The sequence below is a fragment of the Andrographis paniculata genome, unplaced genomic scaffold, assembly GCF_009805555.1.
Source record: "Andrographis paniculata isolate CXL003 unplaced genomic scaffold, ASM980555v1 Contig14END, whole genome shotgun sequence".
Taxonomy (NCBI): domain Eukaryota; kingdom Viridiplantae; phylum Streptophyta; class Magnoliopsida; order Lamiales; family Acanthaceae; genus Andrographis; species Andrographis paniculata.
The window spans coordinates 1403757-1475845 of NW_026137424.1; the positions used below are offsets into that span (position 1 = coordinate 1403757).

At 27.8% G+C, this 72089-nt stretch overlaps 6 protein-coding genes across 9 annotated transcripts in view; 4 read left to right on the top strand and 2 right to left on the bottom strand.

The window, feature by feature from the left end:
* The first annotated feature begins 8938 nt into the window (after positions 1–8938).
* On the top strand, positions 8939–14848 carry LOC127259213 (probable receptor-like serine/threonine-protein kinase At5g57670). Of its 2 annotated transcripts, XM_051286400.1 has the most exons (10): positions 8939–9097; positions 10690–10841; positions 10924–11036; positions 11118–11233; positions 12027–12434; positions 12902–13156; positions 13252–13409; positions 13551–13766; positions 14427–14576; positions 14681–14848. In XM_051286400.1, exons 1-10 carry the CDS (start codon positions 8962–8964, stop codon positions 14834–14836), a joined length of 1860 nt encoding a protein of 619 aa, XP_051142357.1. In that variant the 5' UTR covers positions 8939–8961; the 3' UTR covers positions 14837–14848. The 2 variants fall into 2 exon arrangements, with proteins under 2 accessions (XP_051142357.1, XP_051142351.1); XM_051286394.1 differs by having other exon boundaries at positions 10924–11233.
* A 2089-nt stretch (positions 14849–16937) lies between these two features.
* LOC127258855 (ADP-ribosylation factor 1) lies at positions 16938–25739 on the bottom strand. Its single transcript, XM_051285898.1, has 9 exons — positions 25540–25739; positions 25237–25450; positions 25085–25123; positions 24541–24603; positions 24322–24340; positions 21865–21976; positions 18571–18618; positions 18130–18260; positions 16938–17213 (listed from the first exon to the last, which is right to left on the bottom strand). Exons 2-9 carry the CDS (start codon positions 25337–25339, stop codon positions 17180–17182), a joined length of 549 nt encoding a protein of 182 aa, XP_051141855.1. The 5' UTR covers positions 25340–25450; positions 25540–25739; the 3' UTR covers positions 16938–17179.
* Positions 25740–42522: 16783 nt separating this feature from the next.
* On the top strand, positions 42523–44541 carry LOC127259575 (60S ribosomal protein L10-like). Of its 2 annotated transcripts, none has more exons than XM_051286986.1 (4): positions 42523–42601; positions 43525–44026; positions 44157–44238; positions 44323–44541. In XM_051286986.1, exons 1-4 carry the CDS (start codon positions 42592–42594, stop codon positions 44395–44397), a joined length of 669 nt encoding a protein of 222 aa, XP_051142943.1. In that variant the 5' UTR covers positions 42523–42591; the 3' UTR covers positions 44398–44541. The 2 variants fall into 2 exon arrangements, with proteins under 2 accessions (XP_051142943.1, XP_051142935.1); XM_051286978.1 differs by having other exon boundaries at positions 42550–42601; positions 43471–44026.
* Positions 44542–47418: 2877 nt separating this feature from the next.
* LOC127259398 (uncharacterized) lies at positions 47419–48573 on the top strand. The gene is made up of 4 exons (XM_051286718.1): positions 47419–47618; positions 47791–47945; positions 48067–48109; positions 48227–48573. The coding sequence occupies exons 1-3, from the start codon at positions 47432–47434 to the stop codon at positions 48091–48093; spliced, it is 369 nt and encodes a 122-aa protein (XP_051142675.1). The 5' UTR covers positions 47419–47431; the 3' UTR covers positions 48094–48109; positions 48227–48573.
* A 5383-nt stretch (positions 48574–53956) lies between these two features.
* Positions 53957–56070, bottom strand: LOC127259752 (60S ribosomal protein L10-like). Its single transcript, XM_051287337.1, has 4 exons — positions 55922–56070; positions 54628–55129; positions 54318–54399; positions 53957–54194 (listed from the first exon to the last, which is right to left on the bottom strand). The coding sequence occupies exons 1-4, from the start codon at positions 56055–56057 to the stop codon at positions 54117–54119; spliced, it is 798 nt and encodes a 265-aa protein (XP_051143294.1). The 5' UTR covers positions 56058–56070; the 3' UTR covers positions 53957–54116.
* A 14920-nt stretch (positions 56071–70990) lies between these two features.
* Positions 70991–72089, top strand: part of LOC127259737 (uncharacterized) — a 10532-nt gene continuing 9433 nt past the window's right edge. The window contains exons 1-2 of one of the 2 annotated variants that reach the window (XM_051287313.1): positions 70991–71263; positions 71525–72089. The exon at positions 71525–72089 is cut by the window's right edge and continues 1886 nt beyond it. In XM_051287313.1, the coding sequence (XP_051143270.1) occupies positions 71609–72089 (481 nt within the window). In that variant the 5' untranslated portion in view covers positions 70991–71263; positions 71525–71608. The remainder of the gene's footprint in view (positions 71264–71524) is intronic. The other variant, XM_051287304.1, reaches the window with a different exon arrangement.

Sequence of the window (72089 nt, forward strand, 5' to 3'; positions counted from 1 at the left end):
TGTGATATTATTTTTGTAATTTAGGTAAAAATTAAGGACATTATGATATTAATGTATGATTACTTTTACTAAAATAGTAAAAAAAATACTACATAGTGAAATTAAAAAAATGGTAAAAATGGTACATTTGAATTAGAACAGAAAAATATAATATTTACTACGTGAAATTTTATAAGTTAAAAATGACAGTGGTCTAAAATAAATAAATAAAAAAACCTCTAAAAATGACGTGTCGAGATAAAATCAAAATTCTTTTCTTTCAAATCGATTGGACAAACACAATGGCTCAAAATCAATCTATGTTCTTCCTTTTAAAATTTTATAAATAAATCACAATAGCCTCATTCTCCTTCCCCTCTCTAACATTTCTTTAGGAGTTTCTCCTAAATTCAACTCAAAGTCAAACCCTAAAGCAAAATACAAGTCATAACATATGAGATTAATTAGGTTAAACTATAAAAAATTTATCCCTTTTGAAATCCGATAAACAAACAATCAAAATTGAAATTGAAATACCCACAAAAGAGAGAGAGAGCCGTGTAAATAGGCATACCCCGACATAGAGCATCGAAGTGGGAGAGAAGAAGAAAACACAAGTCGAGACAAATACTCCTCATTTGATAAAAAATCACCTCAAAGCTCTGGCAGCCGCATATTGCTTGTTCGGCTTGCGTGTTTGAGGAATGTCCGTGTGAGAGAGAGAAGAATGAAATTGGAGAGAAATTATTTTGGCAATATCTTGATTACATTAGGCTTTTGTCTAAAGAGTTCAATTTTTTTACCTAAAATTTTAAGCCATTATGCGGTGGAATTTTGAAAACTCCGCCAAAAAATCTTTGTTGTAGAAAGGAGAGCTTCTAAGAAGTTGTCACTCTAATTGCACTTAATGTTGATTACCGTCGTAAATTTTGAATTTGCTATCATTATAATTGTAAAGAATTAGAAATAATTAGGATGTGCTCAATCAACATAAAATTTACGATATGTTTTTCAATTAATATTATCAAAAAATATATTTTCTCCGTCATATAAATATGTACTTATTTGATCGGGCGCGAGTTTTAATAAAAGTAAATAATAATTGTTATTTTTTCTTTTTATAGTAAAAAAAAGTACAAAAAATATTTTTTACTTAAAAAGAAAATAATAATATATTTTGATGACAATCCAAAAAAAAAAAAAAAGAGTATAAATTTGAATGACCAATTAGGTATATAATTCATATATTTACACAAAATATATAAGATATGTAAATATTTTATTGACTCACAAGTCAATGATTCAATATAAAATATATTTTTTTTTTTGCTTATATTACGGTTCTCATTACCAAACAAATATAAAACACATAAAATGTAAACTACAATATAAATACCCTTACAATGTGGCGTTGAAGTATTTTTTTTTTTTAAATTACTTGAATTTATTTCTATAATATCAATTACTACGTCTGTCCAAGACTAAATTTTTTATTTATATTTGGCATCATTATTTTTAACATTAAAAATATTCTTATATTTGTATAATTTTTTGTACAAATGTCGTTACATTAGTATTTTTGTCATTTTATCTTGATTCATCAACTGATAAAGTATACACATTTTTATTTTGGGTTGTCTAATTACAATCTAATTATTTTTTTAGTAACTATGAACTCTAATTTTATTAATAAAAAAAAAAAGTAAAATTATCTTTACACTACTTTTAACTATCAATTATAGTTAAAATACTATTAGTTCTCAAACTTGGTACCAAAAATAAATGTATATTTTCTGGCTGAACAGAGAAAATACTCCCTCCGTCCAAACTAAAAGTATACAATTACTTTTGGCGCGTAGATTAAGGAATAATAGTATTTTAATTATAGGGGTAGGTAAAAGTAGTAAAATGACATTTTTGCCATTACTTTTTTGGTATAAAAGTAACGATGTGATGTAAAGTAGGGGTATTTGTGGAAAAAAATGGGATATTTAATGAAATGATTACTTTGTAATTGTACGTCCCAAACTAGAAATATGTATACTTTCTAACTGGACGGAGGGAGTATTAATTTTTATGAATTAGGGATTCTTGGCGAAGCGGTCTCAACAGAAATGATCACTAAGTCTTTTACTTGTATATCACACATAGTATATTATATGTAAAGTGATATCGTAGATAAAAAATAAAGTACAATATTTGAAAATTTGTTAATTCCGCAGCGACCATGAATTTACAATACGTATAATGATCAAACAACGTACGTATTCTGAAAATAGTGGAAAATAAACACAAAATAATTATTAATCCAATTTAGTTGCACCAACCTACGTCTGGGTCCAATCCATGCAAGATTTGCTATAAAGACTATTGAAGCATGACGACTCATTTATACAATTCGAGTATCACAAAGAAATTTATACACTCAATTTCTTGAACAACCTCAATCCAAACCTATCCTTCTCGTTCTCATTTTCACATAATCTTTGATATACAGTGCACTTCACAATTTATTCTTCTTGCAATTTTTTTTTCTCGAAAAACCTTACCGCTCGCTATCAACACACGTAATTCCTCGTGATTACATTGAGATTTTTCTCTCCAAAGTCTCTCACCTCATCTATCACTATGGTCGTATTTGCCCAATTGACACATCTGAGGGAACCAATGTTGGACTTATTGGATCCTTAGCAATTCATGCGAGGGTGGGTCCTTGGGGATCTTTAGAAAGCTCGTTTTATGAAGTTTCGGAGAGATCAACAGGGTTACGAATGCTTTATTTATCTCCGGGTGGAGATGAATACTATATCTTAGCGGCGAGAAATTCGTTGGCCTTGAATCAGGCTATTCAGGAAGAACAGGTTGTTCCAGCTAGATACCGTCAAGAATTCTTAACTATTGCATGGGAACGGGTTCATCTTCGAAGTATTTTTCCCTTCCAATATTTTTCTATTGGAGCTTCCCTCATTCCTTTTATAAATCACACCTGCAACTCTAATTTCCCTATATATTTGATGACCTCCCTCCCGTAGTTATTTTTCTTCATGAAGATTCTTCAACAAAATCTCAATACATTTATTGTTGCATCATCCATATATGATCAATTTTATTACAGTTGATTTTGGGATTAACACATGAATTGGGGGACCAACAATTTTAGGCCAATTATGTTCTGAACAATTTTAGGTCCTCTTCTTGTTTGGTTGGGCTCAAGACAAATTGGTATGGGTCCGCCACTTATTGTTCAATCAACCCGCAGACAACATCAATCAAAATCCAATAACAAATACAGTTAACTTTTAATAAAAACTTATTATAGGATTAATAAAAACTTACGTGTGGTTTCAAAAAATAAAATAGGCCAAATTGCAAAAAATTTACGTGTGGTTTCAAAAAATTGCGTCAAATCCCCTATACTTCTAAAACTGTGTCAAACTTCCCTTGTGGTTTCATAAACTCTGCCTCTAACCCCTCGACGGTCCTTATTTAACAGTATTTGACCTAAATGCGCCCAAACTGCGAATAAATTTTAGAATCTTAATTTCTAAATCCCTAAAATTATAAATATATTCATTTTTTATATATATATTTAGCCTCAAAAAATAGTAAATATACTCAAAAATAGTTATTATTCTCGGGTTTTAAGAGCTTATTTTTACTATTTTTAAGCTAAATATAAGAAAAATAAAAATATTTGTAATTTTAGGGGTTTAAAAATTGAATTATAAAATTTATTCGAAGTTTGAGGGCATTTAGGTTTGAGGGCATTTAGGTCAAATACCATTAAATAAGAATTTCCGAAGCGATTAGACGCAAAATTTATGAAACTACGAGGGAGTTTGACACAGTTTTAAAAGTATAAGGTATATGGTGCAATTTCATGAAACTACACGTAGATTTTGTGCAATTCAGCCTAAATAATAATAATAATAATAATAATAGCAAATTGAATATTCTTTATTTATATAGGGGTAATAAAATTATATATGTAGATAAATTTGTTTAATATAAATAAATTATGGATAAATTTAATGGAAAAAAAATATTAATATAAAAGTTTGGTGGGCAGAAGTAATATATATATTTTTTACTTTATTAAAATGGTGATAATAGAAAATACTTGATCATAATCAATTATGTGATATCAGCAAAAATAGACACTTCAAACGAAAATATTGTCTAAATTGTTATTATTTTTAAATATATATTATTCTCTTCATTCCACATAAAGGGTTCATTCATCCTATTTTCGTTCGCCCTACATAATTTGTCCTCTCATTTTTTGAAAAATTATTATACATTTTAATCGCATTGTGAACAAAAGATAATTTAATTTTTTGTAAATGAGTTTTTTTATATGACTATAAAATGATATAAATTATAAAATTTAAATATTTTATACATTCGTTTTGTAATAAATATTTTTATGTTATTTAAACAATATAATCTAAAATATGTGTATTTAATATATATATATATATATATATATAAATCAAGCTGTCATTCCACAACCAATCATTTTAACAGTAGTACCAATAGTTGATGATCAAAAGGTGATTTGTCAAAAATACTTGATGTAATATATATATATATTATTTTATAATGATAACTTAAAAAATAAATATAAAAAAATAAAAGCTTGCAAAAATGATCACCAATAATTCATTGTTGGTTTAGGAAATAATTGCATGTTCACAAAGACATCATAAAAAAAATCAAATGTGTCCCAACATTGAAGTAACTTAACAAATATAAATAAATAAATAAATAAATATATATATATATATATATTATAAAGTGCTTTTTGTGTAGATAGTTTCCCTCAAAGAATTCCTTTGATGATAATGTGAGGGTCACCACTTCCCATATTATACAAGTAGAGATTAATTGTAATTTACCTCATCATATTAACTATGATTGTTATTATCACATTTGCATCTATTTTATTTTTATTATTAAACAAGTAGTAGTTTAATATTTTAGAAATAATAAAACATTGAATATAAAATATGTGTTCCATTCTCTTTTTGCTTTTTTTTTTTTTTTTTAAAAAGAGAATGAGATATTAAATAGTACTCCTCCCGTCTCATGTTGGATGTCTGGGTCACTGTAGACACGAGAATTTAGGATAAGTATAATTCGTGGATAATTAAGAATGTATTAGTGAAAATAATTATTCTATAATATAAATAATTATAAATTAAGATTAACATAACTAATTAGTTTAATTTAAAATTTAAAAAAAAAATTAAATTTAAAAATTTAAAATAAGATTAAAGTGTATAATCATTTTCTAAAAAATGAAAGTGACATAGGATATGAAACGGACAGAAACGACAATTTTTTTAAACATAAACAAACAATAAGATATTTTTAAAAAAAAAAACACATTTCCAATAAAAATACGATTATTTTTATCATTTTAATATGTCCAGAAAAAATAAGTTCATATATACAGTATGTAGTAAAAATTCAATAATTATTCAAATTTTTACCTATTACTATTTTTCATTTGTTAATACCATTGTGCGCATATTTTTCACAATCAAGCTATTTTAATTCAAATTTTTTATTACCAAATCTATAAAAGCGTTAACTCTTACAATTTCAAAGAAGAATTTAAAAAAATATATAGTAAAATATTATTCTCTTCATCTTTGTGTCATGTCTTGTGTTATATACACGGTAAACATAAGAATTTTAAAAAGTATAATTAGTAAATACTTAAAAAAATATATATTAGTGAAAATAATTACAATATTATATAATAATTATAAATTAAGATTAACATACCTAATTAATTTAATTATAATTTTTAAAAATTATAAATTATAAAATTTTAAATGTGATTAAAATGTGTAAGTCTTTTTAAAATAAAATGAAATATAAGATGTGAAAGTGAGAGAGTATTTTTTTTTTAGGGTTCCTAAAATTTAAACATGTTTTTAGGGTATGAAAAGAGTAATAAAAAAAATGAAGGGGATCCCCGCTGATTGAGTTAAATCTAACACCGTGTTGATTTGACCTAATTAACATATATAATAAAGATAAACAATGCATATTTTAAAATAACAAAGTATATATATTATGTTATATAATAGAACAATATATATTTTGTATTATAAATATATTAAATTATACTCCCCCCGTCTCACTTAATTGGTCCGCTCTTTCTATAGTTGTCCGTTCCGCATAATTTGTCCACTCTTTCCATATCCGCCAGTTCCACATAAATTGTCTTTTTTCTTTTTTTTTTTGAAAATATAATTATACATTTTAATCACACCTAAAAATTCATAATTCATAATTTTTTATTTTAATTAAATTTAATCTATAATTATTTTTATTATATCATAATTACTTTTACTAATACATTGTTTTATTACTTATTAATTACATAATACCTAAAACTCTGTGTCACAGCTAAAGTGAACAAATTAGCTAGGACGGAAGGAGTATATAATATATATTTCTTATTACATACGTATGATAATTGAGTCAAATATGTGGAGGATCCCGATCCTAATATACAAGCGGTGGCTACAGTGTTGAATTTAAAATTTAGGACAGTGCTGAACACGCACGCAATTTGCTAACAAACAACATACAATATTATCATTATTAATACATCATTTATATTAATATATTACAAATACAACACATGAACTAACAACACATAGGATAGTCTCACAAAATATATACAACAATTGATTTTAATATATGACATATTTTTATACCGCACATGTTGTAATTATAAACAAACAACACATATTTTTATTACAAAGAACATATATTATATGTAATAAAAACATGTGCTATTCTTATATATATTTTCATATTCTGATATGAAAAATCAACACGGTAGCCGTAACCCTTCCCTAAGATACAACAATGTTAAACTTACAAGTAAACAAAATTAAGTTTAAATAGATCCATAAATAGAATACATAGCAAAAATTTGCACAAAATAAAATTAATGAAAATAAAAAAACAAATAATACTCCCTCCGTCCTACTTACTGTGTTCATATTTCCGTTTTTGTCTGTTCCATATCTCATGTCATTTTCTTTTTTAAAAAAATTATACACTTTAATCTCATTTTAATTTTTTTTTTATTTTATAATTTTTAAATTTTAATTAGACTAATTAGTTATCTTAATTTTAATTTATAATTATTTATATTATAGAATAATTATTTTTTCTAATACATTCTTAATTATCTACTAATTATATTTATCCTAAATTTCTGTGTCTACAGCAACTCGGACACGGTACATGGGACCGATGGAGTAATATATACAAATAAAAATAAAAAAAAGAAAAGGCAATAATGGATGATGACTTGTATTGTCTTGACTTGACTTACGTGTGAAGACAAATCATTATGAAATAATAATAATAATAATAATAATAAAAATAATAATAATAATAATAATAGACACCTTTGCTTATCCCCCAAAGCACCCAACCATGCATACCCACTTAATTGAATTGAAACCCCTAATCACTCTCTTCACTCACTCCACGTCTCTTTTCTGTTTTTCTATTTTCATTTTTTTTTTAACATAATAATAATAATAACATTTAAACACAATATTGGGAATTAAAATTAAATTTCAATTTTAGGATTCATTTGTTTGTTTATTTATTTTAAACATAAATTAATATTATTCGGTTTATATAATTCTCAATAAAAATATCACATCAATATACTATTTATATTAAAATAAAAAAAAAAGAAATTATTTCAAATTAAAATCAAACAAATTCTTATACTTCTTTCGTCTCATAACAACGTATTTATTTACTATTTGCGTCGTTATTGTACTTAACATTAAAAATATCTTTATATTTGTATAATTTTTTTTTGTACAAATATCCTTCTATTAGTATTATAAGGCATTAATAGAAATATTTTTTTCATTTTCCCTCGATTTGTAATATATTTTTATATAATACTTAATATTAAGAAATCAACAAGTCAAAAGAAAATGAATACTTACTTACAGAATAAAAAGAGTATTTTAAATTAAAAATATATTTCATACACCCTTCGTCACAGCGCAATATATTTATTTTATAAATTTGTTTCTCTCACTAAAATGTATCTATTCTTATTATAAGAATAAGTCAATACCAAAATATACAATTTTTATAAAAATACTTATTTTTTGTATTTGCATTGACAAAAATATTAACATCATCTTAATATTTTTACGAATCAATAAAATACTATATTTTTTAGTAATAAAAAAATAAATGTATACCTTGAGTCAAGACGGAGGAATAACTATATTATAAGAGATTGTTTTCTATTTTCTCTCTTATTTTGAAGATAATAAAAATAATTGATTCATGCGTTATTTTAATAGAAAAATTATTTGATACATTTTTTTATTTTTTTATTTTTAAAGAAACTGAATTTAATGTAGTGTGTATATCACACAAAATGAAAAAAATAAAAAAAAATGTTTTCTTTTTAGTATTTTAGTAATATCAAGGTGTTTGTTGCTAGTTATTAGGAATTATGAAAGTATTGTGAAATAATTTTTGTTACATTTTAAATATCTTGTGAATATAATAGTATTTTTATTTAAAAATATAGATAAAAAAAATTATTGGTAACTCAAAAGATGTGTTTAGTTTTTAAATGATGAAATAATAAAATTTCACGAAAAATCATAATAATTGCATAGTAAAAAAAAAAATGTCGAAAAAAACAAGAGTCAAACAAGCAAACTCTATTATGGTAAAATAAACAAAGGAAAAGGCTTTCTCGACCAAACCCTATAACTCACTATCCTTTCACTTGCTTCTCTTACAAGACTATTTGATCGATCCTATGTGGTCTCCATGCCTTCTTCTTTCATTGTTCTAATTAATCATACATACATACATATATATATATATAATCTCCATTTCTTCGACATCAACTCCAAACTTCTTACATAGCCTTCTATTCATATACCTTAAGTACAAATCATGCTTCTTTCCAAATTACCCGCAAAAATTCTTGTGGGCATATCTTCCGATGCCGCCGAGAGCCACGACCTTATTTCTTGGGCTATTCGAGTTGTGGCCCGACCGGGCGACACTGTCGTCGCATTTCATGTAATAGGTGAGTCGGGCTCGACATTATTGTGTACTTACATTTGTTTGTTAAGGTTGAGGTTAAGTTGTGTTTTTGGAAGTTTGGCTTCTATTTTGTTTTTTTATTATAGGACCATTACGGTTTTATATATATATATATTATTTTTATCTTATAAAACATTACATTCAAACCGATATTAAATCAAAAATCCAAACTGAACTCACACATTTTCAATTTCTTACAAGACATTGGAATCAAATAAGGTGTTTTTTTTTTTTTTTTTTTTCCTTGTGTGTATAATTTATTTAATGTTTTATTATTTTAAAACGTTACATTCAATATCTATTTTTCGGAGGTTGTTTGTGTTTTAATAAAAAATATTTAATACGATGCTGACAACACTTTAAATATTGACAGTCGTCGTATAAAATATGCCTATGAATGCTTTAAAATCAATTTATATTAATTTATATTATTTAATTATATTTTAAATATAATTAAGATAGTTAATATTATAGTTAATCACCACAACTGCTAAAAAATAGTTTCAGCACATGATCTGTGCTGATAAAATATAAAATAATGATACAAAGTTTGTATTTATATAATATAAAAATAATAAATGAATAAATAACACATAACAATAATTCATACAATAAATCTATTATACCCAGTGCCAGTGGCGGACCTATTAAGGGGCAAGGGTGAGCTCTACCCCAACTCCACTTTTATCCTATTTTATTAAATTTTTTTATTTTTAAAAGAATAATATATATATATAATTTATAGAAAATATTTAAAATAAATAAAAATAATAAAAACTGAGTGTTGATTTTTTTTTAATAAGAAAGTGCATTAGTTTTATTTTTTCCAAAATATAATATATAAATATTTACTAATAAAAAAGATTATTTTTTTTATTTGGACTATATTTGATGTAATAATTAACATTTAATATTAGTATGCAAAAAATAAATATAAAATTATTAAGTGGATTATAGTAGTATTATTTTACAAATAAAAAATTTATTTTGTAAATTTAAAAAATTGCCCCCTCTCTATTAATATTCTAGTTCCGTCACTACTCAGTGCAATAGTATAATTATACTCAGCACAATATATATATTTATACAACAATTTCTATAAGTATAAACTTTCAACAAATAATTTAAATTAATACATTGTGATGTACTCCCTCTGTTCTAAATGAAAGGGTCATTTGAAGTTTTTTAATAAATTAAAAAATAATAGTATTTTATTAATTAGTGAAAGTACGTAAGAGTTTTTGATACATTTGACTTAAGTAAATGTTTGTAATTTACGTAAAATTTAAGGTATTTGATATTAGTATATAATTATTTTTTCTAAAATAGAAAATAGATATTTTGAAGTGGAACATACGAAAATAGTAAAAATGATATTTTGAATTGAGACGGAGGAATTATTAATTTAAATTATGTATTAACCCTATGTTTCTTGTGTGCTAAATGATGCAATAGCACGCTAAGATCCCGCTATTTTTCTATTTAAAATATAGCTATCATTTTACCTAAAAAATAAAAATACAAAGCAACACTCCCTTACAAGTCTAAGGAACAAAATTTGCGAAAATGAAGCAGGGGCGACGCCGGAGAATAAGTCTATCGAATCAAGAAAAGAGAACAAAATCAAGAAGGAATCATCGAGAAAGATTCAAAAGCAAATACGGCAAGCCAAATCGTACGCGATATCAATCACAGGAGAACTCGTCAAGACATCCCAATCCCATGAGGTAATAAAAGCACAATAACATTGTAATACTTCGTCTTCCTTTTGTTCGCCATTTTTTCCGAAGATTTTATTGCCAAAAATAGGTGAATCTTGAGGCAAGAATCGGAATAAATTCTAGTACTGGTAAATGTCTAGTACTCGAAGCCACAGCCATGGCAGCCGACTATCTCGTCATAGGAGGCCATCGAAGGAACAGGTCAGACCGCAGCGACTCATTCATAAACATTATGTGGAAGAAATTTACGAGAATTACATTTGGCATGATTTTCTCGACTAGAACAACCTCGTCGGTCTCCAAGTACTGTTGCGAGCATGTCCCCAAGGACTGCTCGTTGGTTATTGTAAGAAGAACTCGACAGGATCATTTTTCCGACACCTCTTTGCTTCTTCAAGGTTCGACCCCAAAGATTTTTTCCTGTGTAAATTGGATTATCGTTTCACTTAAAAGTTTAACCTATATAACATACCAGTCGTATAATATGAGTCATATTCTATTCAAAATTTTACTAAAATGGTAAAAATTAAATCATCGATTGTATAGGAATAATGCAACATAAAAAAAAAATAATAATAAAAAAAAAAAAGAGAGAAAAAAAAGAAAGAATTGAGTCAGGTGTAGTTTTAGGGAAGAGCAAGACACGGCCAACTATTCGATATAAAAAATCAAACTGAAATTAAAAATTTGGTTTGAAAATTTTAGACATTTGGATTGGATCGATTTGAAAATTTCTTAAATTTTGAAATTTCAAATTGGTATACTAAAAACCTAAATAAATCTGAGATCTGAAACATATTAAAATATTAATATATTACAAGGACACATTTTATAAATTTTGAAATTTTTATTCAGAGTTTTATGTATTTAGTATTTTTTTTAATATATTTCAATGATAGATGATCCTATCTTGTGTTTGTATTTTGGTTTATTGAACATTATATATTTATTATTTAATAAATTTATCTAATTAAAAAAATAAAATAAAATTTTCACTTTGATTTGGATTTTATAATTAGAATTCAGCATTTTGGATAATTTTATTTGTTCAGATCAATTTTTTATAAAATTTTAAAATTTGAATCCGAATTGAAAATCTGAATGTTCACCCTAATTATAGATTGTAAAATAGAAGGTGAACATTAAAATTTTGTCCTAACATTTTTTACTTTTGTATACATTATACACTAGATTGTCCCGATGAATCGAGCAATAGATGGTCCGAAAAGAACTCGGATGTCGAAAGCTCATTTTCATCCGATGAAAATGAAATATCAACGAGCATGAAGTGCAAAAAGCCATCTCCGCGAACGGTACTCTCCATATGTGAGGAAGATTCGCAAAGCAATACAGACGAAGATAGTTCAAACTCAAGCGAATCACTCGCCACATTTTCAACATTAGTGACCGAAGATAAACAAGAATCGAGAAAGCCCATCTCACCATTCAAGATTATTTCGTCATTCTTTCGCCTCCCATCATTCGATGGGAGTGCGAGAAAGCAAGAAAAGGACTTGCTCAAGAACCAAAAGGATCAACCTTTGCTCGAGTGTTTTAGCTATCAACAACTTGCCATTGCTACTAGAAACTTTTGCATTGGTAACTTACTCTCTTCCCTTTCATTCATCATCGAGATAACTTGGCAATTATCTTCACTTTTTTTCACTATTCAATTTTTTATAGTTTGCGATAAAAATGCATTCTCTTTCTTACAAGACACCATATCCAAATTACTATTCAAACAAAAAGTCATAATCAGAATTACAAAAATAAAAGGGTAAACTGATATTTTAGTTCCATAATTGGACTCCTTTATCATTTTAGTCATGTAATTTAATTTTGTTGCGAATTAGTCTCGTAAGTGAAAAAAAATTACAATTTTAATCCTCCGGCGCCGAAGATGCCTACGTGGCACCCATGTAGTTCGCCGGAGGACACGTGTCCGGAAGGTCAGCAAAACCACAAGTGAATAGAGGATTTAATACAGCATTGGAAGTTAGTTTCTTGAAAAATTTGAACCAAATGTATTGTTCTATTAAGCGACGAAACGAGCGTTATTGTGACAGAAAACATGGTGGGACAAGGAGGATATTCGGAAGTTTACAAAGGAGAAACGGCAAAGGGATGTAGCATAGCCGTGAAGCGTTTGGCGAAGGACAATGCGAATCCGGAGAAGGAAAAGGAGTTCCTCATGGAGTTAGGGATTATCGGACAAGTCAATCATCCCAACACCGCGAAATTGCTCGGATTTTGCGTCGAAAATGGACTTTACCTTGTCTTCGAACTATATCCATACGGAACTCTTTCATCCGCACTACATGGTAAAGCAAGATCGAACAAATCTTTAAATGTCTTTTAAAACAAAACTTTGCGCGTAAAACACTTTGTCAAAATGTTTGTTCTTGCAATGTTATAGAGGCGACGAGGCCATATCTCGATTGGCCCATAAGATACCGTATAATACTCGGGGTCGCGAGGGGTTTGCATTACCTTCACAAGTGTTGCAAGCACCGGATCATCCATCGGGACATCAAGGCATCGAATGTTCTTCTTGGCCCCGACTACGAACCTCAAGTATGAACTTGTTTTAACCTTCTTTTTTTTTTTGATCCATTTCTTTTTCTAAGGAAATTAATGTTAGTGTAAAAAGAGAGAGTTCTTTATTTTTCGCGATGATTTTTTAAATAATTATATATACTTATTTTTTTGTTGTAGATATCGGATTTTGGGCTCGCAAAGTGGCTTCCAAGTAAATGGACTCACCATGCTGTAATTCCCATTGAAGGAACATTTGGATACTTAGCCCCTGAGTACTTTATGCACGGTATTGTTGATGAGAAGACCGATGTCTTTGCATTCGGTATACTTCTCTTGGAAATTATTACGGGACGAAGGCCCGTTGACTCGACAGGACAACACCTACTTTTATGGGTAAAGCAATTAATATGTATTTTTTTGAATTATATTATCTTAAGTTATGAGAAAATTAGATGTAATTCTAGAGTCGTCGAAGGCTTGAACTTATGACATAATAGTCGCGAGTCTACTTCTACATTATTAAGTCATCTCTTACAAAACAAAATATTATTATTATTATTATTTGAATTCGAAGAAGAAGAAGAAATTATATTATTTTAATTTTATTCCATAATTTACTACTAAAGTCAGGATGATTATTTTATTTTTATTAGTATTATTTGTGATGGATAGCGGTTAGGGTGTCAAATCAACAAACTACCCTGAAAGAATTATAAAATCATCACTCGCCCGATAACATAATACTAGGTTAGGATATTAATTTGAAACAATTAATAAAATTAATATTTTCTACTTTCTTTATAGACGTTTGATAATTAGATCAAATTACTATAGGCTGACATCATAATAATATTTGTTGAAATCAAAATTTGTTTTACTACATGTAATTATATAATATGTTATTCAAAAATATGTTATATATTATATCAATATTTTATTTTTATTTTTATTATTATTATTATTTTTTTTTATATATATTTGTTAATTGAATCAAATCAACACTCTGTGATGACGTAGAAATAAATTAAATAATAAATATGGTAAATGGTACAGGCAAAGCCATTGATGGAAAGTGGAAATTTGAAAGAATTGGCAGATCCAAAAATGGAAGGGAGATTTGAGATGGAGGACTTCTACAGAGTGGCCCTAACGGCGTCGTATTGTGTTAGACAGTCTTCTATATGGAGACCTTCTATGACCGAGGTACCTATATATATATATATATATACTTCTTAATTTAAATTAAATTAAATTAAATTAAATTAAATCCTAAGTTAATATAATAATTTTTTTTTTTTTTTTTGTAGGTTTTACAATTACTAAGATATGGGCAAGGATTGGAATTATCAGAAAGTTGGAGGATACCAAAATTCACAAGTGATGAAATTGATGATTACTCTATGGTCTTTGGATATGAACTTCCTTCTGATTTGGCTTTGGATGATATCTTGTTCATGCAATAGGATTTTTCTTTTTCCTTTTTTTTTTTTTTTTTTTTTTTTGAATTTTCATTTTGAATTCTAATTTTAATTTTAGATGAATGAAATATATATATATATATATGTTACAATAACTTATAGATTACTTAGTATTGTAGTGATTGTTTTTTACTCTCTCTCTCTCTACATGTATGTATTTGGAATAATTGTACTCCCTTCGTCCAAGATATTTTTGACTTATTACTGTAGATACGAGAATTTATGTAAAATATAATTAGTAGGTAATTAAGAAGTATATTAGTAAAAATAATTATAAATTAAGATTAAGCTAAGTAAATAGTTTAATTAAAATTAAAAAAATTATAAAATTTAAAATATGATTAAAGTGCACAAATATATTTCTAATAAGTTATATGAGACAGAAGAAAGTAAAAAATATTGACATATTATGTGGGATAAAGGAAGTAACGTTTTAGGACAATGTGTGAAACAAGTTTGGGGGATTGTAATACATACTCTGTTTTTTGTAATATAGTTCAATGTTGTATCTATTTTATTTTTATTTTTTCCAATTTAATTGTGTGTATTTTCATATTCCACTCCTTTTGTTCCATCCAAATGTATTTGTATTAAATTGAGGGAGTGTTTCTTTAATTAAATTTTATGGAAAATTATTATTTGAATTCTGTATTTTTTTTAAAAAAAATACTTTAACTAATAATTGTCTATATATTGTTATATAATCAAAATCGGTCTGGATCCTACATCTAATATTGTTTTTTTTTTCGTATTTTTTACATTCTATAATTTAATTATTTTATAATTAAAAACATATTAGTAATAAAGCTATTATTAACACAATTAATGAATATTTCTAATTGGTTCAAACTCCCGACGTTTTAGATCTTGTATTCACCTAGTGTGACTTGTCTAATCAGGTCTAGTTTGCAAACTATTAAATTCGACTACGAGTTTACTCCGAGCGCACTCAATAAAAAAAAGAATAAATACTTCTATATTTCGTTGCGTTGTTGTTTTTATAGTTTTAGATATTTTTATCGAAAAGTATAAAACGTTGTAAAATGATTATAAAGAATAACATTTTGTAAGATATGAAGAATTTCAATTGTATTATAAGAAATGAGATGGTTTTTTTTTAAAAAAAAAAAAAAAAAAAAAAAAAAGACTTTTGTATGCTTCTATTGATATTTCATATAAATGAACAAATATATTTTATTAAGTAAATACTTAATAAAATATAATTCTAAAAAATATTTTAAATTTATTTTTAATTAAACATATATTACACAATAAAATAATTTATAAAAAATAATATTTTATTATCTAACAATGTACCGCAACTTCCAACTTACAACCAAACATATCCTAAGTAATTATATAAATAAAATATGTATATTTAATTTCATTTTACAACTTATTTTATGTAACAAATTTACATTATTTTTTATTAAAGCATGAATAATTTTTTCAAGTGTAATTCAGTATGTATAAGTAAAAGAGACAAATTATTGGGTTGAGGAAATAAACAATGGCATTATAATTTTTGTTCATATTATAATAAAAACAATTTGTGTTCGAAGTTAGTGCTCGGTTAAATTAGAGCGGACAACAACTAATCATAATGTGACATATAATTGAATTTGGATAAACAAAAAAAGAAGAAAATTTGATTTAATTATATATACAAATCAACACGTATTAGAGTTGTTCTTAACTAAACCCGACACAAAAATCCGATTTTATATTAGTATTAATTAATTAATTATATAAAATCATTCTAATTTAATAATTAGTTCATATATTAATTTAAATTTAATTTAATCTTAAATAATCTATTCACTATACACATTACACTACAATCTATACATACAATAATTTCAATCCAATACGAACCTGACGCAAATCGATCAATTGTCAACGATTCATCGTAGGTACACAATTTATTTATAGTTTAAAAATATCAAATAAAATCCTTATTTTAAAGCAATTTTTTTATTGAAAACATCTAAATCCAAATTCAAAACAGGCTCGTTTTCAGAATGGATGCAAGCTGAAACTTAGGGGGTTGGGTTGATCAAGATTCATGATCGGATAAAAAGACAAATCGAGAGTAAATATTCGATATATATATTTCTTTGAACTCCCAAAAAAATAAAATTCAGTCGACGACATGCGTAACAATTACAGGAAACATAAGGTATCGAATAGATATTCTTGTCTTAGAAAAACTCAAAACATTCTATCGAGTATCAGAAGACATCCTAAAGGAATCTCAACACAAATCATACCGATAATTTGCAAGATTTTGTCGATCGCACCAGTCCCAAGCTGTCCGAATCCAAAAATTTAGCCGCCTCCGGATTTAAGAGTATTGCTTAACCTATATTAAATTAGCAATGCCATAAAGAAATCAGTCAACGCGCGGATAAACATACGAGAGTAAATAATGTCGTAAAAGTTCTCTAGAGAATATCATCTTAAGCAATTGCAAGTAAAATCCGTTAACTTTGGCAGCCAGCCAATAACCTCGTGCAACTAACTTTGGCAGCCAGCCAAGAACCTCGTGCAACTAAAATTGCCACAATAAACTTTTATGAACAATAAAACTAAACCAAATAATTAACGTGATCGATATCACCAACAAAGTGGCTTTTGTATGACTCGTAGTCAGTTTTAGAGAGAGCCTTATTTCCGTAAGGCAAAATAAATGATCTAATAAGTGTAAAACCGAATTGAATCTCTCTAGGGGGACCATAACGCCGATTTTACGTGACCTAACTATATAAGAGCAATCAGAACTGTGAAACTCAAAACGATACAAAATACAGTGATCAATATGTGCAGGAACTCTAGTAAGCATATCCAGAGTGTGTTTTTCCGCCAATTCCAAAAAACACATTTCTCCCAAAAAAAAAATTAATATGTTACACACACTCATTATTTTTATATTACTTATACAATTTCTTATACATTACATAAAAAGTATCTCTTCAAACAATTTTACTAAACAAACACACCCCAATTTTATGTTAGCTCTACAAGTGATACCAAAGTTCACTACTTTTGCTAATTTCTCATGTCCTTAATTCCATATAAAACGAACAATAATTTATATGTTAAGGGTAAATTGCATGAACAAACTACGGACGTGTCACTCGGTGTAAAGCAACGAACCGATGTGCAGCCTGAATAATAATTTTTGGCAGTAGATTTTTCAATAAGAAACTTATTGGCCAGTCTAGGTATCAAGTAACACATATTTAGCATCTATTTCAGGTGTGTGTTATGAAGATTACCAGTCCAAGCCCTCGAAGAGACCTTCTCCTTTAATAGCAGAAGTCTTAAAAATGGCCCATTGACGGTTCTTTATCTTGTGCAACTCCAAGGACTCGGTTATAGCAGCATCATCAAGTGCCCCAGGAAGATCCTGCAAAACAAGACACATAGGTTTTTTTGTTTTTTTAATTTCAAACTCAAACCTACACTATTCAGCCCGTACGGTTTTCAATAAAAATACATTATAGATAAAAACACTTATGTAAAACAAAACTCAAATCAAAATCTCAAACTCAAATTAAAACCTCCAACTCAAATCAAAACTAAACACACACATTAATGCAAATATTTTCTCTCCATTGGCATGGGCATTGTTCTGAGTGCTTGCAATCACGGGCAATCAGAAAATTTGTTTCTAAAACACAATGGAAGAACAAGTATAAGCAAAGTGGGCCAAATACCTGCTTGTTTGCAAATATGAGGACCACGGCACCTTTAAGCTCCTCCTCCTGCCACCAAATTGCAGGCAAATGTCAATGAAAAAGTTACAGAATTTTTGTTTGACTTTGTGATCAAGATACTATAAAATGAAGCATATTATAGTCCGTTAATTGAAAGAAACAAAACAGCCATTGTTAAACTACCATCCAGTAAAATAAATAGAATATTCATGAATAAAGGCTCATGTCCACCTCTAAGTCCCATCCGTAAAACTCATGTCATGTAGCTAATTGAAGCCTTTTAAACCAAAACTATCCCCTTTCAAAGGAAATAATTCGATCCACTTCTGTCTTTTATAAATAAAATAGGACATTGCAAGAAAGGAAAGGTTTAAGGCCGCACGATAAAAAAGAACTCTTGGGGCCAATCATTAGCTCATGGAAATGATCAAGATTTTTAATATGTACTGATACATGTGGCAAATATTTTTAATAGTTCAATGGAGTGAGGGACTTGTTGGCAAAACTCATATGTATCGCTTGTTTGTTACTCTCGTGACAGATTGACGCCAACCACATCACTATCATACAAAGAAAACACCACTCTATGCAAACAACTCCCTTTGACGGTAGCAACTTAGGGTGTATTTGTTTTGTAAAATAGTTTAAAGGGATATTTTTTTTATATGAGGTACAGAGAATTGTGTAGGTAATATAAAAATAATGAGTGTAATATTATTAATTTTTTAAAGAAATGTGTTAGTTTGGAAAACAAAAAGAACACACCCTTAGGCTCTTCGCTTTGATTTTTTTTTTTTTTTTCAGTTTATTTTCTTATAAAAGTACACTATTTTTTCTCACAAAAAATGACATCCGATCACTATTTAAATCAAAATCAACAAACCAAACACACCATTAGAATCATATAATATAACTGATATATTCATATCAATAATATATAATCTAACAATTTTATTAAAAGAACGATGGAAATTATTTATGACCTAAATATCTTTATTTTTTATTTTTTCTGGGGAGGGGGAAAGTAAAATAGATTTAGATTAGATGATAGAGATATAGAGTTAAGGCCCCGGGAAGGGAGAATGAGTTACAACGAACCATTACGTATTCCATACTTCTAACACTGTGGAAGTCGTCTGCAGATTCAACTACGGGAAGATATGTTGAAAAATGATAGAAGGGGAATTTTCAATAGCGAGGCATAGCCTATTAGTTTTGAAATTAAGTCTCCAAGGAGAAGCCGGACCATGAATCAAACTGAGCATTTGCTAGTCACTCTAATTAGACCATGACCTACATAATTCTATAAGTTTGAAATTTATGTAATTAATAATGATAATAATACATCTTTTCACAGATGATTTATATCTAATAATCATGTGATGATCTACAAAAAAATACAAGTGCAGGTTTTGTCTCAATATGAACATTATAAAATTGAAAAACAAAAAGTAAAACATGTTCTATTTTTAAAAGATTGTATAGCAAATTAATGAATGCTTAATAGTGTTTGGTCCATCGTTAACATAGATGATTATTAATGTGATGATTTTATGCACTTTTTACTAACTATGATGCTTTGAATTTCTATAGTGACGTGCAAGGAGCATTGTGCATTTCACGCAGAATCTGAGAATTCACGAATATTCTGTCGTATTTAAGCTCTTATGATGCATACGAACGATGAAGTTTAAAGTGATACGCTGATCTTAAACTTAATAAACTACAAATGAGAAAGCCATCAACCAAAGGAAGATTTGAAGCAGCACAGACAAAACAAAAGTGCAGTTTCTGAGTTATCAAAGCAGTAGCACCAGCTATGCAGAGAACAATGTAGCTGTTGCAATCCAGCAAATTTCCATGTCCTAGGATTTGAATTTGGTAGACTTTTTTAGATTCTTACAATGCTAATGGAAGTTGAATTGGTGAGGAATCCGAAATTAGTAGCACAGATACACAAATTCATATATAGGTTACATATTGCACTTTCAATTGGTTTCTTTGTAATGTTGGTAACTTATTGCGCTAAGGCTTTTTTTATCAAATTTCTTCCTAGTTAACACAACTGTTCAAGCTAACTCTAAACCTTAAACCCCAAATTTTGATATAGCGCCGGATGCACAATTGCTAATAGAGAAAGAAGAACAAAAGTCCTGTTTCAAATTACATGTATTGTTTCGGGTCAAAGGGGCCAATAAAAAATCAAAATCATATTTCTTTATAATCATCACTGAATGCACATAAACCCTCCACTAGGTTGTAAATTAATCAAATTATTTTGTTCAATTCAATATTCGATTCAAAATTTTGATATTCGTATTCTAAATTTTATAATTTGAATTCAAACATAGATATTCAATTCAATTTGAATATCAATATGGATCAAATATAAATATAAAATTTAATATTCGGTTTTATATTCGAAAATATGCGATTCGATTATAAAATATATATAATATACATATATATATTCCAAAGTTAAATAAATCAAACTAAATTTATTATAATGTTACTTTTGAACTTTTATATAGATAAATATATAATGTACTAAAACTGCAACTATATGATAGTTTATTTTGTTAGAGGAAGTTCCGTGTCAATTTGAAATTTTTGATAAATAAGGGATGGATGTATTTTTTTCTATATCACAAAATTTCGAATCGAATTGAATTTTGAATAGAAAATTAAAATGATATTTTTAATATTGTATTTTAAAAAATAAAATCAAATGCGTGAAGGTGAATCGAATCAAATAATTTTAAAATTATTTCAAATCAAATACGAATATCATTTGAGATTCAAAACAAATCGAATAACGAATAATTTAATGAATATCAAATTGAATATTGCAGTATTCGCTTCGATTCGATTAGTATACAACCCCACCCTCCACCCACTAAAAATGACCATTGCCTAATATTTTTCTATACTTGACACAACATTTTGTAACATAGTTGACACTGTACTTCGTTGGCCCCTAAACTAATAGCTCAAAAAAAATGATATTTGCAACTTTCATTGTGATTCAACAACCAATACACCCGATGCAAGGATATTTCTAAATTACCACATGCCCAATTTTTCTGCACAGTTATTTATCATACTGTCTCTGACAGCTACAGCAATGTTACAGTTGACTTAAGTATCTCACTAAAATTGCAAATAAAATAGATACCAGAAAATATAAACAAATTAGTATTACACTCCCTAAACTACAAGGTCAAGAAATATTTCATGCAAACACATCCAACATCACTTGGATACAAGCGTAAGGAGTAAAAAAGCAAAGAGTACCTCCAATATTGAATGAAATTCTTCTTTGGCGACAACTAGTCTGTCTGTGTCGCTAGAATCAACAACATATATTATGGCTTGAGTATTAGGAAAATAGCACCGCCAGTAAGGCCTAGAACATCAAAACCAAAAGTAAAATGAGCATCAGCGATGAATTTCTAAGGAAGATAATATCAAATCCATCACAAGACTAAGATTATAAGTAAAGTTAGAAATTTCACAAAGCAAGTTCCAGACTAAGGATTTAATGGGATATGTAGTGCTGATTACCATGACTTGGCCAGATATCCATAGTAAACTGCATATACAACTAGAGCACAATTGGCGGTAAAATATTCATCATCAAGATCAAATCTTCCTCCCCAAAACTTAGTCAATAGGCTATAGTTCATTGTTTCACAAAAGATTCGACTCCAGCATTACTTGATGACAAGATCTTATCTAATCTACGTAATCATCTAATAGGTACAAGAAATGCAGTCTGCAGAATTCTAGGTTCATAAGTCTTGTAAACAAGATAAAAATGCAGAACATACAAGCCCATAGCCGGAAAGGTGCCAAATGGAAATTGGACCACAGCAAATTACGCAACTTGAGTTTCACTTTGAGGGTCAAGCATGGTTATGGGTGCTTAAATTTGGTCATTCATGATTTATTATTAGATATAAATTTATCCTTCCATCTCTTGTATTTTTTTATCCTCTAAATAGAGCCCTGCTTTGTTAAATAGAACTCGCCAGGTTTGTTTGTGTTTTCGATATTTTTTTCACCATATAATCTACAGTAAAATGTTATTACCAAACATCTGTTTTTTATACAAAATATCAAATACAAAACCTACTTTTCATTCAAAACATCAAATCCAACACCTATTTCTCATTTAAATCATTAAACCCAAATCTTATTTTTCATTCAAAAAATTTCAAATCCAAAACACAAGCAAACACTCTTTTCCTTAAGTGAAAATGTTTGAAAATTATTCATTTAGATGAATATTGCCAATTGGGTCTACATGATGTGCACTTAAAATTTGCCATCCTTACAAATCTAGGTGAAAGATTCATCTAGGGATTCATCTAGGCCCAGTTCTGTTGGAGAGTAAGGTTCACATCTATTGTGAGGAGTTAGGTTCTTTGTTTTAATTGTATCTGATCTGTTCTCACTTCATTGTTTTCTTTCCTTCCTTTTGAGCTGACCTATCCACTCTATTCTTCACATTTTCCAATTTTTGCTATCATATAATTAATTAAACTTGACTGAGAACTAAGTTAGATCTCTTTCATCGTGGTCTCATTTTCCTGCTTTTGTTTTCCCTTTATAGTGAAGACAAGTAACGTGATCCTTTTTCTACATTTCTATCTTCAAAGTTTGAGTCTTGCATGCAATTTTTCCGCCCTTACATTCATCTCATGCATGTCAATGTTGTGTCAAAATTTAGTTTGTCGAATCACTCCCTCCGTCCACCAAATATATGTTTCTTTTCCTTTTTTTGTTTGTCCACAAAAAATATACACATTACATTTATAGCAAAAAACTATTACACTCCTTAATTTATATCTCTTATACACTCAATCTATCAAAAAATTTCTCACTTCATTAACTCACTTATATACTTCCCAAAATATCCCTACTTCATATCACAATCAACCAATATTATTATTAAAAAAAAAAAGAAAAAAAAAGGACTTTTCTTACATTGCTGGTCTTATTTTATTTCATTATTGGTGTCTTTAATCGACTCATCTTTTCTTATTGTTTTCCTATGTAAATTTGTCATTCATTACTATTCATTAACTTTACTTCCACTTGGATTTCTCAAGCAAGAATTAAAGTAGTGAGCATATTTTTTGCACCAATGCTTAATATATTGTAGTATCTACCCATGGCGCAGAACACATGAGAATTCCAATTTCTTCTTTTTCTTGAGTAGAATGCTTAGAGATTGTTCATTTAGTTGAACACTAGCAATCAAGTTTGTAAGAAAATTTCACTTGAGGTTTGTCATCCTTACAAATCTAGGTAGCACAATACATCTTAGATGTTACAATTGATCCTCATCTGTTGGGAGTAAGGCTCCTGTCCATTGTGATGCACTGAATTATGCCTCATATATTGGATGTTTCATTTAATTACATCTAATCATTTCTAGTTTCCTTATTTTCTTTCCTTCCTAGGAGTTAAACTGACCAGTTAGTTCATCACACTTTCCACTTTATGTCAAAATGTATTTGAGCTTATTTACTAGTTTTTTCATTTTTTTCATTCAATATTCTCTTTACCAGATCTCAGCCCTATTAACCTCATCATCTAAAGCAACACGGTGTAAACCCACGGAAAGAGATTTTATCTAAGACAACAAATAGTAAATTCATCAGTGAGATGCAAGCAAGTAAAGGTTGGTCATAATAACTGTACTATACAATAACCAAAAAAAAATGGAAAAAGAGAGTATGTTACCTGATACTAGTTTGTCCACCTGTTATGAGCAATAAAAACCAGTGTTAGATATGAACTTCAATATATATTCTTCCATCATAATGCAAATAACTAATATGATAACAAGGAACTATATGAAGTGATAATGAGAACTAAATAAAATGATAACAAGGAACTATATGAAGTGATAATGAGATAAATGAAAAAAAGAAAGAGCTTCCATTGTGTGCAAAAAAACACCTAGATCCCACACTTGAAACTTTATGTTGTTATACTGCACGGTCTCCACATTGAACCCGATCGCTGCAATCAAATGTATGCATAATTTGTTAATCACAATACATGGAAAGTTCCATTCAGTTAATCAAGAAATTTACCTACTCATGTTATCAAGAAAGAAAAAAAAAAAAAAAAAAAAGAAATTTATCTACTCACTCATACCAATTACCATCCACACCAATCCATAAACTCAGATAGATACATTAAGACCAAGTTTATGTTGCTTCATGGAATTAATACCCTAAATGATAATTTTAACCGAACTCTGGTATTAGATTAATCAATCACATACGAATATATGATTAGATAACCAATCGAAACAGAGCCCAAATCATACACTTAACTAGCAGATAAAGTGTAAGATCCAAAGACAACTTCAACAACAGCACTAACCATCCAGTAGCTGTAGTTGTACTTACTCCTCTTAATAATGATTGATTTACAGAAGAAAACACAAAGAAATTCATCAAATGCTTCCACAAAATCTTTAAAATCAAAAACTTACTTGGGATGGTGGATACTACTTCACCCATCTGAAGTCGGTCTGCGAAAATTAAAAATCAAAATAAATAAACAGAGAATGCATCACCGGAAGAAAGTAAGCTGTAAACATAGAAATCACTCGACGAATTTATTTATCAAAGTGAGAATTCATACAAAGAATTGTGGTTTTCCCGGCATTGTCAAGGCCTAGAACCAGGATCCGAGCTTCCTTGTTCCCAAACAACGACGAAAAAAGCCGCGTAAACACTATTCCCATGTTCCCCTCCTCACCAAAAACAGCTCAATTACGAAACAAACGCAGAAACACGAGAAGCACAAAAACACCAGATCGAGATCCAATAACAATAGAACTGCCCAATTACACTTCCTGCGGACGATTGAAGCCAAAAGTTAACAGCGATCCTAAATCTACAAAACCACAAACTGAGAGAAAAACAAACAAACAGATATATATACCCTCAGAAACGTGAAATCAATTCCTGGCGGAAGATGGGGAAGCCTGCCCGTGATCACGCGAATAAGGAAATGGGGAGTAAAGTGCATCTACGTTTTATATGCTTTGATTAACTACCGATGAAGCGCTGTGTCGCCATGAACATTTTTCTTTGGTGGAATCTCAGGAATTTGTACGAATGTCGATTTTTTTTTTTTTTTTTAACTTTTGCAGGTTGGGAATTGAGAATTGAAATGAAAATGAAAAGTCAAGAACGAAGAACCCGACCCGTATAGTAAATGGGCTACTCCTTTAAAATAAATATTAATTTAGTGTTTTGATTGGAAATTAATGTAAAAAAATATATTTTATTTGAATATTAATTTTAGGAAAAAATATAATATATATTGAAAATGTGTATCATAAAAAAAATTGTGGATAAACAACTATAAATAAATACAAAAAATTGTTATAATATACGGATGGTCCGGTCGTGTAGGGGTTGCACATGATTCGCCCAGTGTGACTTTCTTATCGGGCCTAATTTGCTATATCATCCCCGTCCTTTAACAAATTATCTATTTTTTTATTGTGATTTGTGATATAACAAAATATTCATTTTTATTTTTAGTAAATGTACTATATACATAACATTACCAATACTCTTACTATTTACAATGTATTATACAAATATTATTACATTTATATTACACAATACTAATAAATTTAGTTAATTTTTTCACATTTATCTTTACTATGTACAAAAAGCAAACGGATACATATTTATGGGATAGAGAGGATATATATATATATATACACATATGAGTATCTATACACACATGTGAAGAGGAGACAGAGAGGGAGGACAACGGATTCTATCCCCTATTAAGGGTGTGTTTGTTTGAAGGATTTTGGTGGATTTTCACTATTCATTCAATTTTTTCCCTTCAAAAACATCAAATCAAACACCTATTTTTTATTTTTTATATTATATTAAAAATCAATTTTACATTCAAAACATCACATCAAACCCTATTTATATCACATCATACAACTATTCAAATTCAAAATTTTTACTATTCAAATCCCAACTCAAAATCCAAACCTCCAAACAAACACACCCTAAATGGCACTCGATCCGATGTCCTTCTCCCTTTGTATCTCAATGTGTTCTCTTTCAAATGTGTATGTATAAATTATATATACATGTGTATATATGTGTGTATTTAGATACACATATGTGAGAGATGACACAGGAGGAGGGAGACAGTGGATCTCATCCTCTATTACATGACACCGAATATGTTGTTCGACTCACTATGTGTCTCCTCTCACATGTGTATCTATGTCCACATGTGAGTAAGAGTAAGCAAAATATTAGAAAATTCGATTCAAATCAAATCAAAAAATTTACCGCTAAATTATATAATATTCCCTTATATTTTAGTAAAAATGCATAAAATACCTTGTGTCTTATTTATTACGTGCAACTCCTTTGTGTTAATGTAAAATTTGCACGAAACACCTTTTTTTTTTTGTCCAAAAGTGATATTTGATTCTAAATAAATACCTAAATTATGCAAGTTTTATACAAATAAAAAATGCAAAATATCTTAAATAATTTTTTTGCATACAATAAATAAATAAAGAATTGATTAATCCTTTATTTTATAGTTTTTGGAGACAATTTATTTGATTTTTATAAAAACTATAAAAATAAATGATTGATTGATCATTTATTTATTTATTTATTTTATTCAAAAAATATTTAAGATATTTTGTACTTTTTATTTGTATATAACTTGTATAGTTTAGCTCTTTATTTAAAACCAAATATCAATTTTGGACATGGATGGTGTTTTATGCAAACTTTACATTAACACAAGGGGGTTTCACGTAATAAATAAAAACATAAGGTATTTTGTGTATTTTTACTAAAATACGAGAGAGTGTTATATAATGTAACCAATTTAAAATTTGATTCGGATTGAATATTTTATAAATTTTGAATTTTGAGATCGATTCGGATCAGTATATTAAAAATTTGAACCAATCCTAATATACTATTTTAATATATTTTATTATTATATATTTTTAATATTTTAATAAAAATATAATGTTTTAATAAAATAAGAAGTAAAAAATATTAATTATATTTTAATATACTTATTTTTATTTATTACATATATTTAATATTATAAAAATATTAAATAAAATATACATTTTTTAAAAAATAACAAAAAATATAGAATTTCATATTATTTGATTTGGTTCAAATTTTTTAATTCGAATTTTGATTATTTTAGATCGGTTCGGATTAGTTTTTGCCAAAAATTTGAATTTTCAGTTTAGCAAAATTCAAATCGAAAATCTAAATGCTCATCTCTACGTATAAAAGGAGACACAAAGGGAGATGGACGGCGGATCTCATCCCTTAATACATGGCACCGGATCTGTTGTCCCTTCCTTATGTATCCTACCTTGTCTCATCTCATATGTATGTATAAATACACATATATATATATATACAAATACATACATATATATTATACATATATGTGTAAGTGGACACAAAAGAGGAGAACAACGTATCCAGTCCCCTATTATGTGGCACCAAATTGGTTGTCCTCCTCCCTTTATGTCCTACTGTGTCATCTTTCAAATGTGTATATAACTACACATGTGTATATATATTATATACATTCAATGTGTGTACTATATACACATGTGAAGAGGATTACGGAAAGTGGGAGGATGGATCTCATCCTTTATTACATGGCACCAGATCTGTTGTCTTCTTCTTTCTGTATTTTATTTCACATGTGTGTATAGATATATATATATATATCACCTCTTATATGTGTATATTTGTGAATGTTACCCGGAGAGAGAGGAACCATGAATTTCATATCTTAATACATGACACCGTATCTATTGTCTTCCTCGATCAGTGTTTCATCTCACGCACACGTGTATGTATATATACTACATACATATATATAGTTATACATACATGTGCATAATATATATTATAGATACACATATATGCATATATATTACATACATATGTGTGTATCTATACACACATGTGAAAGGGGATACAGAGGGATGGGGACAACGTATCTCATCTCCTATTACATGGCACCGGAGCTGCTGTCCTCTTCCATGTGTGTCCCCTCTCATATGCGTGTATGGATACATATATGTGTATATATATATGTATATATTATACATATACATGTGTACATACATACACACATCAAAAAGATAACACAAAGGGAGAGGGGGAGTGGATTTCATCCCTTCTTATATGGCACTAGATTTGTTGTCTCCCATCCTCTTATTCTCACCATATCCCCTTATATAAGTGTGTATAGATAAATCATACATGTATATTTATAATATATACATACACATATATGTATGTATCTATAGACACATGTGAAAGAGGACATTGAGGGATGGGGACAATAGACTCATCCCTTAATACATAGGACCGGATCTATTGTGTTTCTCCCTCTGTGTCCCATTATGTATCCTCTCACATGTGTGTATAGATACACACATACATATATATATATATCTTAATGTGTATTTATACACACATATGAGAAGAGACACGAAGGAAGTAGGACAGTGGATTCCATCATCTATTACATGTAGGTACACATACACCTGTGTGTATAGATACACATGTGAAAAGGGATACATAGGGAAGGGGCAGCGCATCCCATCCCCTATAACATGAAACCAGATCCGTTGTCTCACTCATTCTGTGTCCCTTTAATGTGTATCTATACATTATATATGTGTGTGTATTTATACATATATGTGTGTGTATAGATACACACATCTGAGAGGGAGCACGGTGGGCGGGGGACATTGGATCCCATCCCCTATTACATGGCACTAGAGCTGTTGTACCACACCTTCGTATCCCACCATGTCCCCTCTCACATGTGTGTGTATTTATACATACATACATATATGTGTGTATTTATACGAAGGGTGGGGGACATGGCACCGTATCTACTATTCTCCTTCCATGGTGTACCTTCATATGTGTGCATGTGTGTATTTATACACACATATGAGATGAAAGATGGAGGGGATGGGAGAACGGATCTCATCCCCTAATACATATCATCTTATATGTTATCCTCTTAGCTCAGTGTCCGCTCTCACATATGTGTGTCTTTATACATACATATATGTATGTGTATCTATACGAATGGTGGAGGACATGGCACCGTATCTACTATTCTCCTGCCTCAATTTACCTTCACTTGTGTACATGTGTATATTTATCCACACATATGAGAGGAGAGACGGAGGGAATGGGAGAGCGGATCTCATCCCCTAATACATGGCACCTTATCTGTTGTCCTCCTGGCTCAGTGTCATCTCTCACATGTGCGTATATGTATATGTATTATGCATATACATACATATTTATACATATATATGTATATATGCGTGTGATACCTTTGGAGTTGGGTCGTTGCTTGGCCAACTCCTGTGTGTGGATGAGCCGATGTTAGGCTATCTAAGATTGAATAATAATAAAATGGATTGGATAGACTATTCATGTCAACGAAAGAAATTTCTAGTTAAGCGTGCTTGCTCTAAAGTAATTTGAAGATGGGTGACCCCTTAGGAGGTCTCTCAAGGTGCGCATTAGTGAGGACAGAAGGGTTCATGGTAACCTGTGGGGCCAGTTTATGATCCCGATATGCTCGGATTCATGTGGCTTGCGGGCTGGGGTGTCTTAGTTGGTATCAAAACCGACCTGCGACAGCCCACAGTCGTTGACCTGACTGTTGAGGGGCTTAGCAGTTGACAATCCTTGGGTGCAACGTAGACATTGCATTCTAAAGTGGAAGATGATGTGATACCCTCGGAGTTAGGTTGTTGCTTGGCCAACTCCTATGTGTGTATGAGCTGGTGTCAGACCATCCAAGATTAACTAGTAATTAAATGAATTGAATAGACTACTCATGTCAACAATGTGCACATTCCTTTTCAGGAGCTCTACTAAAAGAACTGTAGAGTTAAGCTTGTTTGCCCTAAAGTTATTTGAAGATGGGTGACCCTAGGGGAAGTCTTTCAAGATGCGCATGAATGGAGACAAAAGCGCACTAGAAGGACTCGTATTGACCTGTGGGACTAATCTACATCCCAAAATGTTTATCTTCGCGTGACTTGCAAGTCGAGGTGTCACAATGTGTGTGTATAGATAAACACATTTGAGATGGGACACGAAGGGAGGTGGACATCGGATCTCATCTTCTAATACATGGCACTGGATCTTATATCCTCGTGCCTTAACGTCCTTTCTCACATGTATGTATCTATACACATGAGAAGGGACAACGTATTTATATTTATATTTTGTCTCATCGGAATTTAGACGCTAGTTTCACCAGTAACATATGTATTTATATTTACTTGTGTATATATATTTGTATTATATATATATATATATATACATATTTCAATTTTCATTTTCTTTTTAAAACAGCACAAATAATTAACCTAACGTTGACAAACAAGTGATGGTAGAATTAATATGGTCAAACCAATTTATTCTAGTCCAAATCATTCAAATGTATTAAAAATGATATTGGTCCAATTTTATGCATAATGAACCACTTTGGCCCAAATTTTGATTAATACTATATATGTTTTGTTAATTGACTTATTAAACAATTTTTAACTTATTAAATATTTGGTAAATTAATTTTTTTAAGAGATTATTGAACTCTAGAAACTAAATTTCTAAAACATTATATATCCCGTGTTTCATAACAAGGTTTTAATTCTTTTTTTTTTATTTCTAATTTGTTTTATACATTAATCTCTCATTCACACTTATATATTAATATATTTTTTATTATATTATTTATTAGCTATAATTATTATTTATTTGTAAAATATTCAATTTTGTTCAAATATGTACAAAATAAAAAATATTAATATTATTTATTTATATATATGTATCACATAATTTTTTATTAAAAAATAACCATATAGTAGAATAAATTTACTTAAAATTATAAGTTTATTGAAAATTTAAATTAATCAAAAATTAATCTAATTAAAAATAAATATATGAATTTTTGGTTTTTTTTTTCAATTTATATTTATTTCTAATGAAAAAAAATGTTCATATTTTTCAATAAAAAAAAAATACATCAACTTTTTACAAAATATTTGAATAACATTTCAATAATTTTCAATAATAAAAATTTTAAAAATCCTAGCAATGGAAAGAACACAATTAAATATTTTTAAAATACAAATATAAATATAAATATTTTTAATTGTTATTCTAATCGAATCAAATAAAAACTAATTGTCAAATACCTTGTGTCAATCCACATGAGTGGATAAGCAAATTGGCCCAATTGATGCAATCTAGCCCACAAGTATAAACTGGCCCAAGAAATAGACTTATAACCTACAAACCAAATGTGGAAAAATGAAGGGGGTTTAGTCTACCACTAATATCATTTTTTTAGTTGAGAGGAAAAAAATTAAATAAATAGTAGAGAATTATTGTGAATGGGAGAGAAGTTCAAAAAATGGTTTCAAATAAAGATCCAAACAACCTCATGTAGAAGAAGACCATGCCACAATCAATCCAAAACTTATTTTCACAAATTTTTTTACTATTTTTTTAATACTTCCTTTTATATAATATATTTATAATAAAATTATTATAAATTAAAATATAGAGTATTGGTGTGTTTGTTTGGGGTTTTGGATTTTGAGTTGGGATTTGAATAGTAAAAATTCTGAATTTGAATAGTTGTATGATGTGATATAAATAGGTATTGACGTGATGTTTTGAATGTAAAATTGATTTTTAGTATTATATAAAAAATAAAAAAATAGATGTTTGATTTGATGTTTTTGGAGGAGAAAAATAGGATGAACAGTGTATTGAAAATCAAATCTCCCAAAAAAACACATGGAATTCAAATATGGAGGAAGGGCAAATCGCCATATATAATGAAAATTTAAACTTAAAAAAATACTATCAATTTTGTATAACTTTGGGGGTCAATTGCGCCGAGATCTATAGATTCGTCCATGGATGATTAGAGCAATTGTAGTGACTTTTTCATAAAAGGACTTTTTGTCAATAGAGAGGTTTTGTGTTGAAGATTTTGAAAATAAGTAGTACATTAGCTTTTATTTGAATATAAAAAAATAAAAAATACTTGACTGATTGATAAGTGTTATATATGATAATATTTTTTTATATTTTAGGCAATTTTTTTTATGCGAAATTTTATATATATACTCCTAATTGTGTGTTTTTGGATTGTTCACCAGGCATTACGGAATTGACAAATTTTGGATATATTGTGCAAGCAAGGAGCAGAACGCATAAAGGCCTTAGGCTTGATCACGTAAGTGCATAATATGGGAAATGTGGAATTTACAAAAAGGTCATTCGGGATAAATTGATAATATAAAGAGTATTTGGAATTTAATTGTAAAGGGGATCTTGGGATGAAGAATTAATAGACACGATTTGCAATTGAAGAGGATGAGAGAAATGGACTACCACGTTCTACCATGAAATTATTTTTCTTAAATGGGAGAAGGGAGAAAAGAGAACACGACATAGAGAAAAACTTGGAGAATGAGTGCAGATGACTTTTCGGGGCATTCTTTTTCCATTTTTCGTATTGTTCTTCATTGTCTATTTCAATTGAAAGCATGATGAACTTGTTTATTTGTTTTGCGTTTTTTATTTCTATGAATTGCGAGTAATTTCATTTCTGATGTAAGCGTGAATTGATGTTCGGGATTAAATTTGCGAGACTTGGTTTTGGTTGAATTTGATGTTTATTGATATTGGGTAGTTCTAATTATTCTAATTTACGAGTTTAAAAATTTTAAATTGATTATTGCGCACGTGTTGATTTGAGATTTCGTAGCTAAATTAAAGATTGGCACCCGTAATTGTATAATTTTTCAATTGGTGTAGCAACCTAGAGGAAGAATACTTTATGGAAGAATTAGAATCAACTTTAAACAAATCCGCATAGGACTTTTGTTAAATTAAATTGGATCTTTCTAGTACTTAAAGCTGTCGAGTCAGTAAAACTACGGTCGTACCTAAGTTTCTCACTCGATTAGGGAAATAGCTAACGATCATACCTTAGCTATCGACAAAGTTAGAAAAGGTTGGTTGTGAACGTGTGTAGATCAATTATAATCAATTTATCCAACTAGTCAATGAATTTGATTTTTAGTCGATGAACAAAATTTATACCCCGAACAGAAAATTCATAATTCATGTCTATGCTAGAGTTTAATCATCTTTGGTATTCCGCCTTGCATTTTATTTTATTTTATTTAGTTGAGCGAATTTATTTTCTCCTTATTTAGTGCGATAATCAAAAGCCCTCATTATATATATATATTAGTATAATTATATTCAACCGAGTGTTCAAGTCATTTCTGTTTCCTGCGGAGATGACCTTACTCACCAAATGCTACATTTTTCAAATTTATTGTGGTGTAGAAACTGATACTTTATTTATACATCTGTGCGACACACTTGCACTGACACATGGTACAGAAGAGGTCATCGGGAAGCTGGTCTTTCTCCTTCTCTCTCTTCTCTTTCTACCTTCTCTTTTCTCCTTTTTCATTTTCTCTCAATTCTTCTTCTTCTTTTTTTTTTTCTCTCTCTCTTTCTTCTCTTTTTCTTTCTTTCTCTCTCTCAGATAAAGCTACTAGATCATTTTTCGAATAATTTGGATCATTGATAAAGATTATTCAAAAATTTCCAACACCATCAACAAAGAACTAACTTGATCTATTCTTTTCCATTCAACTTGGTATTAAAATAATGTTTGATGGGATATTTTGTGAGAGAAAAAAATATTTTTTTTCGAAAAACGCAAAACCTAAATAGTAATTACATACCCATTGTTTTTTTTTTTCAAAAAATGTAATATTAAAATATAATTAAAACCAAAATTTATATAAATAAAATAAAATAAAAAATTCAATCTCAAATCAAAACTAAACAAACACATTGTTTTATTTTTTTTAAAATTATCATAATCTTATTTCTTCGATAATGCTCGAGATAATATTATGGTTAAGAGAGGTGAATGATATATAATCAATACTTCGTCTATTCAGACTAATTATGTTACTTTACTTAGGTACAAAAAATTAAAAAATAATAATATTTTAATATAAAAGTGAGTAGATAATTTGGAGTATTATAAGAAAATTAATTATTATTGATCATAATTGTGTTAAGAAAATTAGTAAGGTCATCCGCTAACACTTCGTATCAGTATTTAAAAAAAAAAAATGAACAAAAAAATAAATCAACACAAAAAATATTAAAAAAATATTTAATGTATTATATTGTAATAATTTGTTTTATTAAAAACTATATTATAATTTAATGTTCTTTTAATATTTATATTTTTATAAAAATACTAATATTTTTTATAATTATAATTTAAAATGTATTCCCTTCGTCCACTTAATAAGTTTATATTCATTTTTTGTGTCATTATATTTAACATTAAAAATATTTTTATATTTGTATAATTTCTTGTATAAACGTCATTCTATTAGTATTATAAGACATCAATAGAAATATTTTTGTCATTTTTCCTTAATTTGTATGACGTTTTGATATAATAATTAATATTAAAAAATCAACACGCAAAAAGCAAATATAAACTTTACAGACGGAATGAGTATTATTTTGTATTCTAAATATTTCTAATATTTTTTTAAAAATATATTGTAATACTATTATGTATTTTATTATGAAATTTGATTTTAAAATTTTAATTTAGATACGAGTGTGATACATAAAAAAAATATGTTTTATTTATCAATAAAAAAATAATAATTTTATTTTGATTAAATATTATAAAAATAAAATTCAATGAAAAAGTATAAAATTTTATTTTCTAAATATATGAAATGCTTAATAATGTAAAAATTGTAGATGTTTTAGGTTGTTTTTTTTTTTTTTTTATATGAGTGTAAAATATAATTGAGGTTCTCAACTATATTTTGCATATTATGAAACTATGTCATTTAAACATAACTACATATGATCCATCTTTTTAGTTATTTTGCACACATATTTTAGAATACTAGTATTTAATATACTTTTTGTCGAGCATGAAATTTAAGAAATATTGATATTATATTGATAATTGGTAAAAAATATGAGTAAAAGATTTTTTTCCCTTATGAATATATTAGTGTAAAAAGTAGTGGCAATTGTGTAATAATAATGAAAAAGTATGGGTAATTTTCTAGTGATATGGTTATTTATGGAAATGTAACTATTGTTTTAAGACTACAAATATAGTAAAAAAGACTATTGTATAGATGGAGTATTAGTGATACAATAGATTTAATTTTTTTTTTTTTTGAAGTCAAATTTATGCCTAAAAAGACATTAAATAAGAGAAAAAAAAAGTTATTTTTGATACATTGTAAATCATAATGATCAGTTTTACTCCAATTATTTATTTATTTATTTATATTAATTTGAATCATTTAAACTAAAATTAATAAATTTTAATTTCATGCTAATTGATACAGTTTGAACACGACCGTATTAGATGATTTAGAAAGCTGTCTAAGCTACGGAGACAATTAGCACACGTATTCATAATTACATAAATTTTTAAAATTTATAATAATAATTTTAATTTATAATTTTAATATAAAAAATATAAATACTCCCTCCGTCCCATAAGAAGAGTGTAATTTTTCATTTCAATTCGTTCCAAAATAAGGGCATTATTTCATAATTTAGTCATTGTGTTACATAAATACTCTTACAACTTACAATATAATATATAAATGCATTACTTTTATATTATACAATACTAATAGGAATATTTTTATCTTTTTAAATAGAATTTAATATAATACTAATATTTAAAAATTTATAAGCAAAAACAAATGACATTATTCTACTCGGACGGACGGAGTGTATTTTTAAGCTAGTATGACTTTGTTCAATCTATGTCAATTATCATGACTGTTGATACTTTTTGACTCAATTCAATATCAAGTCCAACCCGCAATCCAAAACCCTTTAGCCCAATCCCTTTTTTTGACCCGACCCGACCCACACCTTATAACTCTCCCTTCCCTTCCTTTCTCATGAGAGACAGTGTGTATCGCGATTCAGTTTTCTCTCTGGTTCATCTTCATCGTCATTCTTCTCGGTAAGTTTGGGAGTTTTTTTTTTCGTCGAAATTGCAGTCGTTCTAGTTAGATTCCTTCGATAAGTTGTTCATCTGGGTGTTCTTTGTGAGGTTTTGGGGGAAATCCGTCGATTAGAGTTTAGGATCTAAGATTGATCCCGGTTAGATGGTGAAGTGGACTGGGTGGCATTGGGCATTGGTTGTTGTGGTGGACTCGCCCTCGTGATCTGCGGATGTGTCTTGTGTCGAAAGTCTCCTAGCGGTGTTGGGTCGGTCCGGATTCAGATGGTCAGGTAGAGGCGGTACAAGGTGGGCAGTGAAGGTCCATTGGTTAGTTCTTGGTTTGAGGGGAGGATTGTTGAAGTGCAAACTCAAGTCCCACATCGTAAGTTGTGAAGAAAATTTCATACTTTATAAGTCCCAAGTGAACTCCACTAGTACGAGGCTTTTTGGAGAATATCCAAAAACAAATCCATGCAGGCTCAATCCAAAGCGGATAATATCATACTAGTGTTGAGTTGACCCAGTTCCAACGATAACAATAAAATTGATTAATCTTAGTTTAAATGAAAGCAGAATTGATAAAAAAATTTAATTAGACTAAAATTGATAATGGTGATTTACAATAGTACCAAAAATTACTTTTTTTTCCATTAAATAATTACAATAATAATTTTGCAACATTATATATTGCAAGATTTTTTAAGTCATCGGAAGTGTAGAATATTTAATTTGATTTCTAGGATTTTTATCCAAAGAATTAATTAATTTTCAAGGATTTATATGATTCATCAATTTTTTAAAAAAACAGCATCAAATTAAATACCTATTTTATATTTTTTATATTATACCCTCCATTCTACAATAATTGATACTATTTCTATTTTCTTATGTTTGGTACCAATTGATATATTTTGATTAAAATTTACTAAATCAAAACATACTTAATAAAGATAAATCAAATTAATTAACTATATATAACATTATACATAATGTATGACCCACCCAAAACCCATCTCTTAAAAAAGAAAATATTGTTATCAACTTTTAAAACTTCTCATTTTATAAATTTAATCTATGTTAATTATAAATAAATAAAAATATTTTTTATTTACATGTATTATTGAAAATTTTATTATCTGTAAAATGATATCAATATTCAATATACTTTTTATTGCGATTAATTTTTAAAATATTTAAATATATATTTTATTTTTTAATCATATACATCTTAAATTTATTTTAAAACTATCAATATTGTTAATTATACAAAAAAATAATACTAAAAAAATATCATAATTCACTATGATTAACTAATTGAATGCTCTCTCCGTCCCACTCCAAATGAGCCATTAACTCCAAATGAGCCATTTGAGATTTTGTAATAAATTAAAAAATAATACTCCATCCGTCAATCTGTAAGAGTCACATTTACCTTTTGCGTTATTATACTTAACATTAAAAATATCTTTATATTTATATAATTTTTTTGTACAAATGTCATTTTGCCTGTATAAAGTAATTGTATATATAATGGTATATTTGTAATTTAGATAAAAATTAAGAGTACTCTGATATTAATATATGATTACTTTTACTAAAATGAAAAAATTAATATTTTGGAGTGAGACAGACAAAAATAATAAAAATTATATAGTATTTTTGGATGAATTTATTTTTTATATTAAGTAATATATTTTATGTTAAATTATTAACTGTTTTGAGTGAATAAAAAAATATATTCTCTCTGTCCAACCATAAAATATATATATTTTTATTTTGAATTGTCCAATTACAAAGTAACTATTTCGTTAAATACCCAATTTTTTTCACAAATACCCTCATTTGACCATTACATCATTACTTTTATAAAAAAATAAATAAATAAATGAAAAAATTATCTTTACACTATTTTTAATTACTCACTACAGTTAAATACTATTATTTTCTTAAATTTTTACGCCAAAAGTAAATATATATACTTTGTCATCGGATGGAAATAGTATATAATATATTGTGTTAATATGAGTATATATTGTAAATTTTATAATATTTATAAAAAATCATGCCACCAAAAAATTATTGGGTGAACAAACTCAATCTTTTATGTCACAAAATATCACATCAAAATATTATTTAAATAAAAACTCAAATTAATAATTGATTTAAAATTAATTTCAAATCACAGCATAACAAGATTCATAATATTTGTTTGTTTTTATTTCAAATAAAATACCATTATTTAGCAATATAGTTTTCAATAAAAAATATTATTTCATCTCACAAAATATTTTATCAAAATATTATTTAAACAAAATTTAAAATTAACACCCCATTTTAAATCACAACCAAACGAACCATAATTTCTCGATTCATTTTCAATAACTTACTATGTTACCAATTACTTTTTATTTATCAATACAATTATATACGTAAAATCGCTTTATTAGGAGTATTATAATTATGATTGTTATTTAAAGAAATTAACATTAATTATTTACGCTCGATTTGATTATAACACGGCCTATGTTCATCGACAAAATAATACACCATATATGTTTTCTTTATTTTTATTTTGTATTCGAAAAAATATACGACAATGAGTCATAGGTTATATTGTCTTGCAATGACAACTATGTCAAATGACTTTATTGTTGCCGACTTATCGACGATTTTTTTGGTTTTGATTTAATTTTTTTTATTTAAATAGTATTATAATATAATATTTATGAAAAAAATATCTGGTTGAATAGAAAAAATTTTGGTTTTAAATCAAAACCAAACAAATCTGATTTTATGATTCTATTTTAATATTTATTTATTTGTCATGTTACATATGTGTATATATATATATCCAACAAATATGAACCTTTTGTGAGAATTAGTTATAAATAAAATATTATAATTATTAAAACTTATAATTCTAAATTTAAAAATCCCCACATTAATTTAGTAGTTGAATTATGGTTAGGGATGTCAAATGGGGCCGGACCTGCCCCGGATCCGGTCTTAATGGGGCGGGTTCGGGTCTAAAAAAATTTGGTTCAGAGCGGATTGTGGGTTTTGAGTTTTAGACCCGGCCGGGCTTGAGGCGGGTTACGAGTTTTATTATAAATCCGCTCCACCTCGGACCCGAATCCGAACCCGGATATTTTAATAATTATGATAATTTATTTATATTTTTATACAATATAAATTATATTATTATTTTTATTTAAAAAATTTAAATATAAAATAGAATCTTAGTTCTAAATCAAATTTATCTTCTCATTTGTTTCTCCTATAATTCTCTTTATAGTCGGGACTACTGCTGACCGCCATCGCTATGGACTATCGTCAATATTTGATTGTGCTTATTTTTAGAACTATTATTTTTTGGTACTTTGACGCATATTTCTTTAGTATTAAATTATTTTTTTAAAAAATTATTTTATTTTTTTTAAAAAAAGCAAATTTGTCGGGTTGGCCCTGAACCCGGAGGGTTCGGAACGGGACGGGTCTTGGGGCCGGGTTGAAGCAGGGCGAGACGAGTTTTAAATCCTAATATTTTCTAGCGGGGCGGATCCCGGAGCCTGCAAAACCAGTCTCAAACCTGCCCCGTTGACATCCCTAATTATGGTACTTTTCTCTTGGGATGTAAATTAGTGAGAGTTACATTTTGCTAATATTTTCCCTAAACAATTTTATTTTCTCTTAACTATTTATTATATATTTGAAATTATATCTACAATATTGGCAAAGTCACATCATTATTTATTTATTTTTATTTATTTATTTATTTATTTATTTTTTTGACGTAGGATTCATAATTCTCAAATCAAATACAATAGCCTACAAATTAAAATTTTACTATATAGTAATTTATTTAATTCTTCTTTCGTATGTGCATTAAGAATGAAATAAATTCACAAACTAACAGTGCAATAATAAATTTAATCAAATTGATTATTAGTTCTTCAAAAAAAAAAAAAACTATAAAATTCATATATTCATGACGGAATTACATGGGGCTATAGGGTCAACTGACCCTCCAACTCTCAAAATATATGTATTTTTTAATATAAAAAAAATAAAATTATATATTTTAGAGTAATTTGCTCCTTTTAATTTTTTATTTTGTAATATAAAAAATTATAAAAATTTTATCCTTACGGTGATTTATACTTTTAGTTTTTAAATTTTATTTTTTATAGTAAAAAAATATTAACTTTTATGTAATTTTATTAAAATAATTTCTAAAACATTTAAATTTTCCAAATTTTTTATCTTTTGCCGCAATGTACTATAAATAATAAAAAAAATAACATTAAATCAATAACAAAAAAATCGATTTTGCCCCCCTCCTCTCTAACTTTTATTGCTGGTTCCGTCACTGCATATGATCACCAAAGTTTTAATACATCGTGACGTCCAACAAGTCTTGAATAATTTTTTTTTACAATAGCCTTACTTTTTGTATATATAATTTCTTATTTATTTTAATATATAAAATTGTAGCTAAGTAAACAAGAGATCGGCAAAGAATTCTGATCCGAAGAATCTAGAACTATGATAACATATACATTACATTTTCAAAACGATGCTTTGAGAATGTGACGTACATGTCATTCTAGTTCTGATTAATCAGATCGGAATTCTTTGACGGTCCCTTGTTTGCTTAGTTATTTTTTTTTTATAAATTATAATATATAAGTAATTAAATATTTTCTATTTCTACTTTTATTTTTTCTTTGATTATTTTAACGATGACGAATTGGATGAATTATTGTTTTTTCGGTCAAATATTTTAAAATTTTACTATTTAAACTATACTAATATATATATATATATTTCTTATAAAGTATCTCATAAATATTATTTTAATACCAAACATAAACTCACAAAAAAAAGACAAAAAACACACTCTAGAATTAAGAATTTAAAATTTAATAATATATTTTTCAAAATATTTATTTATTTTAAAAATTTGTTTGTGTTAGATACAATCCAATATTATGAGCCAAAATCCATAAATTATAAAGATATCATTACATATACAATTAATTTATATATAAAGTGTGCGTAAGAGATGACATGTTTGTTTGGAAGTTTAAATAGCAAAAATTTTGAATTTGAATAATTATATGATTTGTGATATAAATAGGTATCATGTAATATTTTGAATGCAAAATTAAATTTTAATATTATATACAAAATAAAAATAGATATTTTGATTTGATTTTTTTTTAAAAAAATAATGAATAGTAAAAATGGGGGGAAGTTGGTAACAAGAACAGCTTTAATAGAAATAAATACTTCAATTTTTAAATTTCAATTTTCTTACTCAAACTTGGAGTGTATTTTTTTGGGTTTAGTTTGAATTAGATATTAAAATAATATTTGATAAATTGTTTCGCAAAAAAAATTATTTTTTTTTAAAAAAATATTAGGGTGTGTTTGTTTTGTGTTTTGATATTTTTATGTAAAAAATAAAAATTATATAAGTAATATAAAAATAAAAAAAATGTGTAATATATTAATATTTTTTTAAAAAATGTATTAAAAAATTTTGTCAAAAGAAAGTAGCCTAAATATCTACCAATTCTCGTACCAAACAATATCAAGCTTTAATTTATTTATTTTTGTGTCTGGCTAGATTCCGGCCCATCCTCATTTTTTGCCTGCTCAATTGAATGTACATATTGGGCCAAGATAAGGCCCAATACACAATATTGGGCCGCTTTAGGTACAATTAATTCTTAAAAGGCCCAATCGCCCCAGTAGGACATATATAATGACAGAATCACGTTTCACTCGAATTAGGATTAGGGTTTCTGCGTTTCGTGCCGGCGGGACAGAGACGACGTTGCCATGGGGAGAAGTAAGCTTCGATTCTGTTGTATTCGATTTGTAAAATCATTCATGTATTTTAAATTAAGCGTTTGTTGTAAGATTTGTTCGTGATTTTTACTTTGCTCTACGCGCGGCGTTAAGTTTTTGTAATTTTTGTTCCTGGTGGAGAAGGATGCTTCTTAAATTGTTCTGGATGATGTTATGTAATTTTACCTGATTTGTTCTTTGTTTGTGTAGACACGAAAAAAACTCACGATTTACATATATATGTGTATACTTATTAATTTGTCGCATGATTTCCTTTCTAAGCTCTCTGTGGATTATGAAGTCCTGAATGAAAGAAAATAAGAATTGGTAAATACTTGAGAATGTTAGTTAATGATATCTAGTTTACTCTACTGGATGGATATTTGAGAGGTCGGATGATACGTTTTTGTATGAAGATTATTGTATCTCATCTCTAGGATATGAGGTGTTAGATCATGTGTTTTGTGGCCTGGCCTTAGTGAAAGTGAAAATTGGGAATTTTTCATGGACAAAGATATTTGTTTATGTATCTGATGTCCTGATTTTTACATGAATGAATAGTTGGTGTATGCTATATTGCTCGGTGGATTATCTCTTTTACAAGGCAAGCAACCTAAAGGAAAATTAGAATTAGTGCTAAGCTTGTGCCAGAATTTCTGCAAATGAACCATTAATGACATTCACGATCTATCTATTGATGTGTATTGTATTGCTTGGCTGATTCTCACTTGGGATTAGATGATCTATCTATGGTTTGAGATGTGATTTTGAGTCTAGAGGAAAATGAGAGTTAATGAATTCTCGACCAAGAACATTCTGTCTGACACAAACTTGCCTAAATAATATTTTCTTTCTTGTCTATATCGACAGATGTATGTTTGATGTGTTTTGTGGCTAGCACTTACAACACTCCCTCTCCTACAGGACCTGCTAGGTGTTATCGCCAGATCAAGAACAAACCATACCCCAAGTCGCGGTATTGTCGTGGTGTACCGGACCCAAAGATCCGTATCTACGATGTGGGCATGAAGAAGAAAGGTGTCGATGAATTCCCCTTCTGTGTGCACTTGGTGAGTTGGGAGAAGGAAAATGTGTCGAGCGAGGCTTTGGAAGCTGCACGTATCGCCTGTAACAAATACATGGCCAAGTTTGCTGGGAAGGACGCCTTCCACTTGAGGGTCAGGGTTCATCCTTTCCATGTCCTTAGGATCAACAAGATGTTGTCGTGCGCCGGGGCTGATAGGCTCCAGACTGGCATGCGAGGTGCTTTCGGGAAGCCCCAGGGTACCTGTGCCCGGGTGGCCATCGGGCAGGTGCTCTTGTCTGTGCGCTGCAAGGACGGGAACAGCCATCATGCACAGGAGGCCTTGCGCCGTGCTAAATTCAAGTTTCCCGGCCGTCAGAAGATTATTGTCAGCCGAAAATGGTATTCATATATTTCTTCTGTTTATGAATTTATTATGTCTCCTATTGCCTTACCATTCCTTCTCTGGTTCAGCTCTAGTCGTCGGGTATTATATCCATTTATATATATATATTTTTGTTGACTCTGTCAGGGGATTTACGAAATTCAGTCGCACTGATTTTGTGAAATGGAAGTCTGAGAACAGGATTGTCTCCGACGGTGTGAATGCTAAGGTAAGGTTATTTCGATGCGGTAGTTCTGTCTTAATCTTGCATATGTATGCTGACTTAATGCATCTATCTGCTATTACAATGCAGCTTCTCGGATGCCATGGACCGTTGGCTAACAGGAAACCCGGAAGGGCGTTTTTGTCGGGGCCGGTTCAAGGATGATGAAGTTTTCGCTTCGGTTTGAGGTAACTTCTTACCTTTGGAATCTCCTACCTCTTTAATTTTAATTTTAGCTTCTGCCCAAGTTGTTGAATTGAATTCACTCTTTTGTGATTTATCAAAGTTTCAAACTTTGTTTGTATTGAACCAGAGTAGCCTTATGATCTCTCTCTCTCTCTCTCTCTCTATATATATATATATATATACTGTTTGTTTGTGTTTTTTTTTCGGCTACATGATGTTGGTTTGGTTTGGTTTGCATAAATCAAAATTCTACTGTGGCGTAGGTGAATATATATAATATTGCAAATTTATTTACTTTTAAGAAAATTAAATATATATTTTTTTTATGACAACTAAAAGATGAAAATAGGTATAAATATAAGTGACAAAAGGAGTATTAATTTTCCGGTGAAGTCATTGGTAAGGGCGAGCATTCGGATTTTGCCAAATTCGAGCCGATTCGAAAATCCGAAAATTTTGAAATCCGAACCGAAATCCGAACTAAAAAATTCAAACCAAATTGAAAAATCTAAAATTCTAAATATTTTTATTATTTTTTTTAATTTTTAAATTTCATTTATATTTTATTTATAATATTAAATATATATATATAACATATAAAAATTAAATATATTAAAATATAATTAATAAATTTGAGTTTTTTATATTAAACTATAATATTTTTTAATAAAATATTAAATATGTATAATAAAGAAATATATTAAAATGTTATATTTCGAATTTCGGATTGGTTCAAATTTTAAGTATACCGATCCGAAATTCGAAATTTGTTAAAAATTCAATTCGATTCAAATCGAGAATCCGAGAAATTCGAATCAAATTTTAAATTTCAGTTCGGTTCGGATTGGATTTTTAGATTTTGCATATTTTGCTCAACCCTGGTCATTGGTGAGGTCCAGTCGGATTTTACTTTTTACTTATTAAAATTTAGTCAAATAGTATAAAGAATATTCTAAAATATTTTGAGGCTATTATATTATTTTCTCTGTATATATTTATTTTAATCTGGCCATTTTTTTTTGTAACTATGTTTGATCGTAAAATTTAAATTGTAATTAAAATATGTCATTATTTTCCAGAAAAAAAAAGTGATACAAGAATCCTAAAATATTTGCAATTTTTCTTTATTTATATCCAATTTTTAACCTTTTACTCTTATAAATACAATTTATGAAATCGTTTCTAACAAAACATAAAGGAAAAATGGTAATATATATATATTAAAATTATTTACTTTAAAAAAAAAAACTATGTTAAAAGTAAATAAAACAAATATTTGGAGGTCATGATAGTAATTTTATATTATATTAAAAATTAATTTTAAATTTAAAAATCATATCATATTTATTTATATCAACAGTAATGCTTAATGTGAGTATTTGATAGTGGATTGATAGCATATTAATTAAATATAGACGGAGAATCCACAAAATATAAATTAACATAATATTTCTATATTTTTTTATTTTTATTACATAATTGCTATTATTTTTACACTAATACAGTCGTAAGAGCAAAAAATCTTTTATTTATATTTTTTACCCACTACCAATATAATATCAATATTCCTTAAATTTCGTGCATAACTCAATTAAGACTATAATATATTTATAGGACGGAGAGAGTATAAAATATTATATGAATTATATATATATATATATATATATGATAATAGTCCATATAATACATAATAGTAATAATTTTGTCACAAAAGGTATATTCACGCAACACACTATAAAATATACTCCCTCTGTCCCATATAATTTGTCCCTATTTTCTATTTTCGTCCGTCCCACGTAACTTGTCCTTTCTATTTTTGGAAATATAATTATGTACTTTAATCGCATTTTATAATTTTCTTAATTTTAATTAAACTATTTAGTTATCTTAATCTTAATCTTAATCTATAATTATTTTTACTAAATAATAATTATTTTTACTAATACACTTTTTAATTACTTACTAATTATACTTTACCTAAATTTCCGTGTCTACAGTAATACACCCATATTACATGGGACGGAGGGAGTATATGATTTGTAAGCACGTGATAATAATCTATTCGATCCCTTTTATTTGAAAGGTTAATTTGGGATTTTGTAGTTGATTAAAAATTAATAATATTTGATTAGTCAGTGAAAGTATGTAAGAGGTTTTGAAATTTTGTTATTTAAATTTATATAAATTGTAATTGTATGTATAATGATATATTTTTAATTTAAATAAAAATTAAAAGTATTTTTATCTTAGTTTATGATTATTTTTACTTAAAAAAAAAATGAAAGAAATATTTTTAAGTGAATGAAAAAAAATGGTAAAAATATTACTTTGAGACAAAATAAGTATATTTTATGCACTGATTAGTTTTAATCAACTTCCTAACCATTCCATATTTATATAATACTTTCTTTCGTTCCACACAATTTGTCAACTCTTTATATTTCGGTTCATTAACATAATTTTTCTTTATTTTTTTTGGAAATATAATTATACATTTTAATCATATTTTAAATTCATAATTTATAATTTTAATTCAACTATTTAATCATCTTAATTTTAATCTATAATTATTTTTATTAATTATTTACTAATTATATACTGCTCCCTCCGTCCACAAACTAATATCCTACTTTTCTATTTTCTATTTGGGATGTCCAATAACAATGGTCCTACATAAATTTTACATTTTTACCCCTTATTCATTTATTACTTTTAATTTCTACCATACACTTAAGGACAAATTTGTCAATTTATAACAAAAAGACAATTACCTAAAAACCCGTGTAAATATACTTTAGCACAATAGAAATTGGACGGATGAAGTATAATATCTAAAAGTTCTAGCCGGACAAATTAACTAGAAGAGAAGTGTATGAAAATTAAAAAAAAAAAAAAAAAAAAAATCCAATTCAAAATATTTTATTTTATATATATTATCATCAACGTTTTAATAACAACACATAAAATCACCATTTGCATTCATTCATTCAAAGATTTCATTCTCTCTGAAGCCATGGACAGAAGAAAATCATATTTCAATTCCATCGCCTCGCCGCCGGCGAGAACTTCTGCGACCTCCACCGGCAAGAAGACTCCTCATTCCGACAAAGAAGAAGAACTCACCGGAAAATTCAGCCCAATGACGAATAATATCGTCTCCCCAGACAACAACAATGGTTATGATTCTCAAGAAAATACAGGTAAATTAATTCAAGAAATGTAACAGTAAAAAAAAAAAAAAAAACTATTAAAACTGAATTCAGCTAGTTAATCACTTCTTAGTTCTTGAATAAACTACCTACATTTTTCATTTCTTGATCATATATATATATTCTAACACTTCGAATTATTATTCGTCGTGATTTAATGAAGCGGGCCGCGAAGAGAGCTCCGGCTATGAATATTCACCATTTTCCTTGCGCTCTTTTCATGAATACAATTGGGACGAGTTGGGAATTTCCACGGATAACAATGATTTTACGGTGCCATTACCGAGTTCAGAGGCTGAATCAAGGAATAGGATTAGGGTTAGGGTTTTTGTTCGATGATCGATCCCTTTTTACATCATTTTTTTTTTCCTTTTCTTTTGAATGATTTTTTTCTATGTATATTTTTACGTGATTTAATGTATGTTGATTTCTTGGATAGGGGATGATCAAGTGGAAGAATCTTTGAGTCCAATAGTGTTAGGGTTAGGGTTTTTGTTCAATGATCGATCCATTTTTTCGTCAATTTTTTTTTTCTTTTTTTGAAGTTTTTTCGATGTATTCTTTTTCTTGAATTAAATGTATGTTGATTTATTGTATAGGATGATCAAGTGGGAGAATCTTCGCATCCAAATTTAGCTGAGCCGGAGAATCGGCGCGAAAGGCAAGAGTCGAGGCTTAATCATCAACAGCCGATAAGAGGGTTAGATCCACGGACAATGCCGTATTTTCCAATATGGCTCTGGCGCCGTTGAATAGGGTTTGAAAAAATTTCTTCATCTCTAAGTTTCGACGTATAAAAATCAAGATCGAGACCCTTGATCCGATCGAATTTGAAAAATATCATTGTTTAGATTGCATAATTAGCTTAGTTCGAAATTTTCGATTCTTGCATTCAATCGGGTATGAGTTTCATTTGTTTTGGGATCACATTAGAAAATGTCTTAATCTAACTGCAATAGATATGATTTGTTTTCATGACTAGAGATTTTGTTCTTTCTTTCTTTTTTTTCCTTTTTTCTTTCTTCCTATTATTATTACTAACTTGAATTATCTTTTGATTGTATAATTTATTGGTGGAAAATCTTTGATCTCAAGAATGTATTTCGAAAAATCGAAGTAATTTTTTCGAGAAAAGAATATGTTTCTCGGTTGTGGATCATTGATTTTCTTTTGAAACAAACAAAAAAAAAAGAATCCTAAATAACTATATCATGTGAATTGATTTATTATTGAGAAGGGAAAAAGGAGATATAATGAAATAAGACGAGATATAATCACGGGTGGGCAAAAAATTCGAACTGAACCGTTAAACCAAACCGAATTTTCAGTTAACCAAACAAATTCGTTTTGAATACAAATACTGCATATTTAATATTTGTTTGATTCGGTTCAATTTTGGTTTTTTATATTTTTTTGGTTTGGTTAACCGAACGGAATATATTTATATTATTATATTTTAAATTTTATATTTATAATTATATTCGAGTCGATTTCGGTTCGGATATTTAAAATACTTGCAAATATTTTTTATTTAATTATTTTTTAATGTATATTTCTTAATTTTGGTCCGGTTCAAGTTATTTGTTAAATATTGAAAATATTTTCGGTTCGAAGTTCGCAGTTTCGAGTATTTGTTTGATTCAGTTCGGATATCAAATATCTGCATATTTATAAATAACCGAACCGGACCACCCCTGGATATAATATAACATATTGTACCTTTGTAATTATATATGAAGGCTTATTTGGTCATTTGCGCGCCTTATTGAATAATGAGTCTTAAATTATAACACTACATTAGAAATTTGTTCGCCGTACTTTTTACCTATTCTCAGTTGATTAAAGTTAATCAATTCTTAAATAAAATATATACTTTCTCCGTAGCCTCCAACGGTCATATTTATTTTTTGTGTCATTTTACTTAATATTAAAAATATTCTTATATTTATATAATTTTTTTGTACAAATATCTTTTTATTAGTATTATAAGACACTAATGGAAGTATTTTTGCAATTTTTTCTTAATTTGTAGTATGTTTTGATATAATAATTAATGTTCAAATATCAACATGTAAAAAATAAATGAGATCCTTAAAACCGGACGAAGATAGTATATATTATAGTAAATTATACAACACCACACCTCATGTCAAAATCTATTTCATTAAATTAAATCATACACAAAACATCATACTCGTCCTAATCTAATATTCAAATATAGTATTTGGTTCTACATATGTTTAACACAGATAAAAATACTAAAATATTTTAAATGGTTTTATTTGAATATAAATAAATAAAATAAATAATTGAACAATACTTTATTTTATAATTTCATTTTTTTGTAAAAATTAGATAACTTGTCTCTAAAAGAAAATTTATCAAATAAATAAATAATCATATTTTATTCAATGAAACTAATTAAAATATTTTACCAATTTTCTTTGCATTAGTCTACATTAATTTTACGTGTGAATTTTAAGTAAACTGCGTAATAAAGTGAAACAAATTTTAGAGGTTGAAATGAAAACTCACTCACACAGAAAATTTGCAATATTTTATATATTCACCTACGACATAGTAAAATTTTGATTTATGCAACCAAACCAACGTTATGCATAAATAAAATAAAAATAATAAAATAATAAAATAATAATAAAATAAAATAAGTACTACGAGCATCTCCAACCATGCTCCATATCTGACGTTCCAACACCATTTTTGCCGCCGAATTGCTCCAATCCAGCGCCATTCCCAGCACCAAATTTAGAGTTTGCTACAGTGCAACACCATTTTTTTTAAAAAAAAAAAAAAAAAACTTTTTTTAAAAAAATTATAAATTTAATATTTAAATTTAATTTTTATTTTTTAATTTTTTTAAATTTTATTTTAAAAATTATAAAAATAAAAAGTTGTTTAAAATAATAGAAAAAATTGAATATTCGAAGAATAATAGTAAAAAATAGAGTTATGGTTGAAATAAAATTATTTTAACAACTGCATAGTTGAAATTAAAATTGGATAAATAGATATGATGGGTTGAAAATGGCCTAATAAAATAGATAGGGAGTGTGGGCATGACTGCTCCCTTTGCCTCTACCAGTACAGCTCCTCCTCTAGTCCAACTTATTATGTTCATATTTTTGCATTAGGGTCCGTATTAATTTAAAAAATAAATAGAAGACAAATAAAAATATTTTGTATTTGGATGAATCATTATAAAAAATTGAAAGTACTTTAAAATTGTTATAATTACTCGGTAGGACATATTGTTAATATAATTTTTAAATTTGAAAATAATATATATTTAAAATAAAATTACTAGGAATATTAAATTAACATACAAATTTAAAATAATAATATAATTATCTTTTATTTTTATTTTTATTAAAATTGAAATATATAAATTAATTGTTTTTATATTATATTATAGGCTTGTATTTATTATTAGTATTAGTATTATTATTAAGGTTAAAAAAATAATTTTAAGTGAAAATTACTTCTGCTAATTTCAAAAGCTACGCTTAATATATTTCTGAAAAGATATTTTTCAGTGTCAAAGACTGCTTCTGACTGATGCTAACAGGTACAAGATATTTTTTTAAAAGCAAAAGTCAAAAACTCATACTAAAATTCAATCCAAATGAGGCCTTCTTAATCTCATTTAATTTTTTTAATTTATAACTATTTTTTAATTTTAATTAGAGTACTTAAATATGTAAATATTAATTTATAATTATTTATATTGATATATTCTAAATTATTTATTAATTATATTTTTTAAAAAATTATTGTATCTTGAAATATTACTTATATTTTTATAATAATAATAATAATGGGCTGTGGATCCCATCAGCTGATTCAATTTCAGTCATCGATTAAATTTAATATAATAATGATGGTAGGGCGAGATTGTATTTTTGTATAATTTATTTTATACAATTTAGATTTTAGCTATGACAATTATTTTCAGCGTCTTCTTGTTGTTATTCAAGCGATTGTTATTGACCCGCTGCTGCTGTTTCAGTGGCCGTGTGCCAGTGCTCGCCCACCGTGGCCGAGACTGGACGGCACCGTGTGCCACAGGCCGGCCACCATGGTCGAGACTGGGCGGCACCATAGGGGTGAGTATGGTTCAGTTATTTGCAAATATGCAGGTATTTGATATATGAATCGAATAGATCAAATACTCGAAACTGTGAACCATATTCGAATCGAAAATTTCGATTAATCAAAAATATTTGTAATATTTGCAAATAACTCGAACGGAACTGAAATTAAAAAAAAAAATACATTAAAAATAATTAACATTCTAATTAAATAAAAAATATTTGCAAAAATTTCAAATATCCGAACCAAAATCGAACCGAATATAATTATTAATATAAATTTTAATAATAATACAAATATATAAATATAACCGAACCGAAAAAATATAAAAAACCGAAACCGAACCGAACCAAACCAGACCAAACAAATACCAAATATGTAGCATTTTTATTCGAACCAACTTTGTTCGGTTAACCGAAAATTCGGTTCAGCTGTTTGGCATTTCGGTTTGATTTTTTTGCTCATCCCTACTACACGATGGTGGATGGGCGTTTGTCATTCTAGTAGTACGAGATGATTGAGCGGAATGTGGTGGCGATGGTTGAAGAAATGTGATGATGGTGATCGGAAGAATAATAGAAAAGCTTGTGTCGACGACTGATACTCTTCATCCACACGTAAACGTTGAAATCTTATTTATTTTAATTAACAATAATTGAAATATTTTTAAATAATAATGAATGCTGAAATTTTTATGCATCTTAACTTTACTACTTACTCCTATTCAATATGGCTACTTTTTTTAAAAAAAAAAAAAAGAAAATTAGATTTTCTTTAATTTTTCAATTTGAATCTAAATTAATTATCTTTTCAAAAAAAAAAAAAAAATCCTAAATCTTTATACTAATGAGAGATCCCTCCAGAAAATCCTCCCAAATGATGATTATAAAGTGGGTTCCCCTCCCCAGGGAACTTTTGAAAGTATAAAGTGGTAGAATTTTTTTTGTAGGGTGGTCATTCGAATTTTCGGTTCAAATTTTGCCAAATTCGAACCGATCCGAAAATTCAAAATTTTTGAAAAAAATCAATCCGAACCAAATCGAAATAATCAAAATCCGTAATCCGAACTAAAAAATCCGAACCAAACCGAAAAATTCAAAATTCTAAATATTTTTATTATTTTTTTAAAATTTTTAAATTCTTTTATATTTTATTATTATTTTATAATATTAAATATATATAATCAATGAAAATTAAATATATTAAGATATAATTAATAAATTTGAGTTTTTTATATTAAAATATAATATTTTCTAATGACATATTAAATATACATAATAAAAATATATATTAATATATTATATTTCAAATTGGTTCGAATTTTAAGTATACCGATCCGATCCGAAAATCCGAACCAAATTTTAAATTTCGATTTGGTTCAAATTGAATTTTCGAATATTTTGCTCACCCCTAAATTTTTGGAAATCAACATATTCTTTGTTAATTATAAATCATTTTGTCAACATTGTATTTCAAATTCCACCAAAATTGACAACATTTGGCAAGTTATCTCTGCCTTTGCAATTCAAATTCATATATTCTCCTACAAATGATAAATTTAGATATTGTTTAATTTCTTCCATTGTTTTACTTTATTCAATATTTTGTTCAAACACAATATAACCATTGATGAAAATTGCCAACAACAAATAAAGCCAACTAGTGTGATGGTGAGTCCTACAATTTATATTTTTTTTTAACAGAAGAATTTTTTCAATTCCGAAAAGGCAATAGTTATAAATAATTATGGTTAGGAAAAATTGTAAATTTTATATTGTATGTAAAATTCAATATCATTTTAGATCTTCAACCGAACAAACTGACAAAACAAAAAGGCAAATTTAACATATGGAGAGAGTATTATTTTACCACTGTAAAATTTTTACCCTTTAAAACTATAAAAAAAATACTAACATTTTTATAAAAATTAACAGTATTATACTATTTAGATATAAATATTGAAAAAAAGAACTTTTAAAAGTGGGATAAAAAGTGTATAAAGGAATATTAAATATAATTAAAAGAATAGAACAGTAAAAAAAAAAAAATTAAATTTAAAACACAACCATTTCTTTTTCTTTTTCTTTTTCTTTTGTAAACAAGTCGTTGGAAATGCAGCAATATATATATATATATATATACACATATATCTGAGAATTTACCAGACTCAAAACTAAATAAAATTTTGAAAACAGCTAAACTAATTCTGAAATTCTGCAAGTCCAAAACCATAACATATATATATAAAGCCACAAATAGAATTCCAAAAAAATAAAAATATGCAGATTCAAATTCAACAGCATAATAAAGAACAATGCAAAAGTCCAACATAAATTATTAAAAAGAAAGCAAGTGCACCTCATGTGTCCCTCCATCAAATCATTTTGATCCCACCGCAGTCGTTAAGAATGCTCTTCCCGGTTTCCTGTTCGCCAAAGGTCCATGGCATCCAAGAAGCTGCAACATTCGAAATATACACACACACAATTAGACGAATATAAGAACATAGCATAGAATATTTTTGATCGAACAAATTTATAGACATTAACTCAAGAGTAGGGTGTTTAACAAAAAACTAACCTTTGCATTCACTCCATCAGAAAGAATCCTATTCTCAGACTTCCACTTCACAAAATCAGTGCGGCTGAATTTGGTGAATCCCCTAAAATATTAACCCACGAAAAATCAGCAATCGGATTTACCGTATAGAGCTTTTTTTTTTCCGTCTTACTTTATTAGATAAATTAAATCTCAGATAGGAACAATACTCTATAAACCACAAAACGATATTCAACTATAACAGAAACCAGAAACAAGATGAGAATGGAAAAATCAATCGAATTAGAAACAGCATAAACAAAAACATCAGCATCATAAATAAGTGTTATACCATTTTCGGCTGACAATGATCTTCTGACGGCCAGGAAACTTGAATTTAGCACGACGTAAGGCCTCCTGTGCATGATGGCTGTTCCCATCCTTGCAGCGCACAGACAAGAGCACCTGCCCGATGGCCACCCGGGCACAGGTACCCTGGGGCTTCCCGAAAGCACCTCGCATGCCAGTCTGGAGCCTATCAGCCCCGGCGCACGACAACATCTTGTTGATCCTAAGGACATGGAAAGGATGAACCCTGACCCTCAAGTGGAAGGCGTCCTTCCCAGCAAACTTGGCCATGTATTTGTTACAGGCGATACGTGCAGCTTCCAAAGCCTCGCTCGACACATTTTCCTTCTCCCAACTCACCAAGTGCACACAGAAGGGGAATTCATCGACACCTTTCTTCTTCATGCCCACATCGTAGATCCGGATCTTTGGGTCCGGGACACCACGACAATACCGCGACTTGGGGTATGGTTTGTTCTTGATCTGGCGATAACACCTAGCAGGTCCTGTATGTAGGAAACATTAACAATTGGGAGGGAGAGTCGTCATAAGTGTGTGTTAGCCTAGCCACAAAACACATCTCAGACATTTATCTATAGACTACAGACACAAGAAAAGAAAATATCATTTAGGCAAAATTGTATTATGCATTCTCAGGAATGGAATATCAATGTCTTTGTACATGAGCAGCCTTCTTGAGAATCAACTAACTCTCATTTTCTTATACACACAAAATCACATCTCAAACCATAGATAGATCTAACCTAAAGTGAAGTGAAAATCAGCCAAGCAATATCACAATACACATCAATAGATCTTCGTGAATATCATTGTTCATTAGCATTTTGGTAGGAGGTTTCCACGAATTCGAATTTTTCTTTAAGTTTCTTGCCTCAAAAAAGAGAGAATCCATCCTTCAAGCAAAATAGCATACACCATTTAAAAAAATATATATATTCATTCTTAATAAATTCTCAAATCTCACTTTCATTAAGGGCACAAAACACACCTAACACCTCACATCCTATCCTATAGATGAGATGAGATATAATCTACAGAAAAAAAATAAAAACATAACAAATATCCATCCAGTAAACTAGTGATCATTAACGTTCTCAAGTAATTTTCATGAGGTAAATCTTAATCCTTACCGTGACAGACACACAATCAGCCAAAAATCCAACCGCAGCATAACAAATCAAGTAAAGGCACAAATATTTCCATTCAAATCAGCTTAAAAATCAGCATCCTTCGAGTAAAATAACAATCACGAATATAAATGATGAATCCAAACTTACTTCTCCCCATCGCAACGTCGTCGTCGGCACAGTAAAGTGGATCGAAACGCAAGAACCCTAACCCTAATTTCAATAAACGTGAGAGTGTATATATATTTGTAGAATGGGCTATTGGGCCTTTCAGGAAAGTGTTCATAAAACAGTCCAATCATCGGCCCAATATGTAGAGTTAGACTTGCCATTTAGACTTGCCCATTCGGTTTCGAACCGTCGGTTCGAACCGGCGGTTCGACGGTTTATGAACCGGAGGTTACGGTTTGAACCGAACCGGATGCAAACCGAACCGAAACCGTAGTTCCGACCGTTCGGTTTCGGTTTGTAGTTTCTCCAAACCGTGAACCGTCGGTTCAAACCGCGGTTCGGCCGTAACTTTTTTTGTTTTTTGTTTTAAATCTAGCCGTCCGTCGCGCAAGAGCAGAGCAGGCAGGAGAAGAAGAAGAAGAAGAAGAATCGGAGAAGAAAGGAAAGAATCGGTGAAGAAAAGAAGAAAGAGGAAGAACCTGATGGCTGCCTTGGCTAGTGCGGCTGCGGCTGCTGTGGTGTGGGTGTGTAAAATGATTTATTAGGTCTTAGGGCATTAGGATTTTGGACAAATTTGTATGTTTTAAAATTATAATAATATGTTTAACTTAAATTTTTTATATATTATCAATTTTTTTATTAAATAAAACATTATTAATAATATTAAAAAATACTAATACTAATACTATAATATTTTTTTTATTTATATTTTGTAATTTTTAATTATATTATCAATATTTTTATAATTTATTTGTATTTTTTAATTTATAATTTAATTGCTTTTTAAATTTATTGTTTAAATTATTTTTACATTATAACAATCTAATTAATTATTATTCATATAATGAATATGTAATAAATAAAATTAATTATTTTAAAATAAAATTCAAATTTTAAAAAATAAAAAAATAATAATAATAAAAAAAATTATTAAAAATAAATATATATAAACCGAAACCGACCGTTTATAAGAAGATGGTTCTAGTATAGACCATTACACCAAAAATATCCTCTCTCGATACGCTCTTGCGCTTCGAATCGTAATCGAAATCGTCAAATCGAAATCGAAATCGTTATTCAGAAGGTTCGATTTCGATTTGATATTTTGACAAACCGTAATCGACGGTTTGTAATCGTAATCGGCGGTTTGAACCGTTTGAGCAAGTCTATTGTCATTCCGTCCGCCGGTTCGCCGATTTTCGAACTGACAATTATGGTTCAAACCGAACCAAAATCGAAAACCGTCGTCTGACGGTTCGATTTCAATTTGAGAAGGCTGTTTGGATTTTTTTTGTCACCAAGAAGAAGAAAAATATGTGCATGCAGATGTGTACATGTAAATGTATTGATTAGGTAAATTGGTAAATTGTGTCTATTTTATAATAATAATAATATTATATTTATAATTAAATCTTTTTATATATTATTAAATTTTTATAAAAATAAAATAGAATAAATTTAATAAATATAAATAATTATTAACGATATTATTTTTTATTTATATTTTAATTTTGTAATTTTTTATTATATAATTATATTTAATTTAAGTTATCTTATTATCTATTATATCCATATTTTTATAATTTATTTTATTTACTTTTTAATTTAAAATTTAATATAATTTAGTAAAAAAAAATTAATTTAATTGTTTTTATATTATAACAATCTAATTATTTATATATAATTTTTACATAATAAATAAATAAATAAATAAAAAGTATATCGGAATAAAATTAATATCATATTTAATTATTTTTAATAAAATTTAAATTTAGAAAAATAAAAAATAAAAATATTAAGAATTAGAAAAATAAAAAAGAAGAATATTAAAAATAAATATATACAAACCGACAGTTCAAACCGTAATCGGCGGTTTATAAATCGTAACCAAAATCGTCAAACTATAACCGAAATTGTTATTCGAAATGTTCAATTTCTGTTTGATATTTTGACAAACTGTAATAGATGGTTTGAACCATTTGAACAAATCTATATAGAGTTGCACATAAACTAAGAATTAATTAGGGTAATTTTATTTTATTTTTTTAATTTTAAATTTAGATTATTTTATAGCGTTACTTATATTTTTATAAAATAATACTTCATTCGTCTTATATAATTTGTTTATTTTTTTTTATATTTTGGTTAGTTCTACATAATTTGTTTTTTTTTTTTGAAAATATAATTATACACTTTAATCGTATTTTAAATATTTAAATTTAAAAACTTTTTAATTTTAATTAAGATATTTAGTCATTTTAATTTTAATATATAATTATTTTTGCTAATAAATTTTTTAAGTACTTAATAATAATTATATAATAACTAAAGCTTTGTAGTTAAAATAAACAAATTAGATGAGACGGATGAAATAATAATAATAAAAAAAAAGTTATTAGAAATATATAAAAATAATAATATAAATTGTAATTTATAAAAAAATTATTAACATGTGTTTAAACACTTAAATGATAATTTTTATTTATTATAAAGTAAATAAATGGACTTGAATTATCAATGATATACCTTTTTAACAAAAATATTCACTTTGAAATTATCTAACTATTGAATTAAAAAATAATAGTAATTTTTTATTTAATTCAATACAAAATAAAACATTATAAACTATTAAATTTGTTTGTTTTTAAGTGATTTCAATTATATGGTGAATATTGTATTAGTGATTGGTTTATAGGTATGTTTCTTTAGACAAATTTTTTCAAATTTTACTATTTGAATTCTGTGTTTTTTCGAAAAAATTACATTTTTTTTCTCTAACAAAATATTTCATTAAACATTATTTTAATATTAAACTCAAACTAAATATGACCGTTTAAAAATATGTTGAGTTATATATTGTATTTGAAAGATTATTTTTATTAATTTAATTTTTGTCACATTTGTCCATGAACATAGGTGGGAGGAAAAATTGGAAAATGAATAGAAATATATATTAGGGTGTGTTTGTTTTGGGGGATTGGATTGGATTTACACTATTCATCCAATTTTTTTCCCCTAAAAATATTAAATCAAATACCTATTTTTTATTTTTTATATTATATTAAAAATCAATTTTACATTCAAAATATCACATCAACACCTATTTATATCACATTATACAACTATTCAAATTCAAAATTTTTACTATTCAAATCCCAACTCAAAATTCAAACCCCAAACAAACACACCAGACGAAACCATACGAGGTTAGGGTACCTAATCTAGCCGCAAATTGTGTATTTTTAGTTTAAAAAATAACAAATTATGTATTTTATAACATTAGCTCTTCAAGTTTTGTATTTTATGTTTATTTATTTATTTATTTATTTGTATAAAAAATAGTAAAATTTACGTAGTTTTATTGATTTGCTCTTTAGAATTAAAAAAATAAAAAAAACTATAGAATTATAAGAACTACTGGCGTTATATATATTAGGATTACAAAATATAATGACGTGGTTTTAATTTTATTGATTATCAATATAATTATTTTAATTATGAGAATAATAAAAAGTATATTTCCAAAATTACTAAATTTTCACTACACTTGATTAGGGTATCAATGGACATAAATTATATTATAATGTACTATAATCATAAAATTAAATCAATTATTTTATTATTATTAAAAATATATTAGTTATAATTTTATTAATTATGATATACTTAATAGCATTTAATACATACTATCTCATGACTCTAAGGGTTTCATTTACTTTTTACGTGTCGATTTTTGAATATTAATTATTATATCAAAACGTATCGCAAATTAAAAAAATACTTTTATTAGTGTCTTATAATACTAGTAGAATAACAACATTTGTATAAAAAATTATATAAATATAAAGATATTTTTAATGTTAAGTACAATGACACAAAAAGTAAATGTGATCTTTTGAGGCGGATGGATAGAGTATTTATTTTATTAAAAATTCAATTATTAAAAAAATAAAAAATAATAACAAAAAAAATAGTTGATGGAGTGAACCCCACACCGATCTCTTATTTATATATATATATATATATATATTATTACAATACACCTAAACCATTCTTTATAGATAAATTGTAAAGATTCTCAAATGTCGATTGTTACAACATTCAAATTTCATTTCCCTCAATCAAATTAGAAGTTGAAAATGAAGGGCTGATATTGAGCACCGGTGACCTTGGAGAGGTAGGGATATCAAATGGGGCGGGTTAGTCCCGGACCCGCCCCGGACCCACTCTTAATGAGGCGCCTTCGGGTCTAAATAATATGTTTGGGGGCGGGTTGTGAATTTAAAATTTTAAACCCGGGCGGATTCGGGGCGGGTTACGAATTTTACTAAAAACTCGTCCTAACCCGGACCCGGATATTTTTTAAAATTATTATAATTAATATATATGTACATTTATATAATAAAAATATATTATTTATTTACTTAAATAATTTTAAATATAAAATTCAATTAGTCGTCTGCTCCAAATAATTTTTTAAAATTATTATACCTAATATATGTATTTTTATATAATAAAAATATATTACTTATTTATTTATCTTATTTTTATGGATCAATATTTGATTGTTTTTAGATTTATTATTATTTTTTTGTGCTTTTAATGTTATTTGTTTTAGTATTCCATTGTTAAAAATAATATTTATTATTATATATTTTTAAAAAAAAAAAAACGGGTTTGTCGGGTTGGCCCCGAACCCGGAGGGTTCAGGGCGGGGCGGGTCCTGGGGCCGGGTGGAAGCGGGGCGGGGCGGGTCTCGGAGCCTAATATTTTCTAGCGGGGCGGGTCTCGGGGCCTGCAAAACCCGTCCCAAACCCGCCCCATTGACATCCCTACAACTAATATCAAACAGTTGTTTTACTGAACATTTTAATGCAAACAGCTAATCGAATCAGCTAGTCAAACCAGCTAATTGAATCAGCTAACAATATCACCTAATTGAATCAGCTAACAGCTAATTCCCAAACACGCTCTAATTCTCCAAATAAATTCACAATCGTCTTCTATATGTGATGTGTTCTTCATGACTGGACGATGACGATAATCACACTAGAAAAATTGTCGGCCATGTACATAATCACTAAACTCTTTTCATTATGTTTTTGGTGTGATAAGACAATCATTTTTGTAAGTTTCTTTATTTAGACATAAGCAATAGCAACTTTCCCTTTATTGTGAGAGATTAGATTTGGGATTGGATCAAATCTAGTTTGTTTAGATTTTATCAAGATATTCTTGGACAAATTTTTCTTATTATATCCTATCTTGTTCTTGCTAGTTGATATTTTGCAAGTCGTGGGCGAGGAGATAACATGTGATGGATTTACCGTCAACCACCATAATTATTATCTGTATTCTTTTCTTCTCGAAAGTCTTATTCGATTATGTTAAAAAAATTTTGTCAATGAAATTTGTATCGAAGCAATATTGTTATACATACACCAAATACATGCAAACCTATAATTTGTGGCCCAATTTGAATCTTGGCCTTATCGTTTCCTTATCCCACGACCTGGACTACCAACCTGAGACCTGGTCTTTGACCCGCGCCTTTATTTGAGAAGCCTCATTTACCGTCCGATCCAAGGATTGTTTCTTGGCCGTTGATTTGTTTTGATCTACAATATATCTAAAGATTGAGGGGGAGAGCGCCGCGGACAACACATGCATATAATCATTCATTTATATCGTCCCGTAAGGAATGATCTGGTGGTGTAGGGATAAACTCGTGACCGTGAAGTCATTGGTTCAAACTCTGACGCTGATTTCAGGTCTTACATGTCACACATGGTTCGCTTAATTTGCAGGTCATTAGATTCGGTCAGGGGTTAGCGCACTCGAAGGGTAGCGGCTGCTTATTTTTTTTGTAAATTTTTTTATTAATAAAATTGTTGATCTTTTGATTTACTTCATTACAGATTATTTAATTAATGGCTTTGAAATCTTATTAGATTTGCAAAGTTATTTAAATATATGTTTTTTTCAAATAAAATAAGATAGCAATCTGTAAAAAAAAACAAAAAAAAACTAGACCAATGCATACAAAACGCAAGTAAATTTACGCAACAAAAACAAAAATAAACCAATATACTTAACATTGCAAAAAGAAGATTTAGAGTGATAGATTTGTTAAGCCGATTCTAAATATAATAAAAATATACTTAAAAATACTTGGAAGTTTGAAATTAATCAAATACTCAAACAGCATTCATAAATTTAATAAGTTATTATTATTATTATTATTTATTTAAAGGGTAAACTATTTTTTTTAATCCAGTAATTGTATCCTTTTTTTCATTTTAATTTCGTAAATGAAGCATGTCGCAAATTAGTCCCATAAATGAAAATTTTTTGTTATTTTAATCCTTCAGTGCCGGAGACGCTTGCGTGGCTCGCCGGAAGCCACTTGTCCACCGGGTGTCCCGCCAGGTCAGCGACACCTGGCGGACACGTGGATTTTATTATTTTTTTAATTGGACCAAATAAAAAAAATTAAAAAAGCCAAATAAATTTTATAAAAATTAAAAAAATAATAATAAAATCCACGTGTCCGCCAGGTGTCGCTGACATGGCGGACACGTAGTCTCCGGCTAGCCACGTAGGCGTCTCCGGCGCCGGAGGACTAAAACAGCGAAAAACTTTCACTTATGGGACTAGTTTGCGACAGACTCCACTTACGGGACTAAAATGATAAGGGGTCCAGTTACGTGACTAAAAAAATACTTTACCTTTTTTTTTTAATCTAATTTGTGGTTTCTACTATATATACGAATATTTGTATTTATTTCTCTCTCTTTTTTTTTTTTTTTTTTTTATCAATATTTCAAAGTAGTGTTTCTTGAATCTTATTTTAGAACAGATGTATAGGAATAGCAAATGCAAGTTCAAGTTCAAGGTTGATCATTAAATAATAAAAATACACCATAAAACATCTCATATTTTAATTATTGTATCAAACTCTTTTGTATTAAATTTGAAGTATGCACAAAAATATTCTTTTTGTCCACAGCTGATGTTTGGTTGAAAATATAAACCTAAATTTATATAAAATTTGCCTAATTTAGTTCCATATTTTCAACCAAATATCAATTTTGAACGGAAAAAATGTTTTGTACAAATATTAATTCAACACAAAAAATTCATGTAATAAATAAAACAAAAAGTATTTTTTTGCGTTTTTACTAAAATAAAAGAGAGTTCTATAATTTACCTTAATAAATATAAAAACTTCAAAGTCCAAAAAAATCAAACATTAATTAATAATAATAATAAATTTTTATAAGAAATTTCAAGTGTTACATAACAAAAGATTTGAAAAAAAAAAAAAAAAACTCCAACAAAATAGAATCTCGTAATAAATTCAATGAAATTAATTCTTAATCTATTTTTAAAAACTATAACTACATAGTCACTGAAGATTCAATGCATCATGCATTCTACTAGCTTTGAATTTTTATTTCAATAGTCTTTACTTAGTTTTATATTTAATTACTTATATATTTTAATTTATAATATAACGGCGAAAAAAACAAGAGGCCGTCAAAGAATTCTAATCCGATGAACCAAAACTAGGATAACATATGCATCACATTCTCAAAGCAGTGTCTTGATCTTTACAAGGAGCCGATTGAGCTCTGGAGCATTTGGAGTATTGATATTATGGTAATAATATATCTACTATTTTCCCGACAACCCATATCAATACTATAAAATGGTGTTGAGCTCGATCATCTTCTTATAAAGATCAAAACATTGCTTTGAAAATGTGATATGATATCCTGCTTCTAGATTCTTCAAATCAGAATTCTTTGCTAGACATCTTGTTTGCTTGATCACTATTTTATAAATTAAAACATATAAGAAATTATATACAAAAAGGTAAGGCTATGGCCAAAAAAGTTGAATGTGAAAATGCTTTGAAGATGTGATATACTCCCTCCGTTCCGGAAGTAAATATTCATTTATTTTTTACACGTAGTTTTAAAAATATTAGTATTATATCGGGATATAGTAGGAATAAAGTAGAAATGACTAAATGATATAAAGGTAATGTCATTTGTGTAATATATTGTAAGTTGTAAAAGTATTTATAATGTTAGGTAGATAGTACAGTTACGAAAAAAGAAAATGAATACTTTGTTATGGGACGGACTAAAATGAAAAAATGATACTTTGTTATGAGATTGAGGCAGTATATGATATCCTGATTCTAGATTCTTTGGATCGGAATTCTTTGCTGACCTCTTGTTTGCTTGGTCACTATTTTATAAATTAAAACATATAAGAAATTATATACAAAAAGATAAACTATTGCAAAAAAAATATTCAAAACTTGTTGAATGTGACAATGCATTAAAAATGTTATTATACACATGATCTCATATATGCATAAGATATATTGAGTGATAGACCTACTGGTGTGGGACGACTCAAGGTCATGAGTTCAAACTCTGACGTCTTCAAATCTTATCCCGAAAATTTATTCAGTACGCACTCATAGAATAATATATGTGGGTTCCTATATCATAAGAAAAAAAAAAATGTGGAATAGACGTAACAAATAACAAACAAATAAATATTACAAATAAACTACAAATAAAATAACTCACCAACAATAGTCATTTGGCATAGTTGCCATTGCAGAGCAATATAACCGATGACTTATTGTTATACATTGCTTAGAATATAAATATATATATGTTGTATATTATTATCTCAACGTATAATGGATGAACATCGTTCTTTATATAGGCCGCGTCAAATTGAACGCAAGTAATTTATGATAGTTTCTTTAAATAACAATAATAATTATAATCATAAAGCGATTTTATATATATGATTATATTGATAAATAAAAAGTAAGGGCTAGAATAGTAAATTCTCGAAAATAAATCGAAGAATTATATTTTATTTACATTTTGATTTTTTATTTTTCATATTACTTTTTTTTTTTCTCTTAAAAACTATAATTTAGTTGTTCAAAATAAATGTGAGTGCATAAAAACAATGTAGAATTTCATCAAATTCAATCAAATTACTAGGTAAGGATTTTAATATGTATATGAAGTTGTTTTTATTATGATTTTTTTTTAAAAATATAACTCCGACTTTAAAAAAATACTCCCTCCATCTCACTTACTGTGTCAACTTTTTATTTTCGTGTGTCATACTTATTCTGTTACTTCTTTTTTTGGAAAAGAATTATACACTTTAATTTTATTTTTAATTTTTTATTTTAATTAGACTAATTAGTTATCTTAATTTTAATATAAAATTATTTATTATACAATAATTATTTTTACTAATATATTATTAATTATTTATTATTCCTCCTAAATTATGTGTCTATGGTAAATGAGTCATCGGGACATAGGCAGTATTAATCATTGTTAATTTATAAATTAATTATATAAGATGATTACATTCTCTAAGTTTTTCATTATATGAGCAATAATTAATTTTATTATTATTTTTTTGGTGTGTGTGACCATATATTATTATGATTATTATTATTATTATTTGAAGAATCTAAATTAATTTTTGGAAATTATTATAATTTTGGTTGCAATCACTTTTCATGGGAAAGTAAATTAATTATATTCACCAATGTATATATGTATAGTATGTATGACATAATATCCAAATTTAGAAAATTTAAATGGGGATTTTGAAATTAAGTTCTTACCGTTGTATTTACATCATCATGGTTTCAAATTGATTTCAATTTTTATTTAAACATTAATTTAATATGATGTTTTGTAAGAATAAATAATATATTTTTATTGAAAACTAAATGAAAAATAAATAATATTAATTTTGATTTGAAATGATAAAAGAATAAAGCCCATAATTTTGACATGAGAAATGCATTTATAGAATTGAAAAACTAAATTAAATACAATTAATTATATGCAATTGTATATAAGAAATTGGCATTAATTTTTAAATATATTTTTTAAAAATATTAGTTAAATATATATTTTTTAAAACATTACCTATTAAACATGTTAATACGAATCATATGTTTAGTTATTTTCAAAGTTATATTGTTCCACAATTTACAAAATATAGTTGATAAATAATAAATCTGTAAAATGCTTAACACAATCTTGATCAATAATTAATTAAATTCTTAATTGATTAATCATATGATTTCATTTTTAAAGTTATTGTATCTATCATTTTATCATTTTAGTATTTTAAATGGACTATATTTGAAAATAGTTTTGTAAATAAATTTTTTTCACTAAAATAGTCATCCGGTGCTATATTCGCCATGATGTTCCGCCGTTGCTGAAGTAGCACTGACGCGACTGACATATTATCTTCACGTCAGCAACACATGCATTTTTTTTAAGAAAAATTATTATTATCTCCGTCACATATAAAGAACATCATTTGTCTTTTGCATCATTGTATTTAACATTAAAAATATCCTTATATTTGTATAATGGATAAACTTTTTTTTAGTACCTCTTTTATCATTTTAGGATTTTAAGTAGACCATATCTGAAAATAGTCTCGTAAATAAAAAAATTTCGTTAAAATGGTCATCCGGTGTCGGACTCGCCACATTGGCCCGTCGCTGCTGACGTGGCGCTGACACGGCTGACATGTCATCGCCACGTAGATGTCACGTAACGACACATGATTTTTTTTTTATTATTTTACAAAATATCTTGGTAAACAATTTTTTTAGTCTCGTATATGACCTAATTTATCATCTTTAGGACTTTAAATGTACTTTGTCTAAAAATAGTTCTGCAAATAAATTTTTTTCGCTTAAATGATCCTCCAACGTAGCATTTACGTGGCAATGACATGTCAGCCGTGTCAGTACCACATCAGCAACGGAGGGCTAGCGTTGCTAGTCCCCGGCACTGGAGGACCATTTAGCGAAAATTTACTTACGGAACTATTTTCAGATAAGGTCTACTTAAATTTCTAAAATGATAAAGGGGGTCAGATACGAGAGTAAAAAAATAATTTTACTTGTGACACCTCGGCCTGCAAGTCATGCAAAGCCAAGCATGTTAGGATCGTAGACTGGCCTATAAGTCAATACGAGTCTTTTCAACACGCTTCTGTCCTCACTGGAAAAAGGAATGTGCACATTGTTTCAACACTCATCCTCAAATTACTTTAGAGTAAGCACGTTTGGGTGTCGGGATTGCAAACTGAGGTCACCCATCCTTAAATTACTGTAGGACAAACACACTTAATTCTATAATTTTTTCAGTAGGGCTCCCGAAAAAGAATGTGCACATTGTTGACATGAATAGTCTATTCAATCAATTTAATTACTATTCAACCTCGTATGCCCTGGCACTGACCCATTTATACACGGGAGTTGGTCAAAGCAACGACCAAACTCCGGGGTATCACATTACCCTTGTATAATTTACTTCACAAATGTCATTGTATTTTTTTATTATAAGAGACTATTAAAGATATTTTGGTATTTTTCTCTTGATTTATACTATTGATATAATAATTAATATTCAAAGATCAACACTCAAAAAGTTCATGGTACTTTTCTTATGGGACGGAGTTATATTTTTTATAAAAAATTTAAATTGTGATGTTGACTTTGGTCAACATTGGATCAACTTGTAAAATTCAATTTTAAATTTTGTAAAATTAGAAAAATAAAATAATTTCACATGTCGCTGACGTGGCGCCGATGTGGAAATGACATGTCAGTCACGTCAGAGTTATATCATCAATGGCGGGCCAACGTGGCGAATCCAGTACTAGAAGATCATTTTAGTGAAAAAAATTTATTTACATAACTATTTTCAAATATGATTTATTTAAAGTTCTAAACTAATCATAAAAAAAAAAGTCGGATATGAAACTGAAAAAACAGATTACTTTATATTTTTTTACCCACATACGCCCATCAAATTCATTTCAACTTATTAAGAACATAACCCACAAATTTTGATCTAATTATAAATATTAATGAGGTCATGTTACTCTTTTAACTTTTTTAAAAAATAATTTAAATAACTAATATCTTCTTTGTTGTTCTTAATTACATTTTGCCTATTCATTTGAAACTCAAACAACAATTTATGAAACTCTCCACATTACTCTTCTCTTTGCCACATAAGTGGATATATTATTTTCTATTGTATATAAACAACAAACAAATTCATCTTAAATTTTTTACTTTTATATTTATATATATTGTGTTTTTTAAACTTATATTTTTATTTCATAATTAATTAAAAAATTATTGTTATTATTATTTGTCAATATTTTAATTTAATAACTTATTACAACAATAATTTATCTAATTTAATTTAATTTTTTATTATCAGAACAATTATTTGTAATATTAATATGTTTAATAAAATTAAAGGTATATTTTTTAGAAAAATAATTTGAAAAGATATTTTTTTTTATGTAAAATATAAAAATTTGTGCAAATAATTTAAATATAATGCATATATATAATATATTATATTTTTTTGAAAAAATATATATGTTTTCTTCCAAAAAAACACATCCTAAATAATATTTGTATTTATATATTTTAAAATATATAGTATTTAATATTAGTATTATTTTGAATAATATAATATTTTATAATAATAAAAATATTATAAATATAAAGTATAATAATATATTTAATATAAATTAGGAAAACAATTTATATGCATATATAATGAACATATCATATGTATACGTTATCTGTTTCAATTAAAATGAGACATGACAAAAATGCAAACTTCTTTCAAGCATCTCTGCATTGCACCGATTGCGGAGCATCCGCAACGGCGCATCTCCTCCGCCACATTATCATTTTTTTTTTTTTTTAAAAAAAATTAATAGAACCGTGCTTCCAAGCAGAGATACTGGGAAGATGTGATTCCATTGATTGGGACAGATGACACTTATGTATGTATATATATGTATATATAATATATATTATATATATTTTATTTTTTAATTTATATTGAATTTATTGTTATATTTAAATTTTATAGTATTTTTATAATTCATAATATTTTGTATTCTACAAAATAATACCAATATTGAATATATTTTATCAATTTGAAATTTAAAATATATAAATACAAATATTATTTTATTTTTTCTTCAAAAAATTTAATTAATTATTTTTATATTTTATTTTTTAATTAACCAATAATAATTATAACAATAAAAATACAAATTTGATATTAAAATTAAAATTTAAAAATAAATTAAAACTAAATTTAATTAAATCATAAATAATATAATTTTTTTTCCATAATTTTTTAATCAATCGAAATATTGACAAATAATAATATAATATAATATAATATAATAATTAATACTAAAAATTAAAAGTATAATTTAAAAATTATATATATTTAATATGAAAATAAAAATTTATTAAAAAATTAGGATGAGTATCTTTGTTGCGAATATAAAATAAAAGAGAGTATCTCCGCCGACGTGACAGAGAGAGAAAGTGACGTAGATAACAAAAAGTAGTGGAGATACCCAAAAGCGGGTATCTCCATTGCGGATGGTCTAATACAGTGGTTAGAGAACTGATTGAATCAAATTAATATCGTGTCGATTTGACCCAGTCAACACATATAATTAAAAAAAATATATCAAATAATTTTATATATAGTCATACCATATAGAAGAATCTATTGTGCAATTTTATATATGTATTGTACTGTATAAATATGTTTATTGTACTTAAACCAACAATATATATATTATGTTATGTAAAATTATATCATATGCTATCAAACTATGTATTATACAGAATTATATATGCGTCGTCAAACATGTGATGTTTGCCTTAATTATATGTGTTAACTGGATTAGATCCGCACCTGCCTATACTAGCTATGAGTTTGAAGTGTACTTTGGGTGTGTTTGTCTGCGGGTTTGGATTTTGAGTTGGGATTTGAATAATAAAAATTTTGAATTTGAATAGTTGTATGATGTGATATAAATAGATGTTGATGTAATGTTTTGAATGTAAAACTGATTTTTACTATAATATAAAAAATGAAAAATAGGTATTTGATTTGATATTTGTGGAAAAAAAAAATTGGACGAATAGTAGAAATCTAATCCAATCCCCCAAACAAACACACCCAAATGTTCATTGTATATGTTCAGTACCCAAATGTTCATTGTATATGTTCAGTTCCTAAGTAAGATAATAGACATAATAATATCACATAAATTTTAAGGCATTTGAAATTTTGTTTCACACCAAACTTAGCAAAATTCAGTAACATACATGAATGGAATAAATTTAGCTTGTTGAGAGCAACTAATCATATTTTTATTTATTGGTGTTTTCTTTTGATTATGAACAGATTGATTTGACTTTTAAAAAGAAAATAGAAAAAAAGTACTCATTTCGTCTTATATTTATATATCAATATACTTTTTGCAAGGAGTGTTAGAAATATTAGTATTATATTGAGATGTAGTAGAAATAAAGGTAAAAAGACAAAACTAACTTTATTAGTATTGTATAATATAAAGGTAATTACATTTGTGTAATATATAAAAAAACCAAAATAGAAAAATCAAGTTAAGGAACAGAGAGAAGGAATAAACAATTCAATTTTATGTTTGAATGAATCATTATAAAAACATATTTTTATAAAAAAATTTGTTTAAATATAATAAAATTATAAGTGTTTTTAAACTGCTAAAACTACATAATAGTACATAATAATGTAAATATATTTTTTATTAATCTTTTCAAATTTATGTTGACCCAAACAAAAATAAAAAACAATACAACTCATTCGGGACGAAGAGAGAGTAATATTTATACTTTATTATATTAAAAAAATAATAAATTTAGTAAAAATATTATTTTTTATATTAATCGATTTTTAGCTAGTTAAAAAAAAAAAAAGAAAACTAGAATGAAACGCCACCTATTCAAACATACCCAATGAAAAAACTAAAATAGAATATATTAAGAATATTCTTCCAACTTATGTATGTAAAAGAAAAAATAGAAAAAAAAAAGAAAAAGAAATAGAGATGTAATGCAAAAATGGAAAGTACACCTCTTGAACAAACGCACACTCTCTGATCTCAAACGCCCCAACGTGTCCAAAGTTATCTAATAACCTATTTGCTTGCAATTGCGTGATTGCCATACTCGACGCGCAAAGCTTCCTAATTTTTGGACAGGAAGGAACAAGGATTGGAATAGCCCCCGCCCCCACCCCCACCCTTTTTTGTTCTTCGGATTAGGTTACGATGGATCTGTAAGGTTTCGTAATTTGTGGTTTGAAACGGGAACAAATTAGGGTTCGTCAGAATCCCCATTTTCAGGTAATCAATCCCACCGCGCAATTTTCACTTTCTCTGATTTTATTTTTCAGGGATTTAATCAATCAATCAATTAGTTTGTGGTTTGGCTCAAAATGACGAATTAATTAATGATTCTGGCGATTGGGCTTTTGTTGTTTCTGTTTTCAATTAGATTGGTCTGTCGATGATTTTTTTTTTTTTTTTTTTTGTTTGCCCTTCTCATTTTAAGCCTTGTGATTCTATAATTCTGATGAACTGATTGAGATGAAACTATGTGTATAGCGTACGATGCTTTGAGAGGAATGACCGAATGAGGGATTGAGAACAGACGATTCTTGGCAAAAATCCAATGGGGATGAACGTCCAATGTGTGACTTTCATGGCGGGGTGAAGAATCTGACCCAAGTTGATCAGCAACAGGAGGAAGCGGTGCAATTAATGGATACCTCTGTGGCAGTCCCGGGATTCGATCCGAATGCCAGTGATGAATCTCAACGAGTTAAATTCCTTTGTAGTTTTTCTGGTACAATACTGCCTCGTCCCCAAGATGGGAAGCTTAGATATGTAGGAGGCGAGACACGAATTGTGAGCGTCCCTCGCGACATTCGGTATGAGGACCTCATGGCGAAGATGAGGGAGCTTTTTGAGGGAGCTTCTGTATTGAAATACCAGCAGCCTGATGAGGATCTAGATGCACTTGTATCCGTTGTGAATGATGATGATGTCGCAAATATGATGGAGGAGTACGAAAAATCGGGAACTGGTGATGGATTTACTAGGTTGAGGTTGTTTCTGTTTGCGCATCCCGAACAAGATGGTTGCTTATTACATTTTGGAGATGGAGATG

Coding starts and splice junctions, on each gene's coding strand:
- LOC127259213 (XM_051286394.1), top strand. CDS start 8,962: ATGCTTCTTTCCAAATTACCCGCAAAAATTCTTGTGGGCATATCTTCC. Junction 12,435..12,901: donor TACTAGAAACTTTTGCATTG/GTAACTTACTCT, acceptor TTATTGTGACAG/AAAACATGGTGGGACAAGGA. Junction 14,577..14,680: donor GGAGACCTTCTATGACCGAG/GTACCTATATAT, acceptor TTTTTTTTGTAG/GTTTTACAATTACTAAGATA.
- LOC127258855 (XM_051285898.1), bottom strand. CDS start 25,339: ATGGGAATAGTGTTTACGCGGCTTTTTTCGTCGTTGTTTGGGAACAAG. Junction 24,604..25,084: donor AGTAGTATCCACCATCCCAA/GTAAGTTTTTGA, acceptor ATTTGATTGCAG/CGATCGGGTTCAATGTGGAG. Junction 18,261..18,570: donor TCATATTTGCAAACAAGCAG/GTATTTGGCCCA, acceptor CTTGTTTTGCAG/GATCTTCCTGGGGCACTTGA.
- LOC127259575 (XM_051286978.1), top strand. Junction 44,027..44,156: donor ATTATTGTCAGCCGAAAATG/GTATTCATATAT, acceptor TGACTCTGTCAG/GGGATTTACGAAATTCAGTC. Junction 44,239..44,322: donor CCGACGGTGTGAATGCTAAG/GTAAGGTTATTT, acceptor ATTACAATGCAG/CTTCTCGGATGCCATGGACC.
- LOC127259398 (XM_051286718.1), top strand. CDS start 47,432: ATGGACAGAAGAAAATCATATTTCAATTCCATCGCCTCGCCGCCGGCG. Junction 47,619..47,790: donor TGATTCTCAAGAAAATACAG/GTAAATTAATTC, acceptor GATTTAATGAAG/CGGGCCGCGAAGAGAGCTCC. Junction 47,946..48,066: donor AATCAAGGAATAGGATTAGG/GTTAGGGTTTTT, acceptor TTTCTTGGATAG/GGGATGATCAAGTGGAAGAA.
- LOC127259752 (XM_051287337.1), bottom strand. CDS start 56,057: ATGAACACTTTCCTGAAAGGCCCAATAGCCCATTCTACAAATATATAT. Junction 54,400..54,627: donor ATCATTGTCAGCCGAAAATG/GTATAACACTTA, acceptor TTAATATTTTAG/GGGATTCACCAAATTCAGCC. Junction 54,195..54,317: donor CTGATGGAGTGAATGCAAAG/GTTAGTTTTTTG, acceptor CGAATGTTGCAG/CTTCTTGGATGCCATGGACC.